General features: G+C 44.1%; 3 protein-coding genes across 3 annotated transcripts in view; 1 reads left to right on the forward strand and 2 right to left on the reverse strand.

Moving 5' to 3' along the window:
* Nucleotides 1-13705: 13705 nt before the first annotated feature.
* Nucleotides 13706-18355, forward strand: C9H10orf71 (chromosome 9 C10orf71 homolog). The gene has a single exon (XM_049810580.1). The coding sequence runs from the start codon at nt 13706-13708 to the stop codon at nt 18353-18355; it is 4650 nt and encodes a 1549-aa protein (XP_049666537.1).
* A 16507-nt stretch (nt 18356-34862) lies between these two features.
* Nucleotides 34863-52655, reverse strand: DRGX (dorsal root ganglia homeobox). The gene is made up of 6 exons (XM_049810621.1): nt 52622-52655; nt 49593-49690; nt 49257-49358; nt 46430-46602; nt 45978-46090; nt 34863-35128 (listed from the first exon to the last, which is right to left on the reverse strand). The coding sequence occupies exons 1-6, from the start codon at nt 52653-52655 to the stop codon at nt 34863-34865; spliced, it is 786 nt and encodes a 261-aa protein (XP_049666578.1).
* Nucleotides 52656-68681: 16026 nt separating this feature from the next.
* Nucleotides 68682-71827, reverse strand: part of LOC126042950 (bone morphogenetic protein 2-like) — a 4648-nt gene continuing 1502 nt past the window's right edge. The window contains exons 3-5 of the mRNA XM_049810722.1: nt 71694-71810; nt 70295-70496; nt 68682-69124 (exon numbers count right to left, since the gene is read on the reverse strand). Coding sequence (XP_049666679.1) covers nt 68682-69124; nt 70295-70496; nt 71694-71810 — 762 coding nt within the window. The remainder of the gene's footprint in view (nt 69125-70294; nt 70497-71693; nt 71811-71827) is intronic.

A 71827-nucleotide genomic window follows, 5' to 3' on the forward strand; every position in this document is an offset into this window, starting at 1 on the left:
CTCCCACCTGTAGATACAAAAATGCAGTGCTTTACAGTTTGAATCACTGGCAGTAGCGAGCCAATCACACAGCATTACTTTCTGTATTAGTTATCTCTGAAGAATTACCAATGGCGAATCTGAATGTAAAAATAGCTGATGACTGTTTGTTTCATCTGTCTGTTACTTGACACCGCATGGTTATTCCAATACGTATGTTTGCCTCTTCCCCACCATGATCTCCGTTTGGTTTCCCCTTGCCTGATAACTATTTAAATACATTTTACTAACTTTGGATTCCTTGCTCACTTCACTTCACCTGGCTGGGCAGGTCTGCGAGGGCTCAAGGGTTCGCTCCTCCACTTTTACTATTTTATTTATTTTTCAGTGCTTGTTTCTATTCAGATAACCATGTTCAGAAGGAGAGTCTGAAACACATAAATAATGGGACATGCTAATAGTAAGCAGGCTGCTGTAAAATGTGCTGGGGCTTTGACTTAAGGGAAGAAAGCGCAGCACTGCACTGTCCCTGATCAGGAAGCTGGAGCACAGAAGGTAAGGGGGAAGTGTATGGGTGTTTTTAAAGCAGGGAAATGAAGAATGGTGGTGTCTGAGTGTGTGAATGTGCATGCACTCAAGGATCAGTTGTGTCCTTGATCAGCTAAGAGAATTTAAACAGCATTTATATCTTTCTTTTTTTTTCAGTGATTAGAGGTGGAAAGTTCTTTCATGTTGTCCAGCTTTTTGCTGCTCTGAAAAATGCAGGATTGTCTCTGAAAGTCTGTGTGTGGAAAGAGACATACATATAGATTTGTATGCAGTGATTACTTTTTATGACACATAATTGTTTGGTAAAGCGTTATGATGTTTTTAAAAGACCACTAAATTGCTACAAAGCTCCATTTAATTGTCCTCCGCACTGTGCTGTAAGCAACTTTAAGCAAATATACATTGATTTTATTTTCCAGATGATTTCCTGCCTACAGATAAGATACTCTTAACAATTTTAGTGATTTGTATAGGGGTTTGAAGGCATTTTTATTTCCTTTTTTTTGGAACAAATAGGAAGAGAATAATTTAAATATTTTATAGAGTAATTAGTATGCTATGGAGCCTGAAAAAGTAAAATAGTTCAAATACCTAAGCAGTGCTAAGAGGCCACTATAAATGACTGTGACTATGACTTGTATCCAATTTTAATCAGTGGAAAATTTCTTAAATGGCATAAGCTTTTCTGAGTCCAGTTGTTGCAGAACTTCTTAATCTGCCATCCCAAGGAACTGCATTTTATTAGCCTAGCTGCAGAACTCAGCAGCAAAGTAAGAACAGAAATAATTAAAATTGAGCTTGAGAAGCAAAACTGCTTGTGCTTTTTTAAATGGCCTGTGAACAGGCAATCTGATTAAATCTGATTAAGGAAAAGTGTTCCAGCAGCAGGCCAAAGTGACTGGTTCACACTGACTTTGTACAGTATCAGCTAGAGGGTTCCTCACTAGTCCTCTGCCATTGCTGGGAGGGCGGCTGGGGAGAAGGAAAAGTGAGAAGAGATAAGAAGGAGGAATAAGCTTTCTGGACACAACCAAAGCCCATGGATCTTTTCCTTCACTTATGCAAGGAAATGACCATGTAAAAAGCAAATACCCTCAGTTAAATGCTTGAAGGATAAGGCCTGTGGAAAATACTAACAAATAAAAGATTCCCAGTATATTGGAGCCCCAAAAGAACTGAATTTCTCCATCCTTCCATGCTTGTCACTAGGAAGGAATTTATGTACCTATTCATGACTTGGTTATCAAAACAGTTGTAACAGACACTCACCAGTGAACTTGAGGGTCACAGCTGGGTAGAGGTATGCAGGTATAATTGCATCCCTGCACCACAAACCAAAAGCACACGGAAATATCACTCTGTAGCCTCTTATTCCTACCTGCTTCTCTGAATGTTTGTCTTGTCTGTGCTTGCATTACTAGACTTGTGCAAAAGGCCCATGAAAATGTAAATCCCTCGAACACCAGGAAACAAGCCAACTACCCGATAAGCCAGGTTGGGAGAAAATACCACTCATCTGTATCAGTCTTTCCTTTCTTTAGTCTAGCTGAGTTTACACACACAGAAAGTTGCTGGCAGAGGCAAATTCTGCAAGTGGTTTTTAGCTGCAGGCATTTTGCTGTACTGGCTTGCCTGCAGCTGGGGTGCCAGGTCACACAGAGCTTTGTCTACTATAAGCAATTGGGTGAGTCCATTGCTTTTAGAGCTAGCCTACATTGCTTGAGGTAGTGTCACATTTTGGGACCAGCAGTCTGTGAGCCAGCTGACAGGTGTGTGGGGAAAGGGAACATAGTGGGGTCTGCATGTGTGATAGGGGAACTTTACCCTTGAGGAAAGGTTGTCACTCTTCAATCAAGCCTGCATATGTTTTTGGGTGGGTCAGTAATTGCTTATACATACATATCTATAGGTGTATATATACATTTGTGTGTGTATTAAGCTTGATGTTTTGTGACTATGTTGCTGCTCGCCAGGTTTTTATGGCTTTCAAGTGTGTATGGGCAGACAGACTGCCACTGAGACCCCTGTCCCTTGGCAGCCACAGAGAGAGAAACAGAGGCAGCATTGAAGCCATAAGAGGACAATGCTTTGCCAGAAGTAAGGTTTCCCTCTCTCTTGGGTTCCCCTGCCAAATGATCCTCTTTGGACAGGCTTAGAAAGCAGATATTTAATTATAGTCCTACGTTTCTTTATCATCCATCTCCTATGCTTGCAAATAATGATATACAAGAAGGCATTAGCTAGTAATGATTAATCTAAATCATCTGGTAACAGTCAGACCAATCTTCTTATGAGTCAAGCAGGTCAAATAGTGATGCATCTTTATTTTCAGTCTCTCACACAGCTACAGCCCAGTACTTTCAGGGATGCTTTCCATGTTACTTACACACTATGTCTAAGGCTGTTTTGGGAACTGTGATAGGGCTATGACAGTCAGGTACATGAAGGCCACCTAACTCATACTTTCCACTTGGAAAAGATAGAGATGAAAATCCCTGCAATTTTTTGAAAAGTCTCTAAAAGAGATGCATGTTGTTACCATTTGGCTACACCTTAACAAGCAGAGTCAGCAAAGAGCAGTATCTCGCAGTTTACAGCTACCGTAGATCCTCAGTCTCAGATGTGCCTCTATCACCTTTACCTGCATCAGACATAAACTGTCATACCTTATGGCCAGCTTGGCTTGCCCTGTCAGCTTCATTATAGACCCTTGTAGAATTCTGCACACTTCTGATGGCTTCTGTTCTGTTGAGATGTATTTCAGGTGTGTTCCTGTCCCCATCTTTTGTATGTACCAAAGCACAGGGCTCCATTGTGCGGAAATTGGAGCAAATGCCCAGGACTGTCTGGGATGTTGGTGAAGAAGCAGCAACATACTTAGAGGGAACTGGGCCATGCAAGCCGCATCCAGGGTTTGTGTTGGGGCAGTGGGGCAGCATTCCTGATCATGATGTTGTTGTTCACTGAGACTCTTTGGTTTGACTGATCTGCTTTGAAGTAGTGACATTGGGACTTAGTCTGTTTCTCCAAAACTGGGAAATTATTCTTTCACCAGGCTTCTGAATTGAATGAAGCCATAGACAAGTAGCTAGAATCATCACTCGGGGTGTAGGGGAGAATTGAGGAGGAGGCCTGGGGGAAGAAGTGGTTGGTGACAACACTGGGCTGTGGGTGATGCTATTGCTTGCCTCCAGGGTTCTTCAGAGGGTCTGGGTGGTCTGGAAAAGCACTGTGATGACAGCATCACTGAGGTTGCTGAGGGACTGATTCAGCCAGAGTCACCAGCCTATCTCTTAGGGAACAAGTGTGGATTCTGCTTAAAACTCTTGTTATTTTCCTTTCTGTCTTTTGCATGTGTTCTTTACAGAATAATCACAAGAAATGCCTTAGTGTGTGCATTAACTGTAAAAGAATGAGGAATTGCCTTGGGGACCCACCATTAAATCAGAACAATGAATCAATCTCTGCATAGGAAGAGGGAGTCTGCATTTCCCAGGGAAAAAAAAAAAAAAAAAAAAAAAACAAAAAAACCCAAACAACTCCTGTTGCACAATGAAGAGAGAACTGGAAGGAGCTTCCATCTTGCTCAGGACAAGACCACTGTCTGGCTTTTGCCTCTCAAAAGGAGGAAAATACTATGACCTCGAGAGAGAATACCTGGGGGCAAGGGTGGGTGGGCTCTCCCCTGCCCTCTCCAAGTCCTCCCATAGGTGGATAGCTCTCCCATGGCCATCTTCCAGACAGCAGGCAGGAGTAAGGCAAGACACAGATTTTGTCCTTCAGCTGGAATGGCTCTGTTATAATCACAAATGGTTGAGGAGCAGTTTGTCATCAGAGGAAAGATGTTATGTGAATGCATGGTTGTGTGCTTGAGTCATATGTGCTGGTATGTATATAAGTGTGTATTTTCCTCCCCACCATACTGCTGGCTCAAGAACTGAGCTCCGTTGACTGCACTTGAAAGCTATAGAAAGTTGTAAGTAAGAAATAGCTCTAGTCCTACAGTCTGGGCCAGAAAACTGAAAACCAAAGCCTCTACCTTCTCTTCCTCCCTCTGGTACATATACCTATTTGTCTTTGGAAACATAAGACAAGTGTTTCAGGATATTGCATGTCCCTAAATCCCATGGAATTCATTGGGTGAGAAAACAACTTAGAACTTGAAACAATTTTGAATCTAGCATGTACAAATGGCTTGAATTCTTTTCTTTATAGAAAACAGATTCAGCAAAATCCTTGTCCAAACCTTGGAAATATCCAAAAGATATTAAGGAGCAGGTGAGACTACCAGTAAAAGAATAATACTTCTTTTCTGCAAACTTGTTATTTCCTGAGACTGTATCCTGTGTGAGTGGGTGTGGGTCAAATTCTCCTTGTCAAGAAACTTAAATGATCTAAGTGTAAACTTGACAGTGCAGATGGTATCGGTGTGCTGGGGCTGATGAGGAGCACAGTGTAAGTAAGTGGGGGATGGTTTCAGATTCCCAAGCTGGAAAGAGAAGTGAGGCATGGCTGGTTGATAGTTGCAGATTTCCTTGTGTAGGTCACAGAGGAGAATACACCTGCTTCCCTCTTGTGTCTAACATATACTTGCTGTTATCATTACAATTTTTCCATGACAGGGGCTGGGGACTGTCTGGCGTGTTCCTTTACAAGGCATCCAAGCCATTACATTTGCTTTCTTGACCATGTATTTTTCTTCCCTTCCCCCTTTGTCATCTCCTGGCTCTAGGCATTGTGATGTTGTGGTACTCTACAACTTTCCCTCTACTGTGGGAAAATCTCCTTTCTCCCACTCAGGAAATGAAAAGTCAGAAGCTTTCATCCTCTAAGCCTTGCTTGAGACTAAATGAAAGGAGATGAATACCTGTCTCATCAGCCAAAATCCTGTCAGTGCTCAGTGAAGGGGCTGCACCAATGCAATGTCAGTTGTCACCTTGAACTAGTGAGGAAGGCTTGAGTGAGTGTTCATGATCTCAGAGGGATATAGGTATCAAGCACCTGAGACAGAGCTGAGATCTTTGCAGTAAGTCCATCACCTGCAAATCTGGATGGATTTCAGTATACAATATTATGCCAAGCTACAGCACCATACTTAGTTGAAGGGGGTTTTTTTTGCAGAGGTTCATCTAAAGTACCATGTCTATGAAGGGCAGTGGGAAGGTACATTTTTGCCTTAACTGACAAAGGTTAAGCTCTTATTGTATGATTCAGAAAACAAAGATTTGGTTCCCTGCCCTGCCACAGATGCCCTGTTTGATCTTGGGCAGATCAGTCAGTTGAAGCTGGGCCTTAGCTACTGACCTGTAAATGAGACAGAAATCCTGCTTGCAGTGGGAGAGTTTGTAAGGGTAAATAGCCACGAGGTGTTCATGTACCATATTACTGGGGAGCTGTATAAATACCTCAGTGTATAATGACTGACCTAGTTACAGACAGTGGCCTTTTCCAGTCAGACATTTAATGCCAAGAAATGCACTGTTTGGGTTCAGTTGCTTAAATGTCACTTGTCTGTTATGACTTCAGGTCATGAGAAGAGCACCATCCCTTTGCCGTGGTTCTTGTAGACTTGTGCTGTTTGTCCAGTGCTGCACCTGCCCTTTGCCTGTGTTAGTCATGTGCCTTTGACTTCCTCCATCGTGTCTGCTTGTTATTGACTCTTCAAAGGCAGTGGATAGGGCTCAGGTAATGAAAGGACTGAACAAGAGTTGCAAGAAAGCCTCAGCCCAGATAGAACCCTTTCCGAGAGACATCTCCTTCTTCCAGACTTGACAGGCCTCTTGGCAGGATGGGGCATTTGGAAGACATTGGGAAAGGCAGTCCGGAGACCAGCTGGAAATAACTGTTGGGTCTTTGCCATTGAACGAGAAAGGGAAAGGTTGAGAGACTTGCCATGATTCTCCATAGCTGTTGCAAGCAGTCTCTATTCCTCCCATTTTTCTTCACGTGAGGTCTTCATCTCCCAGTGCTTGAAGCTTTGTGGTCTGAGCTGAAGAGGTAAGCGTTCCAGCTGGGGCCTGGAAGAGGTTCTCATCCTTTGGTGAAAGCACACAGAGCAGGATATATAACACACAGTCATTAGCTAGGCACACTCCTTCCTTGCATTCATGCTTCCACCAGGTTGTACTGACCTTCCTTGAGCTGTGAGTCTGATGAGTCTCCAGTTCCAGCTCCCATGGCAACAGATGCACTAGCTTCAGTAGAGCTCACTGGGTGAAAAAGACTTCAGCTGTCTTTTCTGGGGAAAAAAAAAAAAAAAAAAGAAAAAAAAAAAGGTTTGATTAAACAAATAAAATCACAATCATATTCATTTTAATGACATTTCCCCTAGAAAGACAATTGGAAATTATTTTTTTTTATCATTTGGAATATTTACTTAGGGAAATTTCAAAACAAGATCACAATCTCTGTTGCAATACCATCAGAGTGTTGTTTGATGTAGAAAATAAAATGAAAAGTTTCACTTAATATTAAATAGCATACGCACTCTCTGACTTAAGGACAGTAAAAATATACTATTTTAACTATTATGGTATATACTGTATGCTGCTTCTCATGGCCTATAGTGTAAAAATAGTGAAATAATCTGAAATGAAAAGATTTTTTTAAAAAAATTCTGAATGAAATTTTGGAATTTCTAATTTAATTTTTCTCCAGAATCTTTATTCCATGTGAAATTTCAAAAACAATCTAAATGAGAACATCCTCCCATCACACACACACACACACACACACACAAACACATTTCCAAAAGATGATATTGTCCATAGGATGGCAATTCAGATTGGCAGACAGCTCTGCTGGTCCGGTCTGGGACTGCACAACATCTACGACACCACTCTTAGGTCTAGGTATTCTAGTTAATATTGCAGAAAAGAGAAAAATTACTTTATTCCAAATGCACTGCTATTCTCAGTGGTGAGTGATACAGGTTAGAAAATCAGAATTGTCCAGAGGACATGATTTGGTGGCATAGCAATGTGGTATTGGTTCCAAATCCTTTTCCTTCACATGTTGGTCTGAATGCCACATGGGGGTGAGGTTTGGCTCTTCAGAGATGTTGGATTTCACTTTACTGTGGTTACAGTTACTTATGTAGCCTTCTGGATAATGCATCAGTGTTGGCTTAGGAAGTAGATGTATTTAAAGTCACCAATTCTGTTCTCAGTTATTCTACTGACGTCAGTAAAATTACTCTAGATTTATATCAGTGTAACTGAGAACAGAAGTTGGCCCAAAGTCAAGAACAGTCTCTCCTCTGGCCCAGGACAAGCTGTTCGAGACACAATTGCTGGGCCAAATCCTCAGGAAGAACGGACCCAGTCTACACTGGTTTGGTGCAGACACATGGTTCCTTCACCTTTCTTTCCAGTGCAATGATCAAAGATCTGATGCTGGAATAGCTGAGGTCACCTTGTTCTATGCTAGTCAGTTCTGTCAATATTTGGGATCTTCACCCTAAGCTGGACAGATCCAGTTCTGCACCCTCCAGCAGCTGGAGCACGTATTTGTATTTGAGCAAAGTGGTTCCCCTTTCCCCAAGCAGGAGAATTCACTCTGGCTGCCCTTTATGACCACAAAGTATAGATGAAAGAGATCTTGCTGGATGAGGGAAATGGAGGCTTGTGCTAATAGCTCTCGTCTTAAGAGCATCTTAATCCAGAAGTTGCCTTTCTTGACAGTTCAGAGAAATGTGGCTGGAGCACCGCTGTCTCTCTTGTCAGGTTGTGATCCTCCCCCTAGTCCATGTGCCCCAAGGGCTGCTCAGAGATGCAGTGTGGCTGGAGCAGCCCAGGCAGCAGGACAGATCAAAGAGAGCATTTGGCTCCGATGCAGCCCACACACCCTTGGCAGTCCAAGCAGCCCAGTACAAGGGATGTTTGGGTATTCTACACCAGACTACAGGGGTTCTTTGTTTCTCCCGGACATCATTCTGGCTCCTTGTCTCTGACAGGGACTCACAGGGTGACCTTTAACTCCCTGACACCCTTTTGTCTGTTTTCCTAAATATGCAATGAAGACAGCACTACTGTGATCATTGACCAACAGCAGCACACTCAATAGCCTTTCACAAACTGATCACTGCTGCCATGCAGTATTTTCTGGTGATATCCAAGAGAGCTCACTGAGCCAGCCCCGCTCAGGCTAGCGACAAGCTACCATCAGCTGGGAGCATTGTGTTAGCCTGATGACACATAGCTGAACAGGCCTGTTCCCATCCAGCCCTCTCATCTGACTATGAGCAACAGTGTGTGCCATGAACAAACATGCACCTGTACAAAAAAGTCATCAATTCATTAGGGATTCTCCTATTTCCCATGGTAAGAAGGACTAACTATTCATTGTCATGATGAGCCCTTGGAAGCCCAAAGCAGTGGCATGTGTGCAAGTAGAGCATGCCACTGCATAAATCTCAGCCAGCAGTCATCATAGGGCTCTGAGATTTGGGCTGGAGCTATGGATGGATACCATATAGAGAGCACCACATGAAGAAACCAGCTTACAAAGATTAAAAAAATAAATAAATAAACCTTCCCTCCTTCTCCCTTCTCTTCCCATCCACAAGGGGAATGCAGTCCTGCTGACTTCAAACTGCTATGCAGCTCCCAAGGGCTCTGCCAAAATGCCACCGCGATGTCTCATGGCACAACATTTCAGCGAAATACCAGCTCAAGGGGAGTAGGGGAACCAACTGGCCCTTTATATATTGCAGCAGCAGTGATGTCACACACTCCAGCCAAGTTTGCTGGTTTGCCCAGCTCCTGCCTAGTGAAAAAAAGTTGACATTCAGTCTGTGCCAGCCCAGGAATAGTCTCTGTAATTTAACCTCATCACAACTTGTTAGGAACTTAAGAGAGCCACTGAAAAAACCCTCCTATTTAAAAGAGAGGGGAGGTTGGTGTCTGATTAAGCTCCTTGAAATCTGTACATTCATGCAAGCTTTTTCAGTAGCTAGTATCAGATGATGCCTACTGCCAACACCTCACATGTTTCTCAGCATTTCCCAGGCAGTTCCAGATGTGCAGCATTGCTTTCCTCTGTCTTGAAAATAGACTAAATTCAGACATCCTTAAATGTTTGAACCAGCTGAAACCTGACCTCAGCTCAAACACTGCACCTTGCTTGCTGGCTGCCATGTTTGTCCAAAAAGGTAAAGAAATGGGACTTTACCGGGTTATTAAACCCGCCATGAACAGGTGCTTTGTCCAAGTTCAGAAGTTGTCATCATATCTATACAAGGGATAGCTAGATCAGTACAGTGCTGCTGTTTCCATCCAGTCCCAGTAGCGATCTGCAGTTTGAACACTTGGTGTAGATACAGCTTTTCCAGCTTGAAACATTACACTGCCCAAGTACCAGTATTATGGCCAGGCAAGACAATGAGCTTCACAAGGGTTTCAGAGACAGTGACAGTGGCTATTCTTTTTTGGATCAGTGGTGCTGGGTTGTTTTTGTAACAGTGACACCATCTAGGAAAATAATTGCTGAGATTACATCATGATCTCCATGTTTATTGTTACCCTACTCACTTTTCAGCAAATGTTCTCAGTTTACAAGGGACAAGATGTTTCTTCAGACCTCTGTCCATGAGATCTGAAAGCCAAGCTTCCTCCTGGTTCAGGCACCACCACCAATAAATAGCGATAAACATTGTGCTGCTGGAATTCAGTCAACAGCCCCATTGATGAATGAGCCAGAACAAAATCACAATCTCCCACGGCTGCGTTGGCTTTGCACAGTTAAGAGTATCACAGAAGCAGTAAAATTGTAATTTAACCTCTGAGCAAAGAGATAACTGAGTACACATCTCTGCAATGAGGATGCTCTTTTACATTTAGATGCAACCAGACATAGCATTGGGGTTTTTTTCTTTGCTTTTACTTTTTTTTTTACTCAGACATCTTAAATGGACCACAAAAAGCTCTGATTGGTACAGGCTTGTCCCTAAGCTAACAACAATAGCTGTCCTTCCTCAGGTAAGGTGTAGGAGACCATCCCAGCGGCTGAGCCCTTGTTGCCACTTTTGCCAATGTGTTTTGAATACCACAGGCTGTCACAAAAGTTTCCTTAGAGCAGACCCTTGCTTCAGGAAAATCTGCTGTATCTACACCTACGTGCATTACCTCAGGGCCAGGCAGTTCTTGTAGGAAATGGATATATTCTTGCAAAGATTAAGCAAACTAGCCTGAACCTTGAGGGTCCCTACAGCAAAAGGACAGCAGCAATGCATGTTCACCATAGCTGAGTTTCCTTTAACATCTCCTGACTCTGGTTCGTGCATGGAAGCAAAAAGTTATTTTGTTTACTGTCCTTCACCATCCCAGCTGTCCACCCTTCTTCTCCTTTACAACAGGGGTAGTGAAAAGGCTGGACTTTTAAACCTCAGCTGCATTAGTTCCCAGTCCGTCAGACTGACATCTGTCTATACTTGTTGGCAGTAGGAAGTCATATACAGGGGGAGTGGAGGCACACATTTTCCTCTGCAGTCCCTCTGAAAGGGTGGCACAGCAGGGAGATAGTCAGCAGCAGGGAAGAAGTCATCTGGCACAACCCCTCATTTTAACCTGGAGATGTCACCCAGCCTTTGCAATGGGCAGACTGCCAGGAAACCATTGCTCACTCAGCTGTTAGTCCCTGCTGAGACTGCCAGAGAGTGCTGGAGTCTGTGATAGTTGTTTGCTAGAAACCTGACTGCACTCCGCAAGCTGCCAAATCCTAAAGGTATCTGGTTATTATCACTCTGGGATGGATACCTGCCTCTTTTGGTAAGAAATCCTGTAAATTACTCCTAAAATGGTTCTAAAATGTGAAGGAACAAATAAATGAATGAATACAGCATGAGACAACCTTCAGATCATGCAAACAAATGTCTTTGTTTTCAGATTGCAGAGTTCACTTAAGATCAAAAAATGCTGAAGGTCAGAAACATCCAGCGACACTATTTCTGTGGAATCTACATTACTGGACTATTTCTACCTCCTCCCTAAAGATGGTCAGAAATGAAGCCAATACAAGCATGAGAGGGAGTTCTAAAGATGAGAAGCAAAATTACATGGCAGGTATGTACCTGTACTTCCCGCTCATATAACTGTTAAGAATCAAACCTGAGTGGGATGGCCTTCCATTTGTCTTCTCTTTTTTTCTTGCTGCATTATACATTGAAATGTATGTGCAGTGGGGTGGGGGGGGGGGAGGGGGGGGGAGGGGAGTGAAACTCACTTTTGAAAAATCTTTGTACAAAGCAAAATGGAGAAGCTCTATTAAGCTCATTTTATTTCTGGTGTAAATCTATTGTAGTTCTGCATAAGTCATTGGAATTGTATGGCTGGAAGGACAGAATCAAGATTCACTATGATACTTTGAGTCTAGAAATAGGTTGGCTGAGGTTTTTTTTTAAATAGAAAAGGAAGATGAAGAGTCTTTTCATTTGAAGAAACAACTGAGCCTGAGTAAACCAGCTGATTAAGTCCAGTTCCTCTGACTTTTCATATTTTGACCAGCACTGAGTCACCATAGGGAAAAATGTGCCCTTTCCAAGAGTCTCACTGAGATGGGCCAAAGTGGAATCATGGATTTGGACAGCTGGAGGGGCTGAAATCTGGATTTCATTGCTCAGTTCTACAGTGGATCCAAGCTTGAGATGGAGGCAGCTTCCACTTGTATAGAAGCTAGAAGCTGCTGTAGATGTGAACTGTGGTGTTTCAGCTCATCACAAGTTCATGATGCACTTGCACTAGGAAATGGAGAGACAGATGAGACTTACCTTAAGGAGTGTGTTTTAGTTGACTCTTGAATATGCTTTTAAACTGAGTGTCCCTGCAGTTTAGTCAATACCCTGCTCAAGCCCTTGATTGTGAGAATAAGTAGCTAAAGAGTTTACAGAGTAAACTTTAAAGAGTTTTAGTGTATAGATTTCAAGTACAGCTGAAGGGTCTGTTTTGCTTTTATTTGTTTCATCCAGAGATTCCCCCATCCTGTCTTCAGACTGATGTGGAGATAGACAAAAAGCACAACGCTGTGGGCCCTGACTGTGCATCGTAATCGGGGATTAATGGAAGGCTGTGATATTTTATAATTGTGTTGAATGGGTTACCTTTTGCTCTCAGCGCTTCTGGAACTGAAGCCAAATGCTCCCTGTGCTCCTTTAGTGGCTCTGCTGGAGTCCCCTAGGCACTCCTGCCTTCTGCTGGCTAAGCTGATATTAGCAGCCTCTTCAGTTTCAACACCAATCCAACGGCATCTGGATACGGGTGGCTAAAGGATTTTACCCCATCAATATATGCTTGGAACATGCTAATGCACAGTAAATCCTCTTTACCTGTGGTGCCATTCTGCTTTCTCAAACAATGGTTCTGCTCAGGGTAATTGTCACAGCGAAGCTCCAGCCTGATACAACCAGGCTCATCTCTATAGACTTCATTTTCTGCAGTCATGAGCTAACACATGAGTGAGAGTAGAATCTTCTGTAATAACTTTATTTTTCACAAAATATTTTAACTTATAGTTATGGTGTCTTGCCAAGTAAGTTTTATGAACTTTTCTTTCATTTTGAACATAGTGTGCAATGATGTACCCAGTGACGTTCTTTTTTTTAAGTAAGTTTTGTCCCTTTTTATTACCAATTCTTCCTGGCTAAAAAAAATGACTAACCTTCTTAGCTAAATACATGCACAGCACTTGAAAGTGTTTATGGTTGGAGGTATGGAAAGGGAAGTACTTGAAATTTGGCTTTTATATCCTTGTTTAAGAGCCCAAGTAAAGAATCTGAGGTGAAACCACTTTTTTTAATGGCACTTTCCAGAAATCAAACTATCTACCATGAACTACTTGAATTGACCAAAATAACAATTATTTTTCATGTTGTTTATTGTGTTGCTAGCATCTTGTTTAGAATACATGTAGGAACAAATTAGGCAGTGACGGACATATCTGGAAAATGCTCTCTGTCTGATGGTGTTAATATAGCAAAATGATAATTTGTAATTTTGGCTTTGCAGAGGAGAAGGTTTCCTTCAGCTATTCCATAAGATGAATCCATGTGCAGCAGCACCTTCTGGAGGAATCACTTTGTGCTTGTGAATTGCAAACAGCTGGAACCACCCCAAGCAGTCATCTGCCTATTTGACGCTTGAAATAATTAATCCTTTGGATAATTCATTCATGACTCCCATGAACAATGCAGGGAAATAAGAAACATACAGAAGGACATAGTGACTCCTCAAGTATTGGGAGTCTCCTGGATGACACAGACAGAGAGGTGAGCAGCCTCACAGACCGGGCTTTCAAAAGTTTGTGTGTGGCAGAACTTGAAGACTCTTACAATGAACCTGATCTTGCCATTTCACCTGACTTTGCCCTCCAGTTCTCTGCTAAATTTCACCCAGCGACATTAAACCATGCCATCAAGAAAAGCAACGTCTGTAACAATCTGACAACAAGAAACAATGAACATACAATATGGGCTTCCACATTCCAGCAGTTACCAAATTGTGCTCCAGAGGAGAAAAGGATTGCTAAAAATAACTCCTTTGCCACAGAAAGGAAAAAGCTGAATTTGCCAGTCCCTGGTCCAAGGAACAATAAACATGTTTCAAAAGTGTCCTCGTTGATTAAGACATTTGATAAGACAGCAGATCAAGGGTCAGGAGGTTCCCTGATAGCCATTAAGCAGCCCATTAAGAATAGCTTTCAAAAATGTAAATTAAATCATGGAAATGATATGGCTTGCTGGGATGACACAGACATTTTAAGCATCCACAAGGAACTTTCTGAATTTTCCGAGGCTGGTCAAGGTAGCCACTGCCTCAGTGGCAAACACGAGCCACAGAAAAGACCTAATAAAATAGACCTGAGTTATTGTGGCTCTGCTGGTTATTATCCTATGCTGATTGAGATGTCAAAAGTAGCCAAGTCAAATTTTTCCCGTTCTTCTAAGAAGGCTTTAAAAAACAGAAGTATGAAAGTTAATGAGCCAGCAAAAAAAGGTAATTTTCTTCACAGTGAGAATAGTGCTTTTGAATCATGGAATGTTCATCATAAAAAACTGACTGAAAAGGAGGAATTTGTTGATATAAAAATGAAAAAGGAAGCTCTTACATATCTGGAAGAAGCACCATTTATTAAAGGATCCCACACACGTGAACACAAATTGCCACCTGTCAAGACCACTGTAGCCAAGAAGCAGGATAAAGATTTTCAGATTAAGCCACCTCCACCAGAAGCTGCTTTCAACATCCCTCTCTCAGCTGTGTATGTACCTCAGGGCCCTCTCCCTTCAGAAACTGAACTTCCTGCTGCTCTTCCCCCCGCACCCCTCCCCAGGACCCACGCACAGCAGGGTCCCCCTCGGCCACCCCCTGTCCCGCAGGCGCTTCCTCTTCCAACCCCCACCCAGCAGGCCCATCCCCCAACACCCCCTACCCCTGAAGCCCCTCCTGTGCCACCACCCCCAGTGCCAGCTCAACTTTCCCCCCCTGCCTTGTCCCAAGCCTCCATCTCACCCCAGTCCACAACCCACAGGATGTTTTCACCCTCACCCATGTCTCTGGCACCCAGCCCACCTCCACCAAGACCCCTGGCCGCCTTAACTGAAGAGGTGGCCCTCAGTCCCCAACTGGGCAATACCTGTCCACCCTGGAGGAGACAGAGGGCTACAAAAGGGGCAGTGGAGAGGAGACACACCTCAAAGGAGAAGTTCACAGCCAGTGATGAGACGTGCTCATTTTCCGAAAAGGCGACTGGTGCTGAACCTGGTCTGGACGAGACTCCTCTGACTAAAGAGGTAAACTCCCCTGGATCGATCAGTCCCTCTTTCAACATCACTGAACTCTTGACACCCATCATACCACCAAAACAGGAGGTGGACGCTGTTGAAAGTGAGCTGATACTGCTGACACCTCCTCCCACTGAGAGCACGCCATTGAGAGACCACGAGGGGAGCACATTTAGTGATTACAGGTCTCGGGATAGTTACAAATCGAAAGCGTCGAGTCTGTTATTCAACTTGAAGGATGTTCGTAAACGTGTTAAAAGCATTTATACCCCTTCTCCCCTGTTAAGGGCTTTGGAGGAGAAAAATAAAACTAGGGAAAATATACAGGAGAGTACAAAAATGAATCCCTCACTCTTGACTTTACAAGAAAAAAGTAACAAAAATATTGCAGAGAAAGATGAATCGAGTGATATGACCTCCGTATTGTCTGGCAGTGTTCACGAAAAGGACAATAAAACTGATGTAACTGGACACTTTACAGACAATTACCTGACTTTGAGTTCACCCCAGACAACAGCAGACCTTTTATTTTACCGAACTGGAGACAACTTGCAGCAAGACGATTCAAAACTTGAAGATTTAGTTCAAACCACAAGGGATAATAAAAATTTCCCCTTGTTCAGACGTGAATCAAATGAACCTGGTTTAAGAAAACATCTGCAGTATCCAGCACTGAAACCATTCAGCAGAGACAATGCAGATGCGACAGCTGGGCAGCCCATGCAAAATCCCAGTGTCCAGGGTGAGGAAAATGAGAGACAGGCTGCTATTCAGAATGAAAATTTTGCCTTAAAAATTCTCCCGAACCAACTCTCACCAGCAGAGGATGTGCCTTATAGTGCCACCCAAAACAAAATGGTGGTACCTGGCCATGAAGCAGAAGGCAAAAGAAGCACTAGTTCTTCAGAGCAATCTTTTGTTTCCACGGTAGAGCAGCCACTTCAGGAGGAGCCGTTTCCACCAGTGCCCCTGATGCAGAAGGCATGCTCTCAAGAAAGCCAGAGGACTAAGAGTGAAATGGGTGCAGACAGTAAGAAAAGCCACAATGAGAGAGGGAAAGAGGTTGGGGAAGATGAACTGCAATATTATGCTTGTATCAGCTCTGGTACCGGTGCAGCAGAGAAGAGAGAAGGGAAGGTTACTGGGAATGAACAGAGGAATGTGATGAAAGAGAAACTAAGGAGAGAGAAAAGGGAAGAGGCCAACAGCACGGATTCTGCTTCCAACAGTACAAGGGACATGTCCATCCCCAGGTCTGAGGAACCACAAACACCACCATCTTCAAGCTCAACCAAACCCAGTTTGTTTATGATTAAAGATAACACATTCAGGTCACCTCAGGTAATAAGGGCTGTCAAGCTGCCCCTGTTCAGGTCCTTTTCCCTGGATGATACAGTGAGCAGCAGTTATAAGGAAATAGAAAGTAGGTTTATGCCCCCAGCAGAGCACATCAAGCAGTATGGAAACATGTTGCATGCCAAGGAGGTTGGCTGGTCAGCATCGAGGTACAGAGGGCAGCAGAATGTGAAGGATGGAGAAAATGACAGCGGGAAAGAGGCCAGGGAGCCTGGATCTACTTCAGCAACACTGGATCCCAGCCTTCTGGAAGATACAGAGAACTTTTCATTAGGGAAGCTGATGGAAGAAGATGAAGAGACTTGTGCTTTGTTAAATAAACTTGGGAAAATGAATGAGGAACGCGTGTGCAGAAGGAAAGACAAGCCCCAGACTAGGAAGGCAAGACACAGCTTAACGCAGCCAAATTTAGGTCTGGAAAATGAGCAAGCACAAAACCACCCCAGCTATCCTGCAGAAAGAAAGATGAATTACTTCAAGAATCATCATTTATCTAATCGCAGAGGTGGCTCTTGTGCCAAAAAAATAATCACTAGGGAGACAATTTCCCCTGTGACTGGCTCCATAGCAGAGGACCATATGTATTCTCCTGTACCCCATGAAGCTTTAGAGGACGTCTTACATACAGAAGGTGCACCGGTTTTGTTAGACAGTCTTGCATGCTCTGCTGTTACAAGCCCCAGGTCAGGCAGCACAATGCACTCTCTTGCTGCCAGTTCATCGTCAGACAAACCAACAATTTCTGGCCTTAGAGAGACAGAGGATGTTATAAACCCTGCCTTGCTGAACATGGCACTAAAAAGCCAAGCTGATATGTCTGCAGAACAGGTACTTGATTCAGCACAGAGGAATCTGCTTTCCAATTCTGCAGAAGCTGAGAGACTGGAGCCCAGAGGACCTGGGGAGAGAGCAGCAGGCAAGCCTCCTGCTGTGCCACCAAAAACAGAAAAGGCTCTGCGGCGGGCCAAAAAGCTGGCAAGCAGGAGAAAGAAAATGCAAGAGCAGCAGAAAAAACATCAGGCTGAGTATACAGATGCTGTAGGTAGAAAGCCTTCTCGTTCTGGACAGACACTAGCATCTCCTTCACCCTTGGGATATTCTCCTCTCCATCCTGCCCCTCACTCAACTTTTACTCCCACAGAAACCAGTACAGGTAGACCCAGCGGTGCATCAGCAGTAAGCCCTTCACCCTCTTCAACCCAGCGTAAACTCCTCCAAGACCCTGACTCTGGTCAGTACTATGTAGTTGATTTACCAGCTGAAGTTAATTTAAAGACATTTTATGACCCAGAAACTGGCAAATATGTTCAAGTCTCAGTCCCTTCCTCAGAAGGTAACTTACACCAACCCCCCTCTTCAGAAATAATGAATTCTCCCTATGCCTCCTATCCTAGAGTGCTGCCTTTACCAGCTTCATCTGTAGCAGTGCTGAAGTCACCTTCTCAGCTCTCTGAACCTACCTGGTTAATGCCAGCTGTACCAGGAGAACCAGCTGAACTACCTGAAGATGGCCAGCAGGATTACAGATACAGCGAAGCTGTGGATGCTCAGACTTATATTGAACCAGCCTCTTACTCCTACAGTCAAGACACTGAAGAAACTCAGGTTCGCTTAGGAAAGGACACGAGCCCAACCCCAAATACTGACATAGTGTCTCTCACCGAGTTAGATGATTTTGCTGCTGAAGGAGTATCTTGAAAGCTGAAGTAACAAAATATGCCAGCTAGTGTTTTTAAGAACTGTTTGGACAGACACATGCACACAAAAGCACATGCAGATTTGATGTTTGTACAACACTTTATGTCTGAATCTCATTGTGGTTTGAGTGGGAAGGAAAATGAAAGCTGACCATGAAAGATGCAAGGTGATGATCACTCTGAAGAAGAGTGAAATTGAGCAAGCACCAAATTATCAGTGAGATGAAGGGGCAATGCCAGCTAAACAAATAAATACGACAGTATGAAGCCACTGCTTGCTGCTGCTGCTGCTTTGCCATTATGGTGGCTGGGATTGCCAAAGCAAGTGTCCTTTTGCCCAGACGTGTTGCATGATATATGATATGAAGTAAAACCTATGACACCATCCTGTCCATCCTATGAGACCTAGGACAGATGCCGCATCTACTAAACTTTCCTCACTCACTGCCTTTGAACTATATTGACAGGTAGAAAGCATATGGCTACAAATATGCCATAAACCCAAGATTCATTTTTTGCACACATTGATCGCCCAGATGTTATTGACAAGAAGATTGTATACTGGATGAACAATACAACAGCTGTGCCAAAAACCATTTAAACAACCAGAATACAGTTGCAGCTGCTCCAAATAAGTTCCCCTAGAGTCAGGGGTTATTTATAATGCAGCTTAAAACTTCAACTTATCTTGATGCTTGGCCTGAGATATTTTGGTAAGGAGCAAGGTTGAATGAAATCTCATAACAGTATTTAATTTTTTGTTAGGATGAGAAGATCTTTGCTTATTATAATTGAAATGCTTTTCATTTTGTTTTGTTTTCAGACCCCCACTGAAATACAGTGCTACCTTTTAAACCCTGAAAAACATACCTAATTTTGGTCTTGTGAATTCTTTGATTTTTTTAAAAAAAAAAAAGAAGAGAGATAAAAAACATCCAAATTTCTAGAAAAGTGCTTCTTTGGATCATCACTTTTCTTTGAAAGATCTGTATCAAAATATCACTCATCCTTGCATAAGTTCTTTTTTATCATCATAGATAATGAGGGAACCTTGATGAAAAGATGGAAAAATTGAATGTAATGTGCCTGCTTATAAATATCTGTATTTGGAGTGTTGGTTTACTTTGTCTCATTTTCATACTGTTCTCCCCAGTTAAAACTGAAGTGCAGGAGATCTAAGGAAGAAATATATCTTACTTTCAGCCTGATTCACACCTTAGGCTATTTTTACAGGATTGTTTTCAGTCAAGTGACTCGACTTCCTGAAAAGAAAGGGAGGAACCAGACCTTTTGTTAATAAATACGACATGGAGATGGGACACAGGCACTGCTTCACTCTCCCAGTTTTAATATCTATGATAGAGGTTTTCTTCAGTAAATTCTTAATTTCCCAGCACCAAGGCTGCTCAGGACACAGACCAATGCTTGGTGGTTTGACTCCTTCCCTAACTTGAACTCAGCTCCCAGCCTTCCTCCATCCCTGACAGGAGCCATACATTCAGGACCTGTCCTGATCCCACCAGACACTTCCTTTCATCAATGCTATTCGCTAAAACATTTCCCTTAGAGGGGCTAGACAAACACTAGAGACATCTCTTCGTTGATTTCAGTGGGGTTTGGATTTGGTCTTTAATGGTTTCCTAAGGTTCATTTCACCTGTTATGCAGAGTTGTGTCAGATCTGCCATTTTGTGATTTGGCAGGGATGGTTGCAACAGAGGTGTGGGGTGGAAATGGAGAAGCCTGTGCTGTTTTGGTTTGGGTTTTGAGCACATTCAGCCAAATATTCATATCTGAATAAACAATTATTGTTCAGTCTCTACCCTTGAAAGTTTTCCAACACCTGGCTGGATAAAGCCCTGAACAACCTGGGCTGGCCTGGAGCTGACCCTCCTTGAGCAGAAGGTTCATCCAGAGACCTCCTGAGATCTCTTGCAGCCTGAATTATCCTATGATCCTATTCTGCAAACATTAAAATTTTTAAACCAACTGTGACTTGGAACTCAGAAAATGCAGTCTCCCCTGGGAAAGGGCTTATTTAGAAAGAAATAAAGAATTTGAAAATCAAGAGTGTTTCAGGAAAAAGAATAAATTTGCAAGTTGTTAAATTAAGGGAAATGGCCTCCTTTATGAATATTTTTTCCTTTTTTTGGTCACAAATATTTTACTAAACTGACATGGTGCCATTCAGGTTGCACTTCCCTGTTGCTGTCACTGTATACAGCATAATGTCTATCCAGTATAGAGCAGAATGTCATCTACATGTTAAAATACAGATAAATAGATCTATTAAAGTTTTTCATGGTACATTTAGACAGAACCTATGTATCCTGAAAGACTAGCAGAGCGTACAAGCTTTTTTTTTTTGTTTGATATTACAAATTTAAATGCCCTTAACAGCCACAAGTCAAGAAGTCAGCAGGCTCTCAGACGACAGGATAAAAGCTTACTTTCCAAGGGGAGACTGTGGTTACAAATTATCTGTGCACAGTTATAAAATAAATGGTAATTTGATAAGCAAAATATACAGCTGCATTAAAAAAAAAAAAAACACCTCTTTTTCCTTAGTTAACTGTAATTTTTTTGTAGTTGTGCACACTTCTCTTTCTGTACCCTTTTTTTCCAGGGCCTTCTTAAACTCTTACTGTGGAGAATGGGATCATCCAATATATCACTTCCAGGTATGCAAGGAAAGCAGGTTACATTTTTACTCCACTGTGAAGGTAAACTGTAACGTGGGCATCTGAAAAGGAGCCAGTGAATACCAAATACATTTCAAGTAGGACTTCTTTATTTTGGCCAATCCTTTCTGCTAGCTTAAGGGAGCTGCATTCGCAGTGAACTGTGTCTCTAAACATGCACATGTCCCAGAGGGAGTTTGACCTAGGGAATTTGTAGCTAAATGAAACAAACAGAACTGGGGAGTTTTCAAAACAAATATGAAAGTGGTTCTCATCATGTATCCAGAGCTTTCCCTAGCACACTTTGCCACAGGGAGTGAATGATATTATAAAAGTGTTGCTCTGGGTCCCAGCCTGGTACTGACTTCTTTTGAGTATGAACCTATCAGGAAACCTGTCTCTGGTCTAGATCACACTTTTGGCCAACTTCTAGCTAGGCCATGGGAATATGTGTGTGTACAAACACACACATGCACACATATAAACAACCCTATATAGAGATATATAAAAATATATTTTGAATATATATAATATACCTATAAAACTGCCGTTTGCATATCAGTATAAGACAGCAGTAATGCCTGTGATGGTGAACACAAAATGTTTGCGTGTTAAAAGGAAGCCAAATGACATCTTTTCACATAACAAATATTCTTCTTTCCTTACCCTTTTCTGCTCATGTTTGTTGTGGGGTTTTTTCCATTGCTGCTGTGGGAAACTATGATGGAAGAGGTCATTACTAGGCAAAATGACAGCTGTGAATTGACCTCTTTCTTTGGGGGCGGGTGATACGGGAAATGTGCAATAGTCATGAAAGCAGGTATAGGAAAGCACTGTTTTGTGATGCAAACGACAGTGACATTAAATCATAGGTTAAAGAGGTGTTGAGGCAAACTAAGCTGAATTCTGCCTTGCCAGCAGCCGGTGGTTAGGACTAAGGAGCACAGCAGGCTCTTTGCATGCACAGAAGCACAGCAGGCTGAAGGGAAGGGAGGGCCATTGCATTCACTGCTCCCCTCTCCTGCACGTGGTCTTTTTTGCATGTTGCATTTCTTGGTGCCCTGAGGCTTGTTTACAGTGGTGCTTCTTCCCTGGCAGATGTGACTGAGGCCAAACCTGGCTTACCTAGTCTTTGGCTCGAGGGTCAGAACTGCCTCCTTTCAAACTTTCTTCTCCTTCTGGGGCAACTGCAATACCTTCCAGTCCAGTTGGCAAATGGCAGCCTTGGACTGCCATCCTGCAGCCATGGCTCTGTCCCAAGAGCTCAAATTTCCTCCTGCAAAATGCTGGATTTGTTTTAGAGGGTGCAGTTTAATTGAAATGGCCTACACGCATGGATTTTTATGAGCTCCTCCTTGGGTATTCAGTGCCTTCCTAAGTCATCTGTCCAAGAAAATGTGTGTTATTGGCACGTTCCATTGATGTAACTGTATCTGCAAATAAGTAATTATTTATTAATTAATAAACAAAATAAATGAGACTTGTTTTACAATACTGAAATGACTTCTAGCCAGCTTTTTCATTTTAATTTTACCTCCAGTTATGCCAGCAGAAAAAGTCAACAACATGGAAGTGTGTGTTTGTGTGTGCATGCGTGTGGTACACAATAAAAAGCTCTAGGAGATGACTGGATGCAGGGCTTCGTCCCCCTTCCTCCCTCTCCTAAAGAGAGGGAGCAGGAGCTGGCCAGAAACACCTTTGGCCCAGGACTCCTGGGATCATTCTCACCCCTCCCTGCTGTATGAGGGCAGCAGTCTGGCCAGAGGACCCTGGGGATGTGGTGCCAGCACCCAGTCCAGCAGCACTGGAAGAGGATCACCTTCTTGCCACCACTCAGAGGACATCAGAACTTTTGCATTCCCTGTGCACCATTCACCTGGGGGAAGTTACCAGGTGTGTAACTTGGTGTAACTTGTCCTTTTCATTACTAGCCAGTCCTGCAGACCATATGTCATCTCCAGTCTTGTCAGTGATGGTTTCACATTTTTTCTCAGTTTCTCTTCTTGTCTGTTGCATTATGAAACACAGTGGAGACTCTTCTCAAAGTGGTTTTGGCTGAGTCCTCGTCCAGACTGGCAATTTTATTTAGATCTGTTCTGCTTTGATCCCTGACTAACCAAGCAGTCCTTGCTGACAGCGAAAGTGTTACCGTGGTTTGAATATAAGACAGCATAAACAGAGAAGTTGGCTAGTTACGGTTTTACCAGAAATATATTAACAGATTTTCATATCTGTATTTGGGAGATATACTTTGTTTCCTTTCTGAGTAAATAAAGAACTCTAAGTTTGATCCTCTGTCTCACTGAAAAGCAGCATCAGAAGCTGGTGATATTGTACATGATGGGTTACATGGGCTCTAGTGAATACATACAAATGTGTAATTTGGAGCAACTGGTGTACATCAGTCATTTTTATTAAAGAAATTCTGCTTCAGAGCCTTATAGGAGATAGAAAGAACATGAAACACTTGAGTAAATTGAACTTCAATGTGGTGGGTTTTTTTTGTGAAATGCTCATTAGAACAACAGGGGTCAATGATTAATTTATCTTTAGGATGATTATTCTGGTCTTATGATGATTTCACATTTACCACTGTCCCCTGATATTAAAGATAATATTGTAATTATGGGGTTTAAAAGGGTAGGGAATGGCTGAAAATGACCTGTGGTCTTCCCTTGCTTCTTTTTGATATTCTCAAAGTTTTTGTGATGTTGTTTTTTTACATTAGATAGTCAGGTCTTCAGTAGTCTATGGCCAATTAGAGACTTGTTTCTAATATGCTACTGAATATACTTAGAAAGCAGCATTTCAATAGTGCAGAAGAGAAATCATTTATGTCCCAATTGCCTAAAGCTCTGTGTTTTTATTAAAGCAAATTTAACTCAAGCCTTTGGGGAAGCAACTCGAAGTGCTAAAAGATAAGCACTTTCCCATGTCAAACTCCATATTGAATAAATCAAGACCAGGGCTATTCTGAAGGAAGGAGAGGGGGAAGACTCTGTGAGAAGCAGGGACAATCTTTTAAATCCTTGTAGCAACGGAAAGAAGTTGAACTCCAGCAAAAAGTAAAAAACGTTCAAAGCTGGAGGTATATTTTAAAAAGCCAGGGCTTGTCAAAGTCAAGCTGCCTGAGCTTGGAGCTCCCTGGTGTGTTCACACTCCTGCCTGCTGGCATTCAGTGTCAGAGCCTCATCTTCTCACAGCTGCCCCTCCAGTTGTTTAAAGCTGGCGTAGGAGAATGGCAGTATTCAGAGCACACAAAAATGCCCCCCCTGCTTATTGCCATGCCAGAAATGCCAGTGTTGTCACCAACAACATGGAGCATTTCAGGTGAGCTAAGGTGGCCTTCATCAGGATCTTCCTTACATTGACAGGCCACAGATGGCAGACAGACTGAGATAAATAGCAATCCTTCTTTCTATTCCCAGCACTGATAAGCTGCAGAGGATGTGAAATGGATCTGGCCCAAAAGAGACCCTTTCTTTGATTGCACTGAGATTGCTGAAAGTCTGTTGGCAGAATCGGTTTCTGCTGGCAAGCACTGCATGCCTGCCTGGATCAGGTCTCCCGAGACTGCGTCCCTTCCCAAGGAATGTGGATGAAAATATTCAGAATTATTCCATGCCAAAACCGTCTGTGGCTTTGTGAACTTTCCCAAAGGAAAAGTCAGAAAGAAATGAAAGAAGAATGTCATATTGCATTATAAGACAATGTTATTGTTGATAATGCGTCCATACATGGATGTATCTAGGTACGTCTACATGTCTGTATATAATTATAGATAAAGTACTCATGTTCTACTGAAGTGTTTGGACGTGATCTATACAGTGCCCTTGAACTGTCCTTTGCATCTTCCCACCTGTCAGTTCGCGTGTTCTGTTACTTGCAGGGTCTGCCCCAAGGAAGCTCCATTTTCCCCTAGGCTTCCCATGGTCCACTGCCCCAGGGAGGTGAATGTTTGCCTCTTTCCGTACTCTTGCCAGGACTAGGGGGTGCACCTGGGATGCCCCCATACCTCCATCTCTTCTGCTGGAGGAGCGAGTGGTCGCCCTCACACAGATTCCCCTTGCTAAAGGTGGTGCAGCTGGTGAGTCCTGAGCAGTCCCCCAGGCTGGGGCACATGGGACTGTAAAGGGAGATGGAGAAGCCCTTTTGCTTAATACTACCCCTTCATGAAACCAACTGCATTATCAACGGGAGACAACAAACACTTCTCCTGGCAACAGGATCAGCCCTAACCGTCCAACCCAGCAGCATAACTGGCCCTAGCACTGATCCTACTAACAGTAAACTTCTTACCTTAGCAACCAGATGAGCCCTAACATAAACCTAGCAGGATCAAATACCAACTGGAGTACTGGCCCAAAAACCTACTGACACAGCCAAGTCACACTACCGCACCTTAGCAGGAATTTTCCAATAAAACAGCTTCTCTGCTGGGAAAAAAAAAAAAAAAAAAAAAAAAAGGCTGCTTTGACAACACTGAAATTGCTAGTAAAAAAAGCACATTTGGGGTGCTTTTTTTCAAATGCTGTCTTCTGAGCTGGGAAATTTGCTGAAAAAATTTTGAGAAGTCCCCACTTGCTTACATATATGTATAAGTAAACAGTCCTAGACCTTTTCTTTTGGATTGAAACAACTTTCTAAAGAAATAATTCGTTTAAAAACATGTATTAAGAAGCTGAAAATAAAGCAAAAGTTTTCAAATATCTCAGAATGTTTCCAGTAGTCCAAGCTGGTTTATTACTTTGTGGTCTGTTGGGGTGAATATTGTTTTGGCTTTTTTTTCCGAGTGGTTGGGTTTTGAGGTTGTTTTGGTTGGTTGGTTGGCTGGTTTTTTCCCAGTTTGGAATGAGGAAGAGACATCACCATCAGCAAAATGGCTGTGTGAGGGAAAAACAGTTTCTGGTCCAGTCACAGACAAGTGCTCCTAGTGTCGGCTCCCATCAATGAGCCACTGTGGAGCTCCCTCTTGTGCTGGACTGTCCGTATCTCTGGATACAGCTGCCATCCGCCCAGCTCCGTGCTGACAGTCTTGTTATTAACACTGAGGGGGGGCTCTTCCCGCTGCTAACTGTGTTTTCAAGTGGTAGAGGAACCTGGTTGTAGTTTTATATCCTTCTGGGCATCCAAGACATGTTTAATGGTGTGCATTATCTGCATCCCTGGAGTATACTAAGAGAGGTTATCTGATCGTGCTCAGTAGGACACGAACCACGTGGTTTACACTTGTCAATTTTTACGCTTCTCATCTGAAAAACCCAAACAACAGCCTGGTCCTTGAAAAGCTTCCAGCCACATTCCTGCTGTGAGAGTGGCACTAATGTAAAAGCAATGGTATATTCCTACTGTGCTTGAAGCACTCCTTCAGGGGGCACAGCTTTGTCAGTAACACTGAGCTTTGTACCATGGCAGTAAGACCACCCTGTAAATAAATCCGACCCAAGTGGTAAAACAAAGGTTTTGTACACGTGACTGCATCTGTACTATCGGCTTTTGCTGGAACAACATTGTCAGCCAAGGTCGCATATGCTTGATACGGCTGAGCAGGAGGAAGCCCATGATCCTCAGAGGCCATAGATAAAACCACATGGATCCCAACGTGTGCTTTTTATCCTGGCTAATCTTAAATTCAGCCTGAATCAAACTAAACCCTCACTCATTCCTAATTCCTCCAAATTAATGCTCACATTGCTGTGTATACACCGTTAACTAATGCAGCACACAGCAGACATCATCTTCCGTACCATGCTGGGCTGTTTGAAGACTTTTCTGCCCCTCGCTGCTTATTGCTGTCTCTGCCAGGAGAAGCACTTCACAAGGGCTTCCCAGTCCGCCTGCAGCGAGCCCAAAATGATCCCTCCTGCTGATAGAAAAGTGAGATCCTGAGCTCAGGAAGAGGGATGATCCCAGGCAGAGGGCAGGGGGAGAGGGTGAAGGGAAGAGCAATGTACTTAAAAGGTGTCATCATTTACAAAAGTAACATCTGGCCAATGCAAGTCCATTTTGTGGCACATGCTAAGGTTTGTTCTCCTATAGACCTTGTTAAACTGTGGCCCAGATATATCCACCCTGACATGCAGGAGCTATGAAATCAAGGCTAAATCACCTGCCCATGTGGTGGCAGTAGGAACAAGGTGTCTTCAGTACCTTGGCTCCTCCTTTCCTGGCTCATTAATGTAATTCTAAAATCTAATTAATAACATGACTCTCATTTATTCACTCCTTTCTGATTTTTACAGTGACTGGCAGATGGTGTATTACAGAACAGGAAAGTGCCAATGTCACTAAAGTAATTTTAATATGTACCTGATTCGTCGAGCTAGTGCAAAGGCATAGCTCTTAACTCACTGGATTATTGTTTAAAAAGTTTTATTTGATCTGAACTGGGCAGAAATTGGAAGATTTCCAGAGTTTCCCATAAACGAGGCTTCCCAGCCTAGCAGCTCTCCAGACACTTGGCATTTGTACAGAGCAGCAGACCTATGGCATTTTAACAAAACAAATTGAATCCAACCAACACTACCTCAAAAGAAAATTTCAGTGCACATCTAGTGATCCCTTCGTGTGGGGCCAAGAGCGTCACTTGTATCTTCAGCTGTACTGCTCCTAATCTCTGGTGATGATGTGATGCAGCCAAGTCAGTGTGGCATTGAGCAGCAGGGTGACCCAGAGGCACTGAGGGGTCCCAGATGGCTCATGAGCCCTCACTGAGGGGACAGCAAGCCTCCCAAGCTAGGGAGGCTGGTTCAGTTACTAAGAAAGGGGACCCCTTAGTAAGAAATACCTCCCTTTGGCACATCTGCACTGAAAAAAAGTTACATAAGGCTCAGTTTGGCTGGGCACAGTGCAAAGGGATAACTAGTAAGAAAGCACTGAGTAAGAAACCCTCCTTCCTTTCCTTCCAGCTTGGACCCAGGTTGTGAGCTCCATCCCACAGCCTCATAATGGAGGTAGGGATAAAACATGCGGCAAGTCCTGGGCTTCACTGACAGAGAAACAGCTCTGTGGGGAGCATGAAGCTGACTCACCTAAATGCAGGTCCTGAGCCCCATGGAGGGAAACCCCACCAAAAAGAGATGAAGGTGCAGTTTGTGCACGCGCACACACACACACATGAACGTCTGGCTGCTTGTCTGTGTTATTTGTCTGAACAGCAAGCTGCAACATCGATCTGGATTACTCCCAGGTTCAGCCCCACAGGAGAAGTATTCAGGTATTTGGCTTTCTGAGTGGGATTTTGAAACCTTCCTTTCTGATCCCTGTCGAATGGTGATTGTGAAATCCTCCCTGGAGAACCTCTGGCTCAGTCTTAGTTAGGTTTATCTCTAAACACGAATAATGGTTCAGAAGATAGATAGGACTAGCTTTTTTCTTCTGTACATCTTCCTTCCCTGCCAGCAGCCAATTTCTTGTGCACTGCTATAGAAATATTTCTAATAAAAACAAACAACTCCCAGGGACGCTCCTATCCCTTGCTGTGCCAAGGACTGGTGATCACATCAGCATCTTGGTTCTCAAGCATCTGCCAAAACTTAATGGCTTCAGCCAGCACGACGGAGCAAGGGTGAGCCAGCTGTGACTTAACAGGCAGAATTTAGGTTCCTGGGGAGTCTTCTTTGCAGAGATGGGCTTCTTCATTTAATGGGCTTTGGATCTTATTTAACACATCAGCTCATGTACAGTGCGGGTGTAAAGAAGCTGTGTGCATATAATAAAAAACCTCAGCCTATTCAATACCTAGGGGAGTTCTAATAAATTTGCCACTATAGCAAGTGTTAGTCTCTAGGGCCAATACTGAATGCTGGAGTTTAACAAACAAAAATTCTGAAGCAGGAGAACTGAAAGGTAAACCGGTTCATCTGACAAAGCAAGCACAATTTAATTAGAAATTAAAAGTTTCTTCTGGCCTTGACCAGTCCCAAGGTCCAGTGTCTCAGACTGGTTGTGTCTGGGCTGCCTTCTGATGGCTGCTCTCAGGGTGTGTTTTCTGATCATACTATCAGAGGTCTCCGAACCTGAGCTGAAGGGCACTGATCAGAGTACGTAGGAACTTGCATCCCAGAATAGACCTTGGCAGCTACTGAGCCATATATGTCCAGGCCATCCGTGGGGCAGAAGATTGGTAAATCGTGAAGGATGACATACTTCCAGGTGTCCACCTGTGTATGGCATTAATGTCACAGTACTCTGGCTTATGCAGGGGCTTAGAAAGCAGGGCAGTAACAACCACCCTGCCATTACAGCAGCCCAGAGGAGTGGGTATTTCCTCTGTACAAAAACAGAGATGTCGCAGTCTGAGGTGCTCCATGAGACAGTAGGGCAATTTAGATAAACTGTCAACTGTCCAAGACCAGAAACAGCTTCAATGTTGCTGTCATCTTTTATGAGAAAATACAGATGCAAGGTAACTTGCAGGCCCATCAGAACAGATGTGCAGTGGACATTAGATCTGAAAGTGATTCAGCCTACAGAAAAAGAGCTGCCTTTTGTTGATCTTCTTGACTAAAATGACACAGTTGGTGGTGTTTTTCTCCTTCTCTGTTTCATGTTGTGGACGTTACAGCAGTATTGCAAAAGCACTGACTGCACAAGAAACCATCAAGATTAAATACTCAAAGAGTTATGCAGGCCAATACTTCAAATCCTGGTGAGTTTTAACAAATACAAGTTTACTACAGGAGATACATCACAGCTCCAAAAAATGGTGCTCAGTCTTCTGAGACAGCAGACCAGCACCTACTTGTCTTGTGACAGAGAGCTTAGGGCTGGCAGCAAGGACGTTGTGGTTGGATTATTAAAATATTGTTGACACATGACTGTCAAATAAGGCTGGATTTGCTACATACCAATGAAATTCTCATTCTCACAGGCCAGATCTATGTAAAGGCTTCTTTGGTTGGTATCAGGAAAAGATCATATTTTGTGGTAATATGGTCACCTGAAGTCAATATTTTACTACAGTGCAAAGGAAGTTTTTAACTGGAAATAATAAAGCATGTTTATTGTACTCTCCTGCTCTTTTATTTATGGCAGAAGTGTCAAACTCTTCAGTGGAGAGGTCTGAATTATGTACTCGGAGCTCGGGTATCAATTCAGGGCTTCTCACTTCCCCCGCTTCACACACTGCTTCTACCACACAAACAGCCAGGCACAGTAGGATCTTTATCGAATAACAGCTCTTTTAGAGGGAGAATGTGCCACAGCAGCACACCACAAGCATTTCATCTCCATCCCCTGCTCCCTCGTGGTCCACCCGGCAGCAAACAACTTCCTCCCACACTGTGCTGGCTTCTTTCTGCTGCAGAGAAGCAGAAAGCTTAAGCGCACTGCAGAAGTGCAAACTTCCAGAGATGCAGCCCTACCAGCAGGCTTCTCTCCCTGGCCCTGGCCCAGGATGGGGGAGTCCTCTGGGAGGTGCAGAGAAGTTCAGCCCAAACTCACCAAGGGCAGCAACCTGTGGGGAACACAGAGGGGAGGCCACCGACCGCAAGAAGGAAGAGTTTAATGGTATACCAAGACCTTTTTCTGCATGCGCATGGCCTTCAGCATCATTGTAAATAACACTCTTAATAAAGAGCCAATTAGCCTAACAATCTCATTACTCTCCAGCGTACAGTGTAGGAAGGACTAGCCTACGGCATAACTGAGCGAAGGTGCATTCTCGGCTCCACGTTTCCTGCTATAACGTATGTAGGCATAAGGAGGCCTACATAGATGTGCAAAAGATAAAAAGCATGGAGAGCTGAGAGAATGGCATGCAACCTTATAAAGAAGGTCCCATGGCCTGGCGCTTTGCATCAACCCCCATTAACTGAACCCAGACCAACACGCCGCAATAACCCCACACACAGGTCCTGAGCATTGACTCCCCAGCTGGCTCTGCCATAGCCTCCCCGGTGCCAGGCTCAGTGCTGGGGCAGGGCTCTGCGCAGGGCGGGAGCGACTGTGGTGTGGGGACGGCACAGGCTGAGAGTCAGCACCAGTGCTGGAGGCAGGACAGCAGGCTTTCTGCAGAGCGGTGAGTGAGGATGTGGGGAAATGGTCTGAGCCGGGAAGGTGGGGGATGAGGGGAAATCTGGACATTGTGGATGTCCGTGATTTCTTGAGAAAAGAGCTCAGGACTGGAGAGGCTTTGCCAAAATCGCGCAAGTGACATTTGCACAGAGACTGTTCATGGTATGTGTGGCTCATGCTAGTATGGAAATTCACAGAGAATTACTGCAGGGCATCTAGTGACAATGCAGTAAGCAGTTGTTAAACAAAACATCTTTGTCTTACATCCGTCTCTCAAACCTTGGGCTTCCATTTTTCCTTCACAGAACTGAAAAAAATATCACGCAGGCTGATTTTGGAATAGCTCGCATGTAAATCATCCCCTTGGGCTTGGGCCTCTCATGCTGGGGTTCAGCCTGAGTGACTTTTTATAGCCGAGTTATAAACTTTTAAATGCCAGACTTAATCAGAGCTACTGAGATGGCCGTTACAGGAGTGGTTTAAGTGGCAGAGCCCTGATATATGAGAGCACAGAAAGAAGGTAGGTGGCTCATCCGTGGTGGGCAGTCCATCTGGAAAGGAGCAGGGTCTGGTGTCTAGAAGCAGGCACAACTGAGACACAAGCTCTTGCCCTTGTGCTACTGCTCAGTGACCTCCAGCGAGTTCCCTTGGGCTGTGCTGCCCTGAGCAGACAGGTGTCAGACCAAAACTTGAAAGGAAAATGTGGGTCACGGTGCCCTGGTTTCGCCAACATGCTAACGAGAATGCAAATATGTACCTGCCTCCCCTAGGGAAGTCACAAGAATTCTTGGCAAATTGGCCTAGGGTTAAACACAGTGTTGTGCAGATTCAAAACATGCAAATCTGAAAACTTCATTTATGGCTGACTTCTTAGAGCAACTACCCACAAAATCATACTGAATAATCACAGACACAGCATACACTGAAAAGTCTAAAAGACATTAGGAACAGGCTTAAGGGGGACTAATGCCACTTTGCTCTTAAAAGGAGGCTCTGCAAAACTTTGAGCCCCCTAATTTTGCAAGTTCTGAGACACCCAGCAGGTTCCAGCTGTGAATCTGAGAGCCTCCCCCACTCTGCAACATCTTTGTGGTCTAAGCAGAACTGGGCAGTCATCAATGTGAGAGCAGATGCTTGGACGGAGAAATTGATCTGAATGAAAACAGTACAGAACTTTTTGGGGTCTTCTTTCTAAATTTATTCAAGTATTAAACGAACAGAAACTACAGCATGCATCAGATACTTTTCTTTATTGTACAACAAAACTATGGACTTGTTTGTATTTGCAGCATTTCCAGCAACATCAGGCAGACTTGTCGATGTTATCCAGTTTTGCACAGTCACTAGAGTGTCGCATCATGAATTATTAAATCAGTGCTTCGTGGTAATACATAATTTCTTATCAATTATTCATGCTAATGTGCGTGTAGTTTACTTAATTGTGTTATTGACGATCAAAAGTAATTTCCTGAAAATCCTCAAGGACAGAAAATTTAATCAGCGTAACTACTTTTCAGATGCAATGCTGTTAAGTATTCTTAATTTGCTCAACAATTCACTTATTTATGTACCTTTCTGGAGGAAATACGAGTTTAATCAAACAATTAGATTGAAGAGTTAGTGTACAGAAGGGCTGAAGTTCAACTGAATGCAAGGTAATTATGTTGAAATGAAGTTGGGCCTGCCTCTTTGGAGTGGAATTTTTTTTTGTTTTTTTTTTGGAGAGGGGGGCACAAAAAAATTCTAATTGGGAAGATCACTAAGAAAACAGTGATCCTGTCTTCTCCAACTGCTCCCCACAACAAAGCACACAGCAATTTTTGTTTTATTTTGGTGGAAGAAAAAGGTTGTTGCTGTTGTTTAAACTAAGCCATGATTTGCAGCCAGGGAAGCCACCTCCACCTGCATTTCAGCAGAGCAGCTCGTGAAGCTGGAACACAAAGGCAGATCACAGACTACTGCGTGTTCCCCCCTGCAATTATGACAGTTCAGGATTGCCAAAAGAAACACAGTGTGGGAAAAGTAAGGCAAAATGACTCCATTTTGATGAATGTGGGCCCTGTCAGACTTTTCTTTGTACTTGGATCCAAGGACAGACCCAGCAATGTCCCCTCTGATGGCTTGTGTCCAGAAGACACAAACCCCACCCTGGGGGAATGCCTGGCACCCTTCACTCCAGGAGCAATGAAGGTGCTTGGTGCTGCCAAGCCACCCCCTGAAGACCAGGGCTTCCACCCTTTGAATGGGTGCTGACACCAAGCCCTGCCTCCTGGAAAAGAAGCTGTGCACCAAGGGGTATGGGAGGGTCCTGCAGAGAAGTCCCAGGTTCTCTGAAATTCATGGGCTGAGATCACTTAGGTGGGGGAGAGAAATTTTGGCTGCCAGCCTTAGTCAGGACTGCCTTTCCAAGCACATCCCCAAGCTCAGATCCTGTGAGAAGCTGGCCACAACCCCCTGTAAAAGCATGTGCTCAGCACATTGCAGGAGGTCCTCAGCACAACGTGCAGAATCAGAGCTGACAGGAATCCTTCTACTAGCCTCCACATTACTTGGTCAAGCCTCAAAGCAGTGGTTTCACCCTGTTGTCCAGGGACATCTGTGGACAAGCCTAAGGAGTCTGCAACAGGCACCTGAGAAAAGCAAGTCCTTGTCACTAAGTTTAAATCTGCATATGCATTTCCCATGGAAAAAATGTGGGGCACCCCAGATTAAAATGCCTGCTTTAGAGCATCAGATCTTAGTCTGCTTTGCTTTGGGGCGTTTGGGTCAGAGATAAGACTATATTTCCTGAGGCATCAATTTCTCCTTTGCACTGTGCCCATTCTGTAATATTTAAGACATTTTCATATCTAGATTCATTACAACAAGCCTTCAGTGAATGGAATAGTCTGATTTTGGATGGCATAAAGGAATATCCTTCCAAGCTTTATTTCCTCTTTATTAAAAACAAAACATGCAAGGACATATTTGCAGCATTGCAATGCAGGAATATTTTGGTTTCCAGTCTTTCTTTCCAGAGAATGGCACTAAAATACCCCCAACTTTGTGCAGATCTAGACTCAGCTGCATCCTCCATTAAATACCAGGATTACCATTTGAAGCTATGAATGCTGCTCTGGAGTCATGTGTCTTTTATGTCTAACCCAGGGAACGGCAAGAGTAACAGACTAATGTTCACATAGAGACTAGTGCAAGGATTGTATTCACGGCTTAACTGATCTCAGCAATTTCCCAGTAATCTATTCCATGGAAAGTTTCACTTTCGGGCAAAAGTAGGGAGAAGGGAAAAATTAAGAAAAGTTTCATTCTGTTTTCTGCTTTTCTTACACCTGGCTTGCCTGGGATAGATTTGCTTGAAGTCAAAACAGAAGACAGCAGGACAAATTGGTATATACCTGCATATTCCTTTACCTCTGCTGTGCGCGGCGGGGTAAATGATGCCTGGATGCCTCTCCTGCCCCGGACCTCACGTCTGGAAGTGCTGCCCTGCTGCCAGCCCTCCATCTTATGTGGGATGGGAAGCTGAGATGAGCGGGAGCAAGCCAGGATCGTTTCAGTGTCCCTGGGGTGTGAAGGGGGGCTAAAAACAGTTTCACGAACGTTTCCAAACACAGATAGTGCCAATAAATCAGGGGAATGAACCTACAGCGGCGCAAGAAAAGCAAGGGTGTGTGAAAGGCAGCCAAAGAGGCCACTCAGATTTGCCAGGTCCCTGGTGGCCCCGTGACATCCTGCTGGGGCACAGCCATGCTGCAGTTCACACCAGCGGTGGGTCCCTGCGCTGAGCTGAGGGGCTGGCGCCGGTCCGGTCTCATACGCTCTTCTCCCCTTCCATGTGCTCCTTGGACGGAGAGGGCTGCTTGTCCTGGCTGCCCTCGGGGCCGGGTTTGGTGGGAGGAGTGGGGCTGGTGCTGGTGGCAGGCAGGAGGTTGGCAGACTGGAGCACAGCCTCCGAGTGCTCCCGGGCCTTCATGCGCAGCGCGGCCACGCTGGCGGTGCGGTTGCTTTGGCAGCCGTAGGTGGGCAGGAAGGAGAGGCCCATGGGGTCTGGAACGCAGCACGAGCACAGCGGGCTCCCTGGGGAGGAAGGAGACAAGGCACCATCACTGATGGGGACGGTCATGGGGACTGTCTGACTGTTGCCTCCATGGTCAGTCTGGAGAGGGCAGAGGTGGGGTTGGACTCTCGAATGGCAACAAATCCCTCCCCTATTGACCTTTAGTGGGTACATAGATGTCCTCTGGATCGGGGCTAGAAAAGCCAGATCCTGTTCTGCTGAGGCCCACTGTGCAGGATCTTACACTGCGAGTCATCCAGAGTGACAAACAAAGTGAGGGAGGGCCAGCAGTCAGAAGCAAGCAGTGAAGTTTAGATCACACATGACATTTCCCCACAAGCGAGGCTGAGCTCGTCCCCTGCTGCTGCTCTGTGGCTACCGTCAGCCCCATGCTGGAGGTGTCCCCTGTCCTCCACCTGCACACTGAAGCCTGATCAATTTGGGCAGCTGCATTTGGTGGGGGTCCCATCATTTATCTACACCTGAAAGATGACTGCAGAGAGAAAGGTGAAAATATTCTTTCTGGTTATTATGCAGGAATTAATGACCTTCTCCTATCTCACTGTAAGATGAGATAGGCTTTTCCTTGGCCAGGCCCATGCCAACTATTGGCATCATGCCTACCTGCAAGGGTCTGTTCTGCCCTCACCCACCCAATGCCTGTGTTGCTTAAGGATGCCACCTCGAAGAGAATGGCCCCCAGAAGAGAGCCAAGGCCACCTAAAGCTGCTGCTGCTGACACAGCTTAAGAGTCCCATCAGGAGAGACGGGCCAGACCATCTCTACCCTGTCATCTGAGACACATGGGCTGTTCCGAGCAGGCCATAAAACACTGGAGAGAGGGCGAAATGGGTATTCCTCTCCCTTGTAAGCCAAAAGGCTCCCCTGCAACCCACTCCAGAGGCAGTCCTGACTCCACCAGCTGCTTCCTGAGCTGGACCACTGCAGGCTCTTCCTCTAGCTTATCTTCGATAATGCTGGGACTTGGACTAGTCCCCAGACAAGCACACCTGGAAGTGTAGGTTGACCACTGGGCAGGACATGTAATCCATCCAAAAAGCCACCCTGGTACCTAGCTTAGATGCATCTATTGAATGAAGGAGAATGTGTCAGAGGAGTAGGGAGGGGAGGCAGGGTGGAATGGCTGAGCTACTACTTTAATTTGCTCTCTAGTGAGAAACACTGGGTGACACCATTTTTCCACAGGTCTCAGAAGCCACACAAACTCCACATCCTCTTCTACGTCCCTGGCAAAAGTCTGTCCTGTGCTGATATGCTGCCTCCCAACAAGAAATAGCCCGGCTGCACACATCTTGACATGATGCAATGTCTTCCTCTGATCTTTCCAAGCCAAGGACTTGCTTTAATTTCTGCAGTTAATATTTGAGTTAAATGGCTCATGACTAAGTGATGGAACTAATAACCTGCAGGGAGCAGGTAGTCTTTCTTTTACACTTCTGCTCTCGGTAGCAACGGGTCAGCACCCATCTGCTAGGGATGAAGGCAGACAGTTGTTTGTTTTTAGGATGTTGGCAAGACTTCTACACAGTAATTGTCAGAGATTAGCAGCTTGCAGGTAACGTTCAGCAAAAAGTACTCTTTGCATTTTAAAAAACAGAATCTACAAGGGACAAGTTATTAATGTACCTGGAAAGTCTTCTCTTGTGATACTCCTCTGCTAGAGCATATGATCAGCAAACCAACATTTCCATGGGTCCGGGCATTCAAATGAATTGCACAAGCAAGTTTCAGCACTTGACTAAAATCCTCCATTTTTTGCTTTTAGCACTAGGAAGCTCAATCTTGAATTCTGTGGCTGCTTTGAGCAGGTCAGAGGAGGGTTTATACAAAATCCACTCAGTAACACAACCAACCAGTGCTACCACTATCCATGCTCATAAAATCATTTTTTGCCCTCTTGAATCACAGCCACTTCAGGGGTCCTAGATGGCCACTGTTTTAACAAGAGGGAGGAGAGGAAGATGGGCACTTCAGAGTCCCTACAGTTTGCAGCAGGTCTTTACCTGCAGAAGCCACACAGAAGTCTGCTTTTTCACTACTGTTAAGCCCCACTATCTTAAGGTTCAGCTCTGAAATGGCAGAGCATGGAGGCCTGCCTGTGCATTGGCTTTGTACTGCTGCTTTCTAATGCAACCTGAGTGAGACTTTCAAACACGGCTGTTCAGCTCCCAGGCTGAGGGGAGGGCTGGCCCGTCTGCGGTACCTAATGTAGGACTGAGCACAGAGATTGTCTGCTTGGCGGAAGGTGGGGGAAAGTGGAAAAGAGTCTTCCCCTTTTCAAAAGAGCAGGAATCAGCTCCATCCCCTAAGAATAATTTTCATTCCATTGTTAGAGAGGGATAAAATATTTATCAGTCTTCAGTACCAATCTAAGCTTGCTTAATAATTAGACCTGATATTACCTAGTGGCTCTGCAACCTGAGGGTGCAGTTACCTGTGGTGGAAACTAGGCTACCTCTAGCAATAATTCACCCAATCATTCCTTTAATCTTCACTGAGGTTAAAACACTTGCAAACAACAGCTCACGCCCCCCCAAAAAGTAAAGTAACGTGTCATTTGCTCCAGGGGCCAGCTAGAATACAGGAAAGTAGAATTTAGATCCATTTCTTTTTAATGTAGGTTGTAAGGAAGGTTGAATCTACTTTGCAATTGCTTGTGTCTGCAGGTAGTAGGTCCAGTGAAATCTGTCGGACTTTGCTGACACAAAAACCACAATAAGCAATGGGAGACTCAGGAGCCCAAGGTCTCCACCTGCCCGTCAGTCAACCCACGATGGACAGGGATGTGACTTTCACTGAGAAAGAAGCAGACATCAGTGGCTTTTTACATCATATTGCAGTAACCCTGAGTCCACAGTGGGAAAGGAAGGAATCGTTCCTAGTTATTTCAGATCCTCAGAGGAGTTTAGGCACCTAGCTCCCATGAAAGTCAGTGAGGGTTGAGCTGTTAGCCCTAGATCTTGATCCAGCTTCCACTAACATCTATGACAGTCTGATATTACTTTAATGCCATTTGGATCAAGTTGCTACAATATGGACAGGGTACCATTTTCTTTCTTTCAGGAACTTACTGCCTCCTGTACACAAAATTAAAATACACAATTAGATTTCCATTAACTTAGAGCAAATTCTGCTGAATTGATCTGAACCTCCTTGTATTCCTATATGAGATCATACTTTAAATGCTCAGCCTGAACATAAATACTTAATGTAATAAATACAGTCTGAAATATTTGATCCACTTGGCAGTTTAATTGATCTACTACAGAGACTGACAGGAAAAATTAAATTAGTTCTGTCTTGTCTCTGCCAACATCACATTTCAATTGTAACAATATTTGATCTACATTTTTGGTTGTGGACTCTTCTGTGCAGTTCCAAGGTTCAGTTTCAGCTGAGAAGAGTGGGGTGGGAGCGGGGCCCTCATTGATACATAAGTATCAATATAATATATAAAAAAAATATATATTTACTATAAATATATAAAAATAAATATATATTTTAATATATATTTTGTATTTCAACTCAACAATTTAAAAATTTAATAGATGGCTTTTCCAGAGGCAAAACCCCTACTCCTTCCCTCTTTCAGTATTTGTGCATATCAGCATTTGATATGGACAGCTGAACAGCAACTTGATACAGATTAAAGGAAAAATTCCCATTTAAAATCCTCACCTGTAAATGCATGCTGTTTACTTTTCAGAGGAAATATTACGCTTGATTTAAGCATTGTTTTCTTCTGATAGTAGTCACATTGGTTTGCTTGAGATCTAAAGCCTCATAAACTCTGAAATCACTTTCACAAGGGTTAGAAGGTCAACAACAACCTCAGGTTCATAGTGTCATTTACCCATGAAAGGTGATTCAAAAAGGGAGCTCCCTCTTGCTCTTCATATATGATGCCAACACTCTGTCTATTAAAGCCTGAGGCAAAAGCAGGAAAAACAAAAGTGTCTTTATCCAAACCTTCTCGAGCTCTGAATCAGGACGTTCAGAAGAACAACAAAGGCATGAACTTAAAGCCTGAAATGGAGAGGCACCAGATGCTCCCAGTATAATTTAGGGTAGCCTGAAGACTGCTAAGTTGTGCTAGATGGTTCCTCCTTCTAGTGCCTAAGCTGGTTAACTGTGGAAGGCACTCTGTGCTGCCCAGAGGCTAGAAGAGCACTCCAGAGCTGACAGCAGAGTCCAAATGTTATAATTTCACATGTCCTTGGCTTGTGAACCCTATATGTCCAATGAAAACAACAAAGAGCTGGTGATCCGACTCAGTTGCTCTAGCAGGAGCCTTTTATGTAAATAACTCAACACTGGAACTGGAGGATTTCATCCTCCTTTATTTGTGCCATTAGTACTGTTCCAAAAAAATAATTCAGAAGCCAGGACTTTCCTGTTTGGACAGGAAAGTTGGCAGCAAAGCCCACAAGACCTGGGAGAACAGAACTAGTCCTTTGAATACTGTCAGCTCAGCAACCATTTACCACTCTTCCATTCCACATCAGAAACATGATCTGACCCTAAATCCTGCTGACATGTGTCACTCCAAGAGAGGTCAATAGAAACGCCTGCCCAGCTAAGGTCCACTAACCTAATCAAGGTTTGTCCTGGAGGAACAAGCCAGCACCCATTTCCTTCCCATGGCTCTTAGGGCTCCTAGTATCTGCATATTCCCTAACATTTGTGATAAAGAATAAAGAAAATCTACCTGCAAGGTAGAACAATGCTAGAGTCAGGGACCTCTGATATGGAAATCAAAGTAATTTGCTTAAGGTCTGTGCATCTGCAGCAAACTAAAGAAATATTTTAGACTCTCTAAAGTCACAGTGACAGGTAAACTACGGAAAATGCCAAACAGAACCCACTTGATATATTTGCTATATTACATGAGAAAAGTCAGTAAGTCCATAATCAAGAATGACAGAGAAAAAAAAAGAATCTCTAGAGTTTTGAGTCCTGTTCCTCAGTCTTACAGTAAGCAGTGGTGCTTCAATTCAGTAAACGCCAGTTCAAGGGTAAAAGTTAGGTCCTTGAGCACTTATTTCTCAGCCTTGGCAATGGGAATTGCCCGCTGTAATCAAGTGAATTCTCTTCATCTTTCCGTAATAGAAATTGAAAAGGAATGGGTGGGCAGTTCTAGTTGTCGCAGTTTTTTTCCTGGATACAGCAATTAAGCCTCCCTAATATGAACAACAGCAACCACAGCAGCAACAAACCATAAAAGAGCCTAATCAATGGTGCCCTGGAATATCCACTTTGATGTGCATAATGCAATCCTGCTTTTCTATCAGTGGTGTGGAGGTGCTGTGAAAACCAACTGAGCTATAACTTGCGTAGAACAGAGCTGTGGGTGAATTATGAAAGTAATTCCCTGGCAAGTGTAATTATTCCTCTCCTCATACACTGCACTCATCACAGGGTCTGGGGAAATTTCAACGGAATGTAACAGACACACTCTTGCCCTCAGCCACCGTAATGGTAGAACACTTCCGCTAAAAAATGGGGATTTTTGTTTACACCCATTAATAACATCTTCTACATTAATGAATTGCATTCATGTTGTCATCCATTAAGAAGGTACTTTGAGGTCTCTCTCTGCAGAGAACACTAGCTTCTCCTGATGACTCTATTGTTATACAGCCCATAAATAAAACAAGTATTTTCCCTTCATATTTGAGGTCTGCAATTAAATCTGCAAAATGGACTGCAGATGCATGGTTTACAGTAAGTGATTCATCTTGGAAGATCATGGAAATGTCGAAGTCACCACAATGAAGTAGCATAGTTGTCAAATTAGGACAATTTCAGAGAGTAACAAACACCAGAAATTTCATCTATGTGAGCCAACCTGTTTCCTGACTATGGCCAGTGGTGAAGAACTAAAACCCTGAAGTAGGAAACCCTGTATACCATAGAAATTATGTTCTTATGTTAATTTTTCAAATGAGAAATTGTATTTCCTGAAAGAATAGTACATAGTGAGGTGATAAGGTAGCTAACAGATGCTTGCTGCTAAGTACAGCCTCTGATGTGCTGAACTTCACAGAGGGAGAGGATTCAGCTAAGGAAGGAAAATGTCTGTTGTATTACTGAATAGAGAATATTTGATAGAAACAGAGAAAAACTGTCCGATGGTAATATACTCTTCTCTGGAACACTCTGTGCTCTGACCTACAGTTCTGATTGTTATTGTATAGCCAGCCTGCTTTCTTCAGTGTCCTGCAGTGGTAATACCATCCCTTTGAGGACAAGAAAAGAAATCTCCGTTTCAGAGACAGCAGAGTTCATGGGGCATAGTGCTTAGGGAGAGTAGCTTTCTTTTCGTTCATCAGAGCAGATCTGGTCTCATGTTCCAACAATACACCCCATTTTCCTAGAAGTGGCACATGTGGGGTTCAGACGAGCGCTGCCTGTTGAAGAGTTGCAGAGCCACACAAAGCATGAGGCAAGCCTACAGTGCACCGCACAGTCTTTCCAAAAGCAAAGTTGCAGGCTCAGTCCTTGCCCCATGCTAGGCTGTCCTGAGATTTCTTGACTCTACTAGACCAACTTCATCATCAACTATTATACCCTTATACTACAAATTAGATCCAGGAAGCACGTGCCCTAAACACTTTATGCAGCCTTGGAAATCTGGGTCTGGAGCCAAGCAATCAAAGTCAGAGAAGGAGAAAGAGAGGTATTAGTTTCCTTACAGAAGACAGAGAACTCTCAGGTGGCAGAATGAAAATGGTCCCTGAGAGCATAAAATAATTATTAATTAGTTACATTGCCATCATCACTTGTTATTCACTGTATTGATTTTAATTGTCTCCTACTAAAGCATCAGTCAAATATTACTCACTGACACCAACGAAGTGTTGGCTCACAAGCCCAACAAAGCACGTCTTGTCTCTTCAAAAGAATAAGAAAACAACCTAGACTTCCCAGTAGTATCTGATGTGCTGAGAGTGCCCGTTTGTCAGCAGGCAGGTTTTACAGCCTTACTGAAGAATATGATACCCTTTACTGGCCAGGATTGTTCTCCCAATGGTTGGAATACATATCTATTTATAGGATCCATATAGAGGAGCTGCATTTAATTTGACATTTGCATAGAAGAAAGCAGGGTCATGCACCAATTGGTAGTGAAATGGTGCTTTGATTCTGGACAACTATTTTGCTTTTAAAAGCACAAAGAATTCCTGATTGTCCTGGTTTCGGGTGGGATAGAGTTAATTTTCTTTCTAGTAGCTGGTATAGTGTTATGTATGTTTTGCATTCAGTATGAGAAGAATGTTGATAACACACCGATGTTTTCAGTTGTTGCTAAGTAGTGTTTAGACTAAGTCAAGGATTGTTCAGCTTCTCATGCCCAGCCAGCAAGAAGACTGGAGGGGCACAAGAAGTTGGGAGGGGACACAGCCAGGACAGCTGACCCAAACCGGCCAAAGAGGTATTCCATACCATGTGACGTCATGCCCAGTATATAAACTGGGGGGAGTTGGCCAGGCTGGATCACTGCTTGGGAACTAAGTGGGCATCAGTTGGTGAGTGGTGAGCAATTGCATTGTGCATCACTTGTTTTGTATATTCCAATTCTTTTATTATTGTCATTATTATTATTATCATCATCATTGTAATTACCAGTTTCTCCTTTTCTGTCCTATTAAACTGTCTTTATCTCAACCCATGACTTTTACTTTTTTTTTTCTGATTCTCTCCCCCATCCCACTGGGTGGGAGGGAAGTGAGTGAACAGCTGCATGGTGCTTATTTGCTGGCTGGGGTTAAACCACGACTCTGGTAGTTTCAAAGCATGGTTGGCACAAGAGAGATACCGGGAAGAGCTCTTGATCATTTCACTCTTCCATAAAACTTGAAAAATCTTGGAAAACCTTACTACTTGCTGAATTTCTCCTTATCCAAGCAATCCAAAAACCAAACAGCTCAGAATTTTACGCCCTGTGCTGAATTTGATGGGATTCTGTGTGGCATAAAGTCCTATGCCATCAGAATCACTGTGGCAGAGTCCTGTCAGCATTTCTGCTGCAAAATGTGACTAGATTCTCAAGGGAGAAGCTTAGGTCACTTCATTAAGACACATAAGGACACAGACTAATGCCCACCTAAATGTAGGGTTAGTTGTCCTTCGACACGCCTGAAGTGTACAAATCAACTCCTAGCTCAAAGGAGGAAATGAGAAGGGAGAGTCAAACAAACTGAACTGAGCAAGATGAAGAAGGTCATATAAAGGATTTGTGAATGCTGTGTCTCTCCCTGTCCTTTCCTTCCTTCCCACAACCATTATGTCTTCCTCCAGACTGACATGTGAGCTTGCTTGTGCTCTCAAATACATTGATTTAGGTGAACCATTGTTCACCTGGTTGTTTCCATACCAAAGAAAAACAAAATGTGAATCAGGCCTGTGATAAATTTGGTCCACTCAGAACCTCTAGAGATCATCCTGTTCATCATTGTCAATTAACGAGACTGAAGCTCAAGCTCTGCTGTGCACAGCCCCTACCCCAGCCCAAGTGAATTGCTCTTGGAGAAACAGGGAAAGAGGAACTTGTAGAGATGAGCCAAGGAAAGAGGAGAAAATACTCTGTATATAAATACCACAAGAAAGGTGCTACAATTGTTCTTTGCCCCTTATGGAACAACAAATTCTTCCTCCTTAACCTCAAAGCCAAAATTTGACATTACTGAGGCCTAGCTGCAGAAGAAAAACATCACTCCTCAAAGCAGCAGCTCAGTCTACCTGTTCCTTGCAAGTATAACAATATGCTGACAGGCATAGGCAGCTCCCCAAAGTTCCTGGTAGGTGGATATGCAATTGCAGATGCAAAAAAGGTGGATATACGGATACAAATCTGTAACTAGATTTCTTAAAATCAAAATATACCACGTTATCACATGCCCTTGCATGTATCTGGAGATTTCTAGTGCCAGGCAGGAAATATAAACTGGTCATCTCAGCAAGGAACTGCATATGTAGCTGACACCATTCATCAAGAGAATACACATGCATCTGATAACTGACCATCCCTATACAAATTATAAAAAAAATCTATATTTATATTTGGGATCAATTTTTCAGGGACACTGCCTCTTAGCCTGGGCAACTGACTATCTAATAACTCTCTACAAGAGATTCAGGAGTAGGATTTTTCCTGCCCCTAGGTTGTAAAACTGCTATCAAACAAAAAGGAGCAAATTATTAATTTCTCAATTTAGTGGCTGAGCTGTAAAATCACAGAAAAGAATATCTGGAAGTCTTCCAAATAAATAAAACTTAAAAACCCCTCATGACAATTTTTTTCATTCATTTTTATTTCATTTTGCTTGGGTTTTTGGTTTTTTTTAAATTTGGGTTATTTTTCTTAAAAATTAGCTACATTTAAACAGGAAACACGTGTGAACAATGTATTGATGCAGTTAATTTTCAAAATGCTTAAATGGAAATTTTAAGAAAAAAAAAAACCAAACACCTTACTTCCATCCAAAATTATTCACTGAACACAACCCCATTTCCACAACTTTCAACCTGCCCGGGGCTACATTTATCAATGACCTTTTTGCCTGAAGAATTTCACCCCTATCTACTCCAGAGAGGCTGTTCCCGCCCAGTGAAAGAAGCCCAAAGTCTCTGCCTTAAAACTTTGCAGTCACAGAGCAGACATGAAGAGGACTCATGCAGTCCAACAGCCACCGCCCATTTACAGGGTTTAGGTTGACAGTCAAAATCCTTTAAGTTTTAGGGTTCAGGTCACACCTGTGTGTGACTTTTCTTGATTCAAAATCACAGGTCCCACACCTATCAAGATACCAGTAGCTGTATGGTGTGTCTGGCTTCAGCTTTTTTGAAAAGACAGGAGGGGAGGGGGAAGAGGGAGCAGGACACTGGACTTAATGCAAAACTCAGCAGTTCCAAGCATTTACTTCAGGAATATACCTTGGTAATGCTGATCTAACTGGAAATACTCACGAAGAGCATGAGGTACGCCAGAGAACATAGTGAGAGGTATCAGAGGACATTTGTGTTCGTAGAGGAGGGTCTTAAACTGGTAAAGTTTCCTCACAGAATATTGCACCACATTGGGGCACAGAGTAAATGTATGTGCCACTTTGTGCTTGGCAGTGCTATGAGGCTTTGCATCCTATAAATCTATAAATTGAATTCATCCTGCTTACACCCTTAGTCTTATAAATTGTTAGACTAGGAACAGCTAATGGATCAGCTGGTGATTTATTTTTAAAAGATGCATACTGCTGCTTTTTGGGAACTGAAAGGATATGGATATACCCTGGATATACCCTTCCTGAAGCCTGGGTCCCAGGTAATAAGGATTTACTTTCTATCCTCCCCTGTCTCCATGCTCACACTTTATTCAAGTTCTCAAAGCAGACATACTGTTCAAGAAGAGAAAGGTCTGGCATTGTGCAGAGATGTGCTGCAAAGGAAACCGCATGCAAAGAGCAGATGAGGCATCAGTAACAGTGCCAGGTAATGTATAATGCAAAAGGATGTGTATAACTAATTTATTAGTATAAATTTGACTCTTAAAAGAAAGCATATGCAAGGAAAACTCTAAAGGAGAAAACCCTACCTGCCTTGCTCCTTGAGACAAACCCTGACGTCACTAAAACTAACCAAGTAAAATGAAGGAGCTTTGCCACAAATATGCTACAAGTTACAACAGGAGACTCACTCCTGTACCTGCAGCATCAGTCAGTGCCAGTCATAACAGAAAGAAGGATCCGTCATTTCCCAAAGACCTCCCTGCTGCCTCAAGTGGGACCATGCTGCTTAGCTTGAAAGAGCCACTCTTTGAGCTTATCCCTGAAGTTAAACCAAGTCACTTACCTTTTAGAGAGGCGACATGGGATAAAGCTTGTGCATAAGTGGCTGTGTTGAGAAGAGTCCCCGGCAGGCAGGAGGGGAAGAAAGGTCCTGTAGGACCTACTGCTCGGCTCAGGCTGATGGAGAAGAGAAAACAAGTTCCTTACAAAACTACAGAACTAGTTGGTTCCAAAGACAGCATTTGTGCATGCACACAAACACGTTGGTGTCTCAGCATCCAACTAGATGGGACCAAGCCTGGATAACATTAGCCTCCCAAGGCCACCAGCTTCTCAGCATCTCCACAGGGAGCAGTGAGTTGCAAGAGAGACAGCTCGTCTTCTAATGATTCGGGCTCTACCTGAAGATGACACTGTGTAGGTCAAGGCTTAGCAGCAGGCAAGTCTGTATATATACATATGTATGATGCATGCTTGCCCCAAAGAGATGCAGTTGATAACATGTATTACTCTTACCTCTGCTGGATCTCCAGACCCTCTTTTTTATTCCTGGTTTGATCTGCTGGAGAAGGGGAATTTAAATTCCTTGCAGGAGGAGCCACCTCAGCCATTGTTTCCTTAGAGCCCTCTTGATCAGAAGCACCCCTCTCTGTTTTCCTCCATTTAGCTCGTCGATTTTGGAACCACACCTGGAGCAGGAGAGCAATCCAGGCTGAATACCATGTTTAGCCAAATGCAAAGCAAGGAAATTGTAAATTGTTACTCTGGTGAAATCAGTCATTTAGAAGCTTGGCTAAAAATTCCTCTTATTTTGTGTCCCCACTGTTATTCTAGTTGAGCCTTAGGATTACATTTGTATGTGGAATATTTCTGTGTCTGGAAAACAAGCCAGGAATGTCTAAAGACATTCAAAAGGCATGTTAAAAATGAAAAAAAAAAAAAAAAAAAAAAAAACAAACATAAAAAAGAATTTTGATGCTACTGTGCCAGTTAGCAAAACACTTAAACGTGTACTTACCTTTATGCACACATTTAATTATCACTGATTTCTATGTTTTAACATGTCTAAAAGCCTTTTGTATAGGGATGGACTTAAATATGTATCTAAGCACTCTGGCAAAATCATATATGTCTTTAAATGAGCTGCTGCTAGAATCAGAGAGGTCAGAAATGAAAAGGTATGTATTAGGCCATCTTATCCAGCCCATTTCCTGGAGAGGACTGATACTTGCCGTTATTCCTCTGATGTATTTGTCCAGTCTGCATTTAGACGACTCAAAAGGTGGTAGATACTAATTTTGGAAGATCATTCTGCAGTTTAATACACACCATTTCCAAAACTTACTTTTCCCCTGTAACGCAATACAAATATTCATGTTCTTGATTTTATCCCCTGACTTTGAGTCCAAACACTTTTTTTTTTTTTTTCATTTACCTTGGAGCTTATGCTCTGAAAGCACTTTATTTGAGGTGGAAAATGCCAAGCCTCTCTTGAGGTCAGGAAATCCACATTTTAATACATGACTTCAAGTATAGGCGAGATTGTTATTATTATTATTCTCCTCCTCCAACTCCATTTTAGTTAGCTGCCTTTTAATTGCATGTATCAGCAAACGTTGAATAATGATTTTATCTATATTCTAAATTTAGAGCAGTTAAATGCAAAGCAAAATGCAGACACTTTCTTGTGTCTTAATTGAATGAAGGTCACAGCTATAACAACATTTAATTGAGCTATTTTTCATTATCATATTTTAATGACTTTGCACTGACAGTTCGCCTGCTTCTGAGGAAAGAGCATGATGAAGTCGTTTATTTCCCTATTTAGTTATTGTTTGACAACATCATCTTCGATTAAGACTCTGCTTTATAGCACATTAATCATATTTGAATGAGCAAGGGGTATAAATGTAAACATATCTCCCATCCTCTGTGTTTCCCCATGTCCCTGCATGAAAGCAGGCTAAACAAATGCTTGCATCTATTGTCTGTTTGCATAATAGCCAACAACAAGGCTAAACACCAGTCCTCAGCAATCTAATTGTCACCACCCCTATCTCACCCTTGCACCTTTCAGGAAGAAGTTATGATCTTCCACTTCTGAATGCTCAATAATTGTCCCATTTATCTCAATTTGCAGTTCAGTCTTTAGGCACCAATAGCCAAAATGGCATTTTTTATTATTTTTTTTTTAAGCCAGTACCTACAATGCAGTGGCAAAAGGAGATTTTCATTTCCAAATAATAATCAGTTTAATTTGCCCGCATATGACCAATGATTCATGTTCAGATTTAATAATCAGGATCGCATAATCTGATTATAGGAGAAATAATTTGTTTACAATCCCCAATTTACTGTGGTGAATTCCATTATCTCTCTTCAGCCATTGGGTTTTAAGAGATACTAACATGACCCTAGGGAACAAAAGGCAAGCTATTATATTTCCTACAATTAGATCTTTGCATAGTCTTAACCCCGAGCACCTAAATAAAAATAAATAAAAAAAATAAATACAAAAACAGCGTGCAGAAAAGCCCCATAAATAAAATGAATACATAATTGTGTTCAAAAAATGGTTTGCAACTCTGTGGTGGATGCCTGCGGAGTTACAGGGATCCATCTCTGACAACTGCAGGACTGCTGTTCTTAGCAGAGCTTGTAGACACACAAAGTTAATCCGTGGATATGGAAAAACAAACACCTGGATTAAAAAAAAAAAAAAAAAAGTGGGGAGAAGGAAGGAAGGAAGGAAGGAAGGAAGGAAAGAAGGAAGGAAGGAAGGGGTGGAAAAGAGGGGGACTGAAAGAGAGTAATCGTGGCCAATGGTATTTACTGGATCATATTAACAGTGTGGGAATTGCTCTGCAGGCTCTTTAGCTGTTTTAATTAAGTGTTTAGAAAGAAGGAGAAAGAGAGAAAAGTTGAAGAGGTGCAGAAGATTTCTTCCTGGCAGTTGGGCTCCCTGCAGTTGACTAACCCCATTGCTCGACAGTGGTCATAGTTGCTTTGGAGAATCACGTCTCAGCTCTTTTCTCCACACACACCCCCCCCCTCCAAAAGCAAGGAAATGGATGTGCATTGATGTAATTTAGTACCTTGGAGACGCGGACAAATTAGTGTAGAACATTATCACTAGTTAATTATGAATGACCGATTAATCAACCTAATCTAATATTCCACATTATGTTGATGTTATTAAAGTGCATCATGAAAATGACAGATCGTCTTCATTTGCGTTCTTTGGCCAAATGTGCACTCTGCAGTCATGATGTCAAAAAAAAAAAAAAAAAAAAGTTTGCCAGTTTGAATACCCAAGAGTTAAATAATTCCCCAGAACGTTTACCTGCACCCTGGCTTCCGTGAGGTTGATTTTCATAGCCAGCTCTTCCCTAGTGAACACATCGGGGTAGTGGGTCTGGGCAAAAACGGCTTCCAGTGCCTCGAGCTGGTGGAGGGGAGAAGAGCAAACACATCTATCCGTCAGGGGCCCGAGGAGCTGCCGGCCCGGGGGGCGTCTGTCCAGCTGCCCCAGGGGGGTTTCGGCGAGGGCTGGGGACGCGGGGCCGCCCGAGGCAGCGGGCCGGGCGGGGAGCCGGGCGGGGCGGGCGGCGGGCAGGCAGGGAGCAGGCAGGGGGCAGTCGGGGCGCAGGTCAGGGGGCAGAGAGGAGCAGGCTCCTACCTGCTGCAGGGTGAAGGTGGTGCGGTTGCGGCGCTGCTTCCTCCGCAGGAACCCGTCGTCGAAGTCGCCGGCGGCGTGACCTCCGAAGGGGGCCGCGCCTGCGGGAGGAAAGCCGCGTTAGGGGCCGCGGGGCGCGGAGACGCAGCCCCCCCCCCCCCCCGCCGCGCCCCGGGGGCGAGGCGGGGGGGGGGGGGCAAAGAGCCGGGAGCCGGGGCCGCCCCGGCGGGGCCGGCGGCTGGGAGCCGTTCGGGAGCGGGCGGGGAGCGCTGCCCCATCTCCGCGGGGCGCGGAGCCGCGAGCACCCGGGCCGGCCTCCGAAGCGCCGCGGGATCCCCCCGGGCAGACGCTGCCCGGCCGGGCCGGGGGGGTCCTGCCGGCGCCTGGGGGTCCTGCCGACCTGACCTCACCCCGCCGCGGGTGAGGGGCAGCCCGCCCCGGGAAAGGGTCCTTTTCGGGACATTTGCGTTTTAAAAGGACGAAGAGACGGGGCTTGGACCTAGGCGTGGTGACGGCAGCTCGAGCTCCTAACAGCCCTGCCCGTCTGCCGGGAGAGCAAGGGGAAGCGCCCCGGGCGTGGAACGGGCAGGACCGGGGCCGTTGGCGGTTTTCTGCCCGCACTCCCACACACCCTCCGAGCGCCGGCCGAGCCGCTGCCCCTGTGCTCGCCCGCGTGCCGGGAGGCGAACCGCCAACACGGGCAGGGGGCTTCGTCCGGCGCCGAGCACCGGGGGCGGCGGGAGCGCTCGTGGGGCTCGGCCACGGCTGAACCTCGGGGAGCCGGCAGCGGGGCTGAGGGAGAGCCCCTGCCCTTCCCCGGGGCGGGGGGGGGGGGGGGGTGAGGGTGTCGCGTGTCAAGGGGCCCGAGGGCGATATTGGGGCACTGTGAGTTTGTCCCTGGTCGGAGGCCGGGAGAGGGCAGACGGCCCGCCGGGATGCAAACCACCTTCCGTGGAGCAGCTCCCGGCCTTCGTGGCTCCCCCAGTTACCCATCGCCGGTGCCCCGGCTGAAATGCTGCCCTCCCTCTCTGTCCGCTGACAAAACAAGGTTAAAAAACCAAACCCAACAAAAACCCAAAGCCAAACCAACAAAAAAACCCACAGAACAGAAAAATACCCAACCCCACAGAAGTGCTGCTGACTGTCTCCAGGACCCTACTGGCAGACTTGCCCGGTGGAACACCCCGGGCCGGGCCGGGCCGGCCCCACCTCGGGGCACAGGGGCTGGAGATGGCTGCTCATCTTGCGGCATCATTTGGAAGATAAACACGGCCCCCAGCCCTCTCCTCGCACAGAGGGAGGGCTTGCTGCGGCCCTGGGAGATGCTCGTCAGAGAACAAAATACCGTTGCGGTGACCTCCAAAGCCCAGTCACTTCCCTTCAGCACCGCCGGGCCTCCCTGGGTGCCCGCACCCACCGAAACCGCTGGCCGAAAAGGGCTTTTCTGTTGCCGCTTCTTCGGTTTGGCGATGGGTGCGTTTGGGGGGTTTTTTGGATGGGGAGGTGGTTTTTTTGTTTGGTTGGTTGGGGGTTTTTTCACTTGGGATGCTCTACGCTGCTTTCGCCCATTAGCAGGGCAGACAGACCACCCCCCGCCCCGCTGCCGCCCACGCCGGGAGAGCGAGGGTCTGGCCCCGGCCCGCCGCCCACAGCCCCCGTCGCCGGGAGAGGCTGCAGCCTGCGGGGACCTCTCCCCGGCTCGGGCCGCCAAAACCAGGCACCAGCCCCAAACTGCCACCGGAGAAACAAACAAACAAGCAAAAACCAAGCAAAGAAGAGCACGTTTCCAAAGCTGTCTGCCAAAAACTAACGAACAAAGCCCTGCCGGCGCTCGGTGGCACAGGCGGGGGCGGCAGGGCGGGCTGGCGGGGGGCGGAGGGACCCCCGGCACTGCCCAGCCCAGCCCGGCTCCCCCGGCAGGGCCGGAGACAACTTTGCGGAGCGAATTTTCCAGTCGGCGATGCGCAGACCGTCCTGGGTCCGCCGGCAGCCGTGTTGAAAAGGGGGATGACCCTTCCCCGGAGGAGGATGAAACCTCTGGACCACCTCTTCCTGGCAGCGCTACAGAGAGGAAAGCCCCTTGCTCGCCGGGTGATGCCCATGCAAGGAGCGCGGTGGGCGGGCAGGGGGATTTTCCGGGGACGGGCCCCTTCCCCGCCGTGCAGTCGCGGCGAGCACCGGCAGTACCCGGGCACGGCAGGACAGCTCGCCCGGAGCTGAAGTTACGCGGCCGAGGCTCCGGGGATGCTCCCCGCACTACGAGCGCTAGTCGGAGGGAGAGGGTACAGAGGCCACATAAGCGGGGGTGACACGGGGAAATCCCGAAGGCTGACATCTTTTTAAAAGAGGAAGCAAATAAACAAACAAAAAAACCCACCCCAAACAAAACCTTCTGATCAATAACACAAGGAAAAAATCCTCCCAAATATTTATTTTCCGCCTTTTTTTTTTTTTTTCCAGTCGTGCCGCATCTTTCCCTATCCTCCCGCAGAATGTTTGTAAAATAGCATTAAAGATTTATGCGGTCCCTTTGGCTGGAGGGAGGAGGCGTGACCACGTCCTGAAAGTGTCCCGATTACAGCCATGACACCAACATCTGTGCTGGGAGGGGAGAAAAGCATCTCTTTCGTAGCCTGAGGCTCAACTGTGGGATCGCTATCCACAGAGGGGAGGCAGGTGGCAAAATGACGGGGGTGGGGTGTAAAAACAAGGCCTTTCCAACAGGAATCAAATTAAAAAAAAAACCCAGCCATGCAATTCTTCTTTCTCCATCCTGTGACAAGAAGGGAAATCTGGGCGCGGGGAGGGAGGTTAGTGTTGTGTTTTCTCAAGGAAAAAGACGATGCACTTTTATATTTAGCTTTATCTATAGAACTGCATCTTATCTCAGCACATATCTGTACCCGGACAGTCTTGGAGCAAGTCAGACCACAGTTTCTCTCTCCATCCCCCAGCGCACCGCCATCACCACCCCCCCCCCCCCCCCGAAGTTCAGCTCTTGTACTTACACGTCTCTGTGCGACAACACTCACCCTCTAGCTGCGGGGGGCAGTGGAAGTAGAACATGGCCCTGCGGCCGGGTGGGCGCCCGCTGCCTGCCGCTGCGAGGCCGACGGCGGCCGGGGCCGGGGCCGGGGCCGGGGCCGGGGCTGGGGCCAGCCCGCGGGGCGCGGGGCTTCCGCGCACTCCCCGCACCGACACAGCGGCACCAGCTCCCCAGCCGGGCACCGCCACGCACCGCCGAGGTGTCTCCTGCCGACCTGAAGACAGAGAGAGGGAAAGAACAGAAAAGGTGAATAACCAGAAGAAAGCACCTAGAGAAACTCACTGAAAATCCTAGATCCCATCCCAGAGGAAGCAGAGAAAGTAGTGTCTAACCCTGTGCAACGAACTCAAAAAGCCAAAGGCAGAAAACTCCGTGGTAGGTGCACAGTAATCAGAATCAGTAAAACTTTGTTGCTTCTCTTTGTTTTTATTTCGCCCCCCGCCTAGCAGATTATCTATCTCTTGTTCTTCCATTCATCCATGCTTCTATCTATCTATCTACCCATCTGTACATTCATCCATCCATCCATCTATACATTCATCCATCTATTTATCTATCTGTACGTCTATCTATCTAACTATCTAATTATCTCAAATGTTTCTTTCCGGAGCAAATAATAACATAAAGAAAAAACAATGCTTATAGCTAAAACCGAACTGTTCAAAAAAAAAAAAAAAAAAAAAATCTAAATTATTCTGCCTAAATGAAACAGCAATAAAAGCTAAAAGCTGTCTTCTTTTAAAAGCATCCAACACACTGGGAGTTGTGTTCGGGTTGGAAACTAATGTCCTCGGCAAGAAAAAAAAATCTATTCAAATTTATATGCAGTCATATAAAAAAATCCAGAAGGCAAATAAAAATAGTAATCCATACCTAAACCGAACAGAAGTAAAAATCACCAGTAAGGTTTGGGGGTATTTTGCACTGGAATAAGGCGCTGTGAGTTGTTGGCTGCAGAGACAGAAGGGCTCTGTGGAGTTCTGGAAGTGGCCAGATGTCTTTATATCTGTCTACAGCATGCTCTGCCTCTCAGCACTTGCCTTTATAATCTCACGCATAATTGGCCTTAATCTGATTATTTCCAGCGCTGTCTACAGTGAGTAACTTGGATAGGTCTATTGGGCCCTACAAATGGCCCACGTGGTGTGCAGAGCAGGGGGAAAAAAAAAAAAAAGAAAAAAAAAAAAGAAAGATGAAAAGAAAAACCCCATCATTTCTCAGCAAACACCAGGAATGTGAACAGCAGCAACAAAATCCCATTATTTTCTGAGCGTTGGCGCTCCGGGGCTCAGCCGCCCCCGGCGGCCCCCCCCCCGCCCCGCACCCCCCCGCCCCGCTCGGGGTGCCCCGGGCTGCGGGGCCGGGGGCGGGCCCGCCGGGCCGTGCCGGGCCGGGCCGTGCCGTGCCGGGCCGTGCCGGGCGAGCCCTGCCCCGCCGCCTGGACCCCGGCGCTGACAAAGCGCCGGCTAATTGCTGCCGGATGGGTTTTGGGGGGCCGCTCTGCACGCGCCTTGCCTTTCCAAGCGCTCGTACCACGGCAAAGTTTGATTTTGTTCACAGCGAGGGGTCTCTGGATTTATGCTCGCTTCCCGTCTGCAAATGATATGCGGCGGGACCCTTTGCAATTACTTTTAAAATGCATCCGAGACATAGGCTCAGCGGAGAGAGATGGCCCTTGCCTCAGCCCGGGTGAAAATTAGACTTTAAAGTACCCAGATGAAATTTTCAAGTCAGGGACGCGGGATTGGATCAAATCACATAAACTGCAAAAAAAGCAAGTATAATGGCGCATAATTGGTTCTGTAATAGCATTACACAAGGATAATAGCCTGTTATGGCCCCCTGCACATTAAGTGCTTCCCTGGCGTAAAGCCTTTATGATATTAAAGGGGGAATATAATGATATTTTGGTTATTAAATGCGTGTAATTAATTTATGCACCACTGAAAATAAAGTTGGTATTATGACCCACTCAAGATGCATCAGAAGATGTAAGTCAGACAACTGTTGATAAGTTCTGGTGTCTATGTTTCGTCTAGACTGCTGATTTTATTTTGGAACAATTGCTTCTCCGGCAGACTACACAAATTTAATATTTTATAAACATTGTAATGTTCTGTGCAGGAAGGGCGAGCAAATCTACACAGGCTCTCTCAGATCTGATGGGAGTTTGAGGACATAGCACGTTCATACCAGAGCAAAGGAGATGGATACAGACGATACACGTGCAGAAATAGATAAGAGAATTTGAAGAGACAATGTCTTTGGAAAGTTATTCTGCATGTACGATCTCATTAAATAAACACTAATAAGCCTTAGAAATATCACCTGCTCTATCTGCCTTTCACAAGAGGCATAGACATGGAAATTCTCCTAGTGTATATTCAAGCTGAAGTTATGTTTAGGTCCCGTAAAGCATTATTTTAGCAAAGTGAGGCAAAAAATAATTGTAGGTGAGATCCAAATTGATTTGATCTGATCTTACCTTATCCATTCACCTGTAATTTTAGCATATTAGCGATAGATTTAGAAAGCTGCATTCAAACATGTTTTATATATATGTATATATGCGTATATATATTTACATGTATACACATACACAAACGCTGTAAGGGATATCGCTGTTTGACAACAGAGATTGACTTACCATCCAGGCAAGCCTCTGAACAGCAAAGTATACTATGAAATGAGACGGCTTTTACAGCACAGTGCAAGACGCAAGACCAACGTTCTGAATCCGACTGCACTCCTTAAAATAGCAGCACAAGCTTTAGGTCAATTAACCTTAAAAAGAAGAACATAACCCAGAGGTACTGTCTGGATCTCCCCTGCCAGCCTCTCCATCCCGAGCTTTAAAATCCACGCAGGGCCAGTACTGCAGGATCCCTTTGCACAGAGGCAGATGTGCCTTTTCCTTTTCCTCTGACGTCGGGAAGGGAGTGAGAGTGAGAGAGAGTGTTTTATCATAAGAACCCCTAATAAAATAATAATAACTTCATTATGGCGCTCTCAGGCCTTGCTCTAGTCAGGGGGCTGCATTGCCGTTTTGGCTCCAAGACTCACTTTCCCCAGCAGTTTGAAGCCTGCAAGTTCAGCGTATTGCAGGAGGCAGAGAGGGTGAAATGGAGCACGGGGAAGAGCTCCAAGTCGCTGCTTTTTAAATAGAAGCAGAAGGACCCCGAGCCGGGCGAGGCTCAACTTTCTCCCAAGGAGCAGCAGCTGCAAAAACAAGGAGATAACTAAGCAATATATAATCCCCCACCCCTCGCCAGTTCGGTGCCTGTTTAATTTTAATGCACGAAACGTGGGGCTGACATAATTAAAAGTTAGCGCTTCGGAGTCTTGGGTGCCGTTCTCGGGCGGCCGGAGCCCAGGAGGGGCGGCGGCAGCGGCGCCGCGCCATTCAGCACCACGGACAGCGCCGGCCGCTCCGCGCCCCGCCGGCACGGCACGGCACGGCACGGCACGGCACGGCACCGCACCGCACCGCACCGCCCGGCACTGCCCGGCCCGGCCCCGCACGGCCCGGCCCGGCCCGGCCCGCTGGGGTGTAGCGCGGGGTTAGTCCCTTCTCCGAGGGAAAGCTGTTGTCAGGGCTGTTTCTGCGTCTCTCCGTGTCACCATTCTGTAGGCGCTTTTCTGCGAAGCTGGGACCACAGGAAAAAACAAACAAACAAACAAACAACAAACCCCAGTAAACTGCTTTGGATCATGGCTAGTAATTCTCGGGTAGTTCCTCTCATCTAGCTACCAAAGGCAAGCACTAAAAACAAGCTGTAGCATAAAATAACATACAGAGGTGAGCTACAATATCTCAGAAAAAAAAAATCCCTTTTAATGCAAAGTCCTTGAAGTCTCTATTACATACATTATTATTATTATTGTCATTATTACTGTTGTTATTATTATTATTACATCAATATTAGTTACTAGTTTCTGCAAGGAAAAGTCCAAGTAAATACAGTTCTGGGTAGACGTTTTGCTGATTGTGTCTGTCTTAAAGCAGAACTGTTCCTGTGCTGCACACACAAACATACCTCTCCTCATTTTATTCCCATGACAATAAAACCTAGGACTGAACTGATGAGCAAAATCACTGAATGGACATTTTCCTTGAGAGCATTCAGCTTTGAGGGGATCATCTGTAAAACTCAAGAAAGTCTGAATGGCTCAGGCTTGATGAAATGGCTTTCTTGCCTTTCCATGTCCAAACACTTCCTTTCCCATGATTCTCAATACCTGACCACAAAAAAAGGCTAGCAGCTAAAAGGTTATTTTACCCTAATTCATGTGCAGTAAAATGTATTTTCCAATTAACCAAATTTGCCGATTTGTCCCGCTTGGACACTCTTATAATTTATAATGTAAAAGTGTTCTTTCTTTATCTAAAGACCAAGGTGACTGCTTTTAATTTTCTGTAACCTCTTTACACTTGATGTTCACCAGACTCATAATGTTAATTGGCTTCATATACGGATCATCAGTTTAATGAAGGAATAAATCCTATGTTGCTTTATGTCCCTCTGTTTTAACAATGATTGCTTTAATGAAGAATGTGACGTGTTTGAAATCAAAGCTGCAGGAGACATTAGAGGGTTTTTTTTATGATGACTGAAACGCTTATTTGAAGCTAAAACCATGAGGTTTCCACATTTCAAAAGCTTTTCTTTAAATCATTTTCCACAGAAAATACTGACACATTCTTCAGCAAAGAACTTTTTCTTTGTAATCACAAGCAGCGACCAACACAGTTTTGTAATACAAGCATCCCAATTAGGTTATGAAAATATCTCTGAGCTGATTTTATACCACTGCAGTTTTCATTCAGAGCTTAAGTAAAACTCCTAGTGAGTTAAAAGGAGTTATGCCTGCCTAAATAAGGAGTATTTTGGGGTAACTAATACATCTCCTTGTCAACCTACTGCACTTTCATTGTTCACATGTAGATGGAGAAAATTATAGGGGAGAAAGAATTGTCAGTTCACACACAAAAGCTCTGGATCGCTGTAATCTATTTCTCCCCATGGGGATTTTAGGATTTCGGGAGCAAGGGTAAAATGTAATGAAACATAGGCTCATAGAGGTAGGTGACTGCAAATCAGAGCATCAATTAGGTCAAGCTGGAAAGCAGCAATTAGACCCAACTGCATGTGCCAGTTATACTAGCTACAGCAGGTTTAAACTGTACAAAGCAAATGCATTCTGGTAATTGAACTTTTACGTTCCTGGTCCCACTTATAATGAAAGTAAGCTTTCTTTTTTTTCTTCTTTCTTTTCTTTTTTTTTTTTTTTTTTAAAATCTCTAATGGGGACTGCATATACTGGATATATTTGTTTCTCAGTTGAGAGCTGCTGTCTGGACTGAAATTACATGATCCTTAGATAGGGGATCATGCAACATAGAAGTGGAAAGTCTCTAATAAAAGCCTGGGCCAGGGCTGAGCAACCAATGGATTTGGAGAGAAATTTCATGACATGGCAGAGGAAGCACATGAGAAGAGAAGGATATTAGCTTAAATTACATATCACTGAGAAGTCATTCAGTGTGCCAGGCCTGATCCCATGACCTCTTGGGTCCCCACAAGGATTATACTCATTCAACCTAGGTCACACCAAGCTTCAAGTAGATACACACACATCTTCTTCACTGTCCACCACACAGTGTCTAAAAGAATTATGTGTTTCCTTTCAGAGCTGGCCAGGACTACAGTCCTATGGCCAGAACTATACGAACATGCAGAATGCAGCCCATAAACCATACTTTGTCTTCCCTCTCCATGAAGAACAAGAAGGTACCTTGTGGCATCTCTAGTGTCACAGAGGATTAGTCTGCCAGGAGCCTTATTCAATAGCAACAGTTCTCTACCTGGAGCTATGCCTTTACCAGACCTATGCCTGGTCCCCATACTGCTTACCATTTGAAGTGACTGGGAGTTCAGGTTGGGTCTATGCCAGGATTTGCTGAGGAAACACAACACTAGTTTTCTGGGGGATTTTCTAGGATTTTTAGTGAAGATGTCATATAAAGGTTTTTTTTCCCAGATGTGCTCTTTCCCACTAAAATTAGTCTTCTGACCAAGATTTGTGAGAAAAGACTTCCAAGGCAGCAGCTGTAAGAGTGAGAAAATGTAGTAGCATTACTTGAAGGTAGGAAAATGAGATACAGAAAGACTAATCGATTTACTCAGTTGTCCATAATGGACAACTACTGCAGAAGAGAACAGTAAACTCAGACTATATGTCCTGGTTTTGGCTGGGATAGAGTTAATTGTCTTCCTAGTAACTGGTATAGTGCTATCTTTTGGGATCAGTATGAAAAGAATATTGATAACAAAGTGATGTTTTCAGTTGTTGCTAAGTAGTGTTTAGACTAAGTCAAGGATTTTTCAGCTTCTCATGCCCGGCCAGCAAGAAGGCTGGAGAAGCACAAGAAGTTGGGAGGGGACACAGCCAGGGCACCTGACCCAAAGTGGCCAACAGGGCTGTGTCCCCTCCCAACTTCTTGTGCCCCTCCAGCCTTCTTGTTAGCTGGGCATCAGAAACTAAAAAATTCTTGACTTTAGACTAAATATTACTTAGCAACAACTGAAAACATCAGTGTTATCAACATTGTTCTCATACCAAACTCAAAACCATAGCACTATACCAGCTACTAGGAAGATAATTCTCTACCCCAGCTGAAACCAGGACACTAGGACTAGGCCTTTCTCCATTCAAATCCCTCTGGAGTTATTTCCAAGGACCTGGATGCTCTGTGCTAATGAAAGGCATTGCTGAAACTCTGATAATGGTGTTCACTGACATTCAGAAATTTGTTCACTCAGAAAGTGAGATGGAACTGTTTAAACAAACTGAATATTACATGAATGAAGGAAAGGAGGCAATAGCAATTCACTCTTTGGCCTTAAGAACAAGACAGTGCAAGGTCACGCAAAATTTAGAGGCAGGGTCCTAAAGCATTCTTAAAAAAATTCAACTCGAGCGAACATCCATACAGCCTTTCAACTCTTGCTTCATGAACATTATCTTTCCCAACATATTTTCTTAAACCAGGACCACAAAGCCCTTCCTCCACCCTTTCCTATGTCCTCTGTCCCATTTTCTTACCTTAAAATACAGGTCCTATCACTGTCTCAGGCACCTTGGAGCATTTGGTGAAATAAGTCTGGAAGGCTTGAGACAAGACTTGGAACAGGAACAGGTTATCACACATCGTGGTACTTGCAAGGTCACTTACCTATCAAGTAAGAGCATAATCTACCTCACGGGCTTCTGTGTGGAGAGGTAGTCAGCACACAGGGGTTACCACAAACTGCTGATCTCATGACAGTGTGTGGTGAAGAAGGAAAGGGTGGGTGGTCTTGAGGAGCACAGAGCTCTGGGCAGCTGATGGACTTCTTACACCTAAGATTGGCCTTACTTGAGAAGCAAGTGATACATTCATGAGCCGTCATCCAAGAAACAACAGTAGAATGGCCATGGTCATGCTGTAATCAGTTTATTTATGCTGGATGGGAGCAGAGAACCCTGCTGGCATTTTCTGGAGTTCATTTAGGGCTTGCAATATTCAAAGCGTCAATTTAATACTTTTTTTTTTTAAAATAGGTTTATTTTCTTAGCCTGTTCTTGGGCAAATTATACTTACACTTTCAAAGTTTACATTCACATTTTATATGTGCCTTTGAGTTCTAGTCACAAGTCTCAGAACACATATCTCTTGCTGCCTAGAATGAGAATTAACCTGTTCAGAATATATTAATTATTTTCTTTTTAAAGATTAAATGTTGAGCTTTGAACACTGAAGCTGTTCACAGAAAAAAAAAAAATGCCCTTTTGACATTTTGTTTGAAAAATAATAAAAGTTTGCAAAATGTCCAAAAGGTACTTGTAATGAAGAAAACCCTAAAATCATTTCAAATTACAAATGTAAAACTATGTTGTTGAAATTAGAATAAAGGATTATGAAACCCTGAAAAAAATTTTCAGCAAAATATTTCTTTTAGCTTTTTGGCATGCAAAAATTTGAAAGCTGATTTGACTGCTTGACCTTGAAAATTCTCATGCAATGGGGAAAAATATTTCTGCCCATTCCTGCACAGTACCTGCTGCAGGAAAGCAGTAAGGCTGAAAGGTGTTGAGCCGCAGAGGCAGTTGGTATCCTGGTGTGTGACCATGGTCTATCCTGTCCATTTACCAAAGACTGCTGCCTTTGAAACAGCTTCTGAGTTGTCACACTTATAAACCAGAATGAGGAGCCAGATGGTGACTTTAGCGGCCGTGGACCACCTCAAGCGCAGCACATCAGCAGTGGCAGAAGTGCCCAGTGGAGGGAGGTGATGGTCAGCTGGAAATGGCAAGTGTGCTGTAGCCTCTGACTCTCATCCACCTGTACAGCAATTTTTGGCTCCCAAAGCTCTCAGGCCAGTTTGAAAATGTCACTTGGTGACTGCCTATCATCACTGTTCTGCCAGCAGGAAGTTAGTCTTGTGGTCCAGCTCTAAGACTACCAGGCTTTTGTGGGACTCCAGGAAAGCCACTCACGGTGGGATTAATTCGATCACATGTTGGTGTCCCTGTTGTCAGTATCTGAAGTTGGGCAAAGTGAATCCCAGCCCCATTTTCTCTAAGTCCCAGCCACCAGCCAGCACAAGCACACGAGAAACAGTCCAATGTCCAGGTCAAAACCTCATCTTGGTAGAAGTCACTAGCTACAGTTAGGAATAGGACTTGACCCTGTAAATCAAGGGCTGAAAATGCAGCACCTGTGACAATGTACCCTTGTGAATCAGAAAGACTGTTACTGCAATAATAATTATAAATTATATTTGGAAACAGGAGCTTATTATAATCTAGGAGAAATAATCAAAGGAAGTCTCAAGATATCTCAAAAATGTATGTTAGCTACCTGCTGACCCATTTTCCACCAGAAAACTAGAAAGCAAAGTTTTGCATAGTTTTACAATACCATATGAAAATAAATTAACTACTTTCATTTTGTAATCTATACTATTATTGAGCCAACCTGTGTGAACTTTCCAGGGTAATACATAAATGTAAAGAGGATCACTCAGGAACTATGAAATTCCAGAGAAACACTGGAGAATTTAGAAGTGCTTTTGCATTGTCATAATCTTAAAATAAATGTGAGGTTTTGAATATTTTTTTTATCAAGACAAAATCTTCATGACAAAAGAAGCAGAAAAAACTGTGTCAAAACCCAGTGCTAAAACTAAATACCACGTTTAGGAAACAGAAAGTTGTTCAGGATGGGAAACAACAAGAACCACATGGAGTTCACCAAATGCAAAGTCTTGCTCCTGGGAGGGAACAACCCCATATATTAGCACAGGCCTGGGGCTTACTCCTTAGTTTATCTGGGGATCCTTGTGGATAAGGACTTGATCATATGCTCTTGGTACATCTATGCAGCGCTGAAGGCTAGCCCCTAACCCCCTTCTGGGTTGCACTAGCAAGAGAATAGTCATGAGGTCAAGGGAAATACTCAGGCTGAGAGTGGGTGTGCACTGGGACAGGGGCCAAGAGATATTGTCAGATCTCCATCTTTTGAGATACACATAATTCACATAGACAGGGTCCTGAGCACCCTGCTTTCACCAGAAAGTTGGGCAAAGATGATATCCAGAGGCCCTTTCCAGACTAATTTTTTTCTGTGATTCTATTCTTTGATAAGTCAAGCATGGGAGTGTTTTGAGAATGGCAAACTAAATCATATCTTCCATTCCCCCAACATGGTGCACATTCCTCTTCTTCTTGTGGTACAGAAAGCATAAATCTTACTAAATAAACTGAAACAATTCTCAGAAGGTATTTGTTGATCTAGTTAAGTTAGATATTGAGTGGATTATCTAATATGCGTAGATTTGGTTGGGTTTTTTAAAAGATTTGATGTCTTAGCTCTAACAGCAAACGTCAAGAAATCAGAGTTTCAACTCCTATTGCTCAAGTCTTTTTCTTGCAACATCATCTGTTCTAATTCTGATTCTGAATCACTAAAACCTTGACACCTTCCACTTACAGCCTGGACTCCAGCAGTAAAATAGGAATCCCGGGAGTAGCAGTGGAGATCCAGAAGTCAGTGCTTATTCTGAAAATTGTGATCATTTATTCCCAGCAGCACTTTGCCCCGTAGGGCTTTCACTGTCAGGAAAGCTGGCCCAATTCTTAGCTTGATTTAACCCTAGGGAATTTTAGACATGTTTTGGGGAAATTATACTTGATGTTGTTGTCTATGCCTTTTGAGGACAGAGTTCCCTGGCTACCAACACTGGCTCACCATATTTAGCAGAAAATTTGACATGGACAAAAAGTTGATTCCTACATGGAACACAGTACAGAGTCTACACTGATTTTTAAGTACATGCACTGCCTTTATGCTGCCTGACAACTCCCTTTAACTTGATAGTTAACCAAGCAAGATTTTTGTGAGAAGATCTGATCCAGTATACTGGGATTTATGCCATAACGCCACTTGTGTCATGAGGCCTGGATCTACAGCACCACCAAATCGTGGTTCCAGTTAAAGGTCAATGGCTTCCCAGGAACAGGTCATTTTTCCACTTGCACGCAAAACTTACACCTTTTGTTCTCCAGACCTGGACAGGCTGTGATCTTGCTCTGAATTAGGGCAGTTAGTATCTGCATGAATCTGTAGCTGCACGCATCCTTGTGACAACAGAAAGTTAGCAGTCCCTCTTATTCTGTGAATAGCTACTAAGCAATAAACCCAGTAGGAAGAAAGAAAACATTTAATTAGCTGCTTTAAGGCACGATTGTCTCATTCACCAAAGGTCAATTCACACCTGCTAACTACTCTCCTTGGAGGCGAGCTGAGTTACACTCCACGCCAGAAAGGGAGAACCAGCCTAGGTGTGACATACTTTTGCACAAAGCCATTGAAGCTCACCCTCTGGACGTGGCAATGTTCTCCAACTAGCCCCGAGCGCTCCACCTCGGTTAGGTATAAGTAGCGCCATCCTTCGGGAAGCAGTTGGGGATGAACCAGGAGGGAGGCTGCCTCTGAACAGGAATGCACGGGCCCACGGGTGTACATAGGAAAGAACCCGCAGGTATACAACGCATTTGCATGTGTATATTTGCATGTGTGATCTTAAAGGGACTGGGAAAGCCCTGGAACTTATGATAGGCACCCAGCTTCTCCCCTCTCTTCAGGAGACAAGCTTCGCGGGCTATGAATCAAATACTGTCGTCCATGGGTCTTTGAAGTAAAGCATCTAAGCGCCCCATTTCCTACATAGAGAACAAGAACCGTAGTAACTAGCCCAGGCAGTCCGGAAACACCTCAGAGCATTCCTAACTGGATGCCTCATACTGAACAAGATTTTCAAGCCTGCAGAGCAGACAGAGCAGAGGTTTTTCAGCTGCTTACTGCACTGCTGTGTTCCAGCTTCCTCAGGGCAGGCACATTTAAGTTATCTCCCCCCTCACAAAGGAAACTATCCCAGAGCAATTTCCCCAAGCCCATCCCTTCTGCCTTAGCCCCCCCAGGACATCTCCAGCATACCCCTCCCCCTGCTTCAGTGCCAAGAAGCACTGTCTCATCATCTATACCTCGTGACAGGAGCACCACAGAAATCCCTTAAAACAAACATTTCTACAAACAGGAGCCATGGAAGTCTCATTTCTTGTGGGTTTGTGCTCTTTACCATTAGCTCTCCTCCACAACATACTCAAATCCCACTTCTATCCCACTGCAGTGTTGTTGGCGTCAGGTTTAGTGCTCTCCCTACCTTACATGATAATGCGTGTGACTGCACATACCTCACATACCTGGACCTCTTTAGTTCCAAACCCGGGCCAAACTCTTTATCAAGGGGTTGAGTGTAACCCTACAGCTTTACCATGGGGTTGGATTCTCTTTCTAAGCGTTGCCTGAGTCTTTCTGCCCCTGAAATCCTGCTTGCCTTGCCCCTGTGGGTATAAAAGGCAAGGTGTGTTATTTACCAGAGGAGAATCACACTGATCCCATGCTATGGAGAGGATCCATAGACCCATTAGCTGTCAGAGATCCAAGCCAGCAGACCTTGAGCTGCTGAGCTGAGCACTGTGAATGGCTAATGGGGCACTCTGCTGCTTCCAGCCACCAGCTGAGCCTGCTCAGGCAGGCAGCCCCACGCCTGCTGTAGCTGTGCCCTCGGTGAGGCTTGGAGCCAGAGGCAGGGGAGAGATGCTGCAAGGCTCTCAGTCCTTTAACATGGGGCTCTTCCCTCTGTATACCTCCGAATTTCAGTCTTTGGGGTGTCAAATCTGAAGTAATTCCTTTTTGTTTCTGCTCTTTACAAGAAGAGCTCTTCAGGGCCAGGTGTGATCCTCGTTGGTCTTGGTAGAGTGTTTATCACAACAGGGTTTGCTGCTGGCCTTGCTTCCTCTTGCTGCAGTTGTGATGCAACATGGTATTAACAACACACAAACCTGAGTCACCAATCCTTTTCCAGACTGTCCATGCTGAAGACTACCCCTATTACCTCCAAAATCCTAGCTGTTGCTTTTTGGTATGCCACCCAAACATATGATGTTCTGATTAAACCAAGACTCCAAAGTGTAGCATTTCTTATTTTGGAATTCTTACTTATTTCAGTTAATGAATAACAAGAAAATGTACCTTTATTCTAAAAAAAAAAAAAAAAAAAAAGAAAAAGAAAAAAAGAGCATACTTGTGCTTAATCGTTATTCTAATTACAAGTTCTGGTGTAGTGTAAATTTTTTCCCCTGGCATTATTATGAACCTCATTTCCTTACAAAGTCCAGGATAAACAATTCCAATATATTTTGTTTTAATTATCAGGGTTTAATGGGGCATAATGAGACTATGTTGAGTGGTGCAGAAAAAAAATAATTTAATGTGTGCAAAAATACTGAGTGCTCCTAGCTTGACTGTGCATATTTCATCTATTGTAGGGCAGCACTATGTTACCTAGTATTCAGTGTGCACATCATTTATTTATTAATCATACTTGGTTTTCAATAGAAAATTTTCCTTTTTTTTTCCCTGGGATCTGAAACAAGAAGAAACCCATTAAGATATCCTGGAAAAATGGACAATTCTCTGAGTTGAGCAGTGAAGGATGCAGCTGATACACAGCTGATGGTGCTAGAAGCATTTGTCATGTCACAGACAGAAAACAAGAGTGTGTTAGACACAGAACCTGCCTCAGCCAGCCCATTCCAAATGCAGTCCTTCTCGCAGCTTTATTTGGCAGTGAAAACTTCTGGCTTCAGTTCTCACGGCTCCTACCAAAAGAAGCATAGACAACATCAGCTGAAGTCACCATTCAGAAATCACCTTCTCTGCACTCATTGTAGATACATTTTCCCACTCCCAAGGTGTGGTTCCTACAGACTTAAAATGCCACAGATAATTTCTGCAGTGAAAAGGGAAAAGTGCAGAACAGCAGCCTGGGAAATAAACCAGTAAAGTGAGATTGCGACTCTTTGTGCTTTCCAAGGTCCCTTTGCCAATGGCACTAAATCCAATGGCTGGGTGTGGCTGATACAGCAGTTTGCACCACCCTACCAAATCTATATTCTACTTTACCAGGGTGACCAAATACGAAGATCAAAACACCCTTTTTTTTTTTTTCCTCCCCTCCTAAACAGAAGTTTTACATAGGCAGAGGAAGATTTTGGCCATCTGTCTGGGAATTCTGAACATGAGGCAGCGTGGTCAGCATGGCAATGATGGGCTGTTCTGCCAAAAGGATGAACACTTTTGTTCTGCCATGCTGAGCACATACAGCAGGTTTGAAACGTTGTGGTACTGGAGTCCCTGTGCCTGCACCGCATAGCTCACGCACCACCAGTTCAACACGTGGTCTGCCAGATGGAAATACAGCAGCCCTATTACAGCCTGTTTCCATGGCGTGGCGGAATCGAGCCTTTTGTCCCCAACAGAAATGAGCTTCTGAATGCTCCACCACCTGTTCCAGCCTGGACCGAGCACCAAGTCCTCTGCCTTAACTGCTGCTCCCAGCAGCAAGACCTGCTCTTGGAGCTGTTCTGTCATTGGAGTGTCACAGCTCTGCTGATACTTGTAACAGTCTCTGCAGTCTTCGAGAGAAACAACTAGGTGGAAGAAAACCCAGCTCTCCACACTGACCCATGCATGCCATCCTTTCTTTTTGAATCCTTGTCTTGCTCAGGCTCCTCTGTTCCACCCATTCCAGGCTGTAGTTCTCATAAGCACATGCCTGGCCTACACATATGGGGCAGTCTTCTCACCCATATATTGTATCTGTGAATAACAGTATTTCTTTTGTCCTGACTTTCTAACTTGCTGAAATTTTAATGAAGGCATCCCAAGATATTACAACATACATGAAAATAAGGCCTTGCACACACCAAGAAAAATTGAAACCATCTCAGGTATGTTAAGTTCAGGACCTCCACAAGGTAGGGTTTGTTACAAGCACCACATGTGACCAACCTGAAGGGCTTTTATCTCTATACCTAACTCAAGTAAGAGTTTTAAGAAGCTTCAATGCACGTTCCACTTCAGGAAAAATTACTGGATCCTCCCTGAAGGGAAACACATCTATTCTGCTTACCTTATTATACACCTTGACATGGAGTCAGATGACTTGATACAGTGCCCACTGAAGCCATTGGGAATGTCTTCTCTTCTAGAAAAGTATTTGATTCATGACTCTAGAAAGGAGGTTCAAATACAACACAAATAACCAGACCAATGTTACATTACATTTATTTGAAAATTAACATTTTATATTACAGATTAAGTTAATAAGTGTTTGGGTTTAAAATAAAATAAATCTATTACAGTATTTACAGAAAGAAAAACATTTACATAAATAATTTGGGGTTTTTTAAATCTCATTGGAATAAAAAAATTCTCCATGAAGTTTCTACCCATGGGAGATGTCACATTCTGTGAGAAGTCAGCCTCCTTCAAGGTTTAATGGAGACAAGAAACTTAACCAGGCTTAAGTTACAACTCAATGAGTTGATTGAGAAACTGCAATGGGCTGGTTACCTGCATTAAATTGTAGCAAGCCTGAAAGACCTCAGGGTGCCCTTTCCAAGTCTATGTCCTATTCTTCAAGAATGGAATGGAATCTGTGAGTACCTTCCATCAACCTTGCCTCAAATACAGGACCAGGCCAGCATCCAGCATATTCTCATGGACCTCCAAAGCTTAGTGGTCATCTTTCTTCCTGCTAAACTATGGGGATTCTGACCCAAGCTTAGGATCCCATTGTACAGCCACTGTATAAATACACAAAGGTGATCTCTGCTGCCACACAGCCTAACAGCCACAGCAGACCATGGTGGAAGAGAATGATTTTTCAAAGAGGGGGACTGGCTGACCCTTCATTGTACAGAGGTGCCCCTGAGTTGAAAGCTATGTTTGCTGATTCACAGACAAACACTTGGCTAGTTGAGTCCCAAGGGGACTTACAAGGTCTCCACATTTGGTAGAGTTGCATAAAGAACTGGGGGAAAAGGGGCATTTCTGGGTAATGCATGAACTGCAGATGGTAGAGGCCTCTGACTTTAGCTCTGGGCAAACAACTATCCTGAAAGCTCTATGTGCAAGTGTACATCCCAACCAGATCATGCAGTCAAAACTGGATAAGGCTGTGTTACTAAGAGACCTGCACCCCATCCTGGATTGAGGTAGGATACTGTGCCTGTTAAAGCATCAGACATTGTGAGCCTCAATGTACAGAACAAGACCTTAACCTGAATGCTCAACTTAATGCGTTTCAACTTGGTCACATAGCAAGTTCCCATTTTAATAGTTTCCTCTGGTGTACAGGCACTCAAAGAGGTCTCCATGCAGGTCAGCATCCCCTCCAGAAGCCACAGCTCTTCAAAAGCCAGCCTTAAACATCTCTCCACACAGCCATGGTGAAGGGAGAAGGATTTGAAGCACAGCTGAGTTTCTGGCTCTCCTGCCCTGTAAACCAAAATGCCATCTGCCTTGGTATCTTCAGTGGCAAATGGGGAACCGAATCCAGGCACACACCAAATGCAGACAAAAAAAGGTCCTGTTAATGACAACCACACCTGGTTGCTACCATGTCTTTGTAATTTTTAAGGACCACATTCTCTTTGTCATCAAAGTAGAGAAGATTGAGAGACTTCAATTCATCTGGCACACAGCAGGGCGTGCTGACATCTTGAGACAGTTTAAGTGTATGGACTATGGACTGAACTGTAGCATGGTTTGTTGCATTTAAACTTTCCCCCAAGGGGAAAAGACAGGATCCTCTGCAATAAAATGCATTGTATCCACTTGGGTAGATAATCCACCCTGACCAGCCAATAGCACGGAAGTCAACATAGAGTTCCCTTCGATGACATGCTGCTACCTGGCTTTTGGCAGAAGGGATTGCAGCAGCTCGAGGTCTCCTGCTGATGCTTCCACTGCTGCTTTCGATGATCTCAGTTTCATGAGGCATGCGCGAAGCATCATTTTTGGCAGGGTTCATATCTGGTTGGGAAAGGAAGTTGCGTGTTAATCTTTCTCAAAAGAAATTAATTTCCTAAGTACAGTATTCTGCATGAAAGTCTATTCCATAAATCTACCTCAAAGTCTTCAGAGCAGATTTTAAAATGACACTTAAAACTGCAAAGTACCAGAAAGGATGTGTGAAATTGCCATTTCAGCCATATTTCAAAACCTGCCAAATCTTGTGTTTCACTTTGTGGCCTGAAAGGCCCCAACTCAGCAGAAATACAAAGGAAAAGCTCAATGATATACTAAAGACATTTGGTGAACTCCACAGGCCCTTTTCACGGCTGAATCTGGTCAGAATGGTATTAAAGGTCTTTGTAGGGCCACTCCTGCAACACACATCACACTGAACAGTGCTAATGGAGGGTGGAGATCACAGTCTTTTTCTCTCTCTAGTATTCTCTTTCCAGGAACTCGACCCATACACTTGCAAAACAGAGTGTGTTTCTCTAAAGCAGTATTTAAAAAAAATATTTTTTCAGGTTTTGGATCTAAAAAAAATTACCACCAGGTTTACGGAACTCTGCTAGAGAATGAAGCTTACTGACAATAGGTTTGCTTTCTTAAAGTATCTTCTGAGAAGCCTTGGTAACTGTCCATGGAGACCTCAAGATCCATGTACAGAGGCTAAAAACCACCGATACACAGGCTGGTAGAAGAACAATCTGCACAGATTCACTGATCACAAACAACGGGCAGGTCTAGGGAGTATCTTCATTGAGAAATGGGTATAAATTTCTCGATCCTGGCACAGTATCCCATACAGAGCTTGATGCTCATCAAATTGGAATCTAAGGCTTCACTATAAAAATTTTGTTTGGAAAACAAAAATAAACAGGCCAGCCTCATTTTTGTTTTTAATCAATTTCACCACCTACTTCTTAATACTGATGCAATTCCTACACAGTTTCTTTCCAATATGCAAATTCAATTGTCTACAGAAAACCCTGCAAACCAAGATGCTGGGTGACCTACTAGCAAGAACTATCAAATCAAACTCTGATCAGTGACGAAGCTGAACTTCAAACCTGTTCAACACTGCAAATAAATACTGAGAGTAGGTATACATAAGGCAGCAGAAGGTAAAAGAAAATGAACAGGGAGTTCATATTCTAAAACAGAGCTGCTGCTTTCATGTGAACTTACTTGTGGAAGGGGGTACAAAGCTGGAAGACCTCCGTTTGTTACTGTTGGTGAAGAGGACAAGGAGAGCATTTCTACTGTCCTGCAAAGTGCCCTGGCTCTTGGCAAACTTAACCAGGTTGTGCTCAATTCTATTGTTGAATACATGTGTTGTAGTTATCAAAAAGCCATGGTTGGACTTGCTGTTTCCAACCCACTTGGAAACCTGTTAATGGCAGGAAAATGAAAAATACTGTTTCAATATTCTTATTACAGCATTATGATTGAGCAATGTTTATATTAGGAAAAGGGAACAGGCAACAAGCCATCAGAGCATAAGAACATATATTATGAAAGAAGTGAGGTAAGTGTATAGCTGAGACTCAATTGAGTTTAATATTTAAACCAGTAATTCAACATTTAAAAATACAAAATACCATATGCATTCCCCAAAGCTACATTTAGAGGAAGATAATTAATTTCAGAGAATTTACTAGTGGATAGATGAGTCTAGGAGTTAAAATTAACATTAAAATAAATCCTCTCTGACTTCAGCCAGGAATTTATTTTTCATAGCTATCTTAGTAACAGAGTAATATGAACTCTCCAGACTTTTCATACCATTAAAACTCATTTAAATCTAACAAACATGGCATTTGAAGAGATTAACTTGCAATCAAGCAAATTTACTTTATCTAATTGTTATAATTACAAACTAATAGATAAGGCCAGGCCATTCTCAAGCAGGGCTATCATGGCTTAAGATGCAACTCCACCAATCATCCAAGTACACTGTTCAGTCTCATCATAAAGCTTAGGCAACCGAAAACACGGTCCAAGAATACAGATTTAAACCCAAGAAACTGTATGTTTTAAACCACATCTGGTTTTTTTTGCTACGCAAAGGCATTCACATACTGTTACAGTTTAAGGATATCTACAAAACACATCTTGAAACTAACAAATAAAGAAGTCTACAGAGGAAGTTAAATGAAAAACAATTCAACCCTGATCAATTCCAGAAACACAACGTTAAAGCACACTGCACATCTGCTCTGTAGTAATGTCACCAGAATAAAAAGGAGAAATGAAAACCTGCTCTTAGCACAGGATCAATGCCATCTCCTTTGGCAGCCTAAAGACTAACGTGTTAATCACAATGACATACTTGGCCTGACGTCCCTCCTAAGGACTAGGTTTGGGTTACCCAATTCTCATCATGCCTGTGCTGCTAGCAGCATATAAACACTTCTTTAATTCAGGTAGCACCAGGTGTACTTTTAAGTGTAGAAAGCGAGCTTCTCTTGCTGCTGCTGTCCTTCAGTTTGAACTGACCACAAAACCCAGCATAAGGGCAATGCTGGAGTTACAAGCTGACTGTCATCTTAAGAGATTCAGAATTAAATCAGAATTCTCTGCTTACTGTCTGTGTGACGTTGAATACTTCCCAGCCTTCTGTGTACAGGGACAATAATCTTGATGCAATGAGATTTTTTTTTTGTGGCTTACTTCCACTCTCCAAGAGCTCATGCACTTCCACCTTGACGAGAGAAATAT

The sequence above is a fragment of the Accipiter gentilis genome, chromosome 9, assembly GCF_929443795.1.
Source record: "Accipiter gentilis chromosome 9, bAccGen1.1, whole genome shotgun sequence".
Classification (NCBI taxonomy): Eukaryota; Metazoa; Chordata; class Aves; order Accipitriformes; family Accipitridae; genus Astur; species Astur gentilis.

Bases quoted from the DNA above. Each gene is read 5' to 3' on its own strand.
- C9H10orf71 (XM_049810580.1), top strand. From the start codon at position 13,706: ATGCAGGGAAATAAGAAACATACAGAAGGACATAGTGACTCCTCAAGT.
- DRGX (XM_049810621.1), bottom strand. From the start codon at position 52,655: ATGTTCTACTTCCACTGCCCCCCGCAGCTAGAGG. The intron at 46,091-46,429 runs GTAAGAGTAATA...CTTCTCCATCAG, and splicing joins GGTCTGGAGATCCAGCAGAG to CCTGAGCCGAGCAGTAGGTC. The intron at 35,129-45,977 runs GTAAGTGACTTG...CTTCCTCCCCAG, and splicing joins CCATGTCGCCTCTCTAAAAG to GGAGCCCGCTGTGCTCGTGC.